At 34.5% G+C, this 72,089-nt stretch overlaps 3 protein-coding genes across 4 annotated transcripts; 2 read left to right on the forward strand and 1 right to left on the reverse strand.

The window, feature by feature from the left end:
- The first annotated feature begins 13,627 nt into the window (after positions 1-13,627).
- Positions 13,628-17,480, forward strand: LOC131628807 (protein SMAX1-LIKE 4-like). Its single transcript, XM_058899624.1, has 3 exons — positions 13,628-14,522; positions 15,446-15,656; positions 15,864-17,480. The coding sequence occupies exons 1-3, from the start codon at positions 13,747-13,749 to the stop codon at positions 17,337-17,339; spliced, it is 2,463 nt and encodes an 820-aa protein (XP_058755607.1). The 5' UTR covers positions 13,628-13,746; the 3' UTR covers positions 17,340-17,480.
- A 7,630-nt stretch (positions 17,481-25,110) lies between these two features.
- On the forward strand, positions 25,111-26,257 carry LOC131628828 (caffeoylshikimate esterase-like). Its single transcript, XM_058899643.1, has one exon. It carries the CDS (start codon positions 25,159-25,161, stop codon positions 26,134-26,136), a length of 978 nt encoding a protein of 325 aa, XP_058755626.1. The 5' UTR covers positions 25,111-25,158; the 3' UTR covers positions 26,137-26,257.
- Positions 26,258-27,204: 947 nt separating this feature from the next.
- LOC131628814 (protein TRANSPARENT TESTA 9-like) lies at positions 27,205-39,286 on the reverse strand. Of its 2 annotated transcripts, none has more exons than XM_058899628.1 (21): positions 38,968-39,285; positions 38,791-38,842; positions 38,602-38,678; positions 38,378-38,511; positions 38,150-38,246; positions 37,961-38,018; positions 37,295-37,403; positions 37,046-37,169; positions 36,774-36,960; positions 36,333-36,658; positions 35,813-35,901; positions 35,665-35,735; positions 34,356-34,466; positions 34,165-34,230; positions 31,042-31,179; positions 29,794-29,899; positions 29,617-29,694; positions 29,448-29,506; positions 29,142-29,301; positions 28,197-28,363; positions 27,205-27,849 (listed from the first exon to the last, which is right to left on the reverse strand). In XM_058899628.1, the coding sequence occupies exons 1-21, from the start codon at positions 39,018-39,020 to the stop codon at positions 27,523-27,525; spliced, it is 2,589 nt and encodes an 862-aa protein (XP_058755611.1). In that variant the 5' UTR covers positions 39,021-39,285; the 3' UTR covers positions 27,205-27,522. The 2 variants fall into 2 exon arrangements, with proteins under 2 accessions (XP_058755611.1, XP_058755619.1); XM_058899636.1 differs by having other exon boundaries at positions 27,704-27,844; positions 38,968-39,286.
- Between the last annotated feature and the right edge of the window lie 32,803 nt (positions 39,287-72,089).

Below are 72,089 nucleotides of genomic sequence, written 5' to 3' on the forward strand. Positions count from 1 at the left end.
GTCACATTAATTGAATGTGAAGACTTGATAACTCTTTATCCAAGATCCATGATATGTGATCATTAGCCTATCCACATAATAGTCTCAATGCTTTAATATTATCCCACTTTACAATAAAGTTTGACTATGGATACTTTAAGAATATTGTCCTTATATCTAATGGGATCTCATGATTAAGTCACACTTAATGTTTCATTAAGCGGACTAGTTATTCTAGGGACTTTATTGTTTTGGAAAAACAAACATAACAAAAAAAATTCCTTTTATTGTTAATAAATAATTCGATACAAGTACCAAAACTATTGGCCTCTAGTGCTTACACCAACAACAAGATGTTATGGCAAGATGTGAGACATCCAGTTTCTCTGTAATCAAGACATTTCAGTAAGAAAGCAACATGTTAAGCATAATTTGAATCATTTTGAGAGACAACTTGTCTCGCCCTGAGTTGCTTCGTGCACAAGATAATTTGAGTGATTCTTGCGATGTTTAAGGATTTTGTTTCCTTTTTTCATCTAATGAGGTTTTAAACTTTTGTACGTTTTTTGGAATAAGAAAGTTTTTTTCATATTCACTTTTAGCAAGATTAAAATTGAAGTATTATGATATGTTCAAGATTTAGTCAATCAAAGATCTTCAATCATCATAATTGAAGATTGGTGGCTTGCCCCTTAACAAAGAAAACCCTAATGAGTTTTTGAAATTTGACCTTTGCTGCTATTTAAGGATGAAATCTCCTTCGTCACGGCTCAGGCCTTGCATAATCAAGTTTGGCGTGTTTAATTATTTTTGTATCTTGTGTGTATATGTTTGTGTAATACTCTATTCTTGAGTCTTATTCCTATGTTAAGGAAATAAATTATTTGAGTTGTAATTTTGTTCCTTTATTCATAATCTCTTGTAACTGTCCAAACACTTGAGAGAGTGTTTGAGTGAAACTGAGAAGAGTCTCATATTTGTTAGCACAATAATCGGGGGAGGGTCGAGCGAGGAGCGTGCTTACATTGTGGGACTTTACTTTGAGCAACACATCTTTGTAGGAGAGACACCACTTGTCCACCTAAAATCTTAAGGTGATAGGTGAGGGGGTTTTCTCACTTATAAATGCTCAATTCACCATATATTCTTATCTAATATGGGACTATTTAACACTCTCCCTCAAGTGTGAGTCCACAATGTTCTCTCACATTTGTATCGTCATTGACACCTCGCAACGGGACACCACTTCCTAGGCATTTTGATACAAGTAAGTTTTCCCTTTTCTCGAACCAGAAACTTTGATATCATTTGTTAGCGCAACAATCGGGGAGGGTCGAGCAAAGAGTATTTTTACTTTGTGGGACTTTCCTTTGAGCAACACACCTTTGTGGGAGAGACGCCACTTATCCACCTAGAACCTTAAGGTGATAGGTGAGTGGATTCTCCCACTTATAAATGCTCAACTCACCACACATTACTATCCAATGTGGGACTACTTTTCCACTTACTCACACTTGCATTATTATTCTAACAATATTTAGGGAAGTCCTAAATAGATGTTCACAAATAATATTAGAAAAAGAGACATTGAATCAAGAGAGTTCAAATCAGACCAATTTGTACTTCTGATTATTAAAAGTGAATTTTATTTCATTGAGTTAACGTCCTCTACATGTGAGTGACTTTGCACCAAATTAGATTACTAACTCATGTGTTACTTTATTTAATGCATTTATTCTACTACTAGTTATACATTACACTTGACTCTAACATTTTATCGAAAATAGAATTGATAGATTATGTCTTATACATGTCTCACTAAAACGATGTTAACACCAAAAAAAAAATCACTTTTATAAGATAAGGGAGCCTGATTTATATCTCTTAATAAACCCTATAAATTTAACTTGATGCTTTATTGAAAATATGTCAGAGAACATGCAAACCAAATCATTCCTTAGAGTTACACAACATGATTTATTCTGGGTCAAATTTGAATACACATATAACACATGACACATTCTCTATTAATTCCATAAAAGGGATACTTTTCTTCTAAGTAGAGAAATTCTGATCCTAGTGCCTTCTTCACTTTTCAAACGTTCAAATATAATGTTCCAATGATTTGATTTTTTTTCTTTCTTGTTTTGTTAAAGGGTGTGTATATTGATGACCCTCAAAATGAGTGAACCTCGTTATTATCTACTTAGTGGTGTTTCCTCTTTAATGGGAAGAAAAGATATAAAGAATGCTCAAAAGAATAAAGATCCTCAACTCCACTTCCCCTCCACACTCTTGTGTTACGAGGAAAAAACATTAAACATTAGGTTAAGAGTAATTATAGTTTAAACACTAAACCTTCATTCAAAATATTAAAAAAAAATTATGGTTACCTCCTTCAATTTTGAAGAAAAATAATAGATATGATAATTTAGGGGTGCAGTTACCGTGCATAGATAAAAAATCTATGCACCATGCATAGATTATTATGGACCCTTTGATCAAATTCTAGACATCAATTGTTATTACTCAATACTCAATACTCACCACTCAATACTCAATACTCAATACTGTATTAAAAACATGATCCAATGACTTATGTAGGCTTTTGCATGGTGTATAAGTAAATTCTTATGCATATTAGCCAAAGCCATAATTTAGAGTTTGACAGAAAAATCAGTTAAAGTTTAGAAAAATGTTATTCTCAGTATTTTTATTAAAAAATAATATTTTGTGTTAAATATATTTTTTGGATTAAGGAAAATAGATTTAAAAACGGTATGATTAACCAACTTCATCATTTCATTAACCAATATTCTACACTTCATTTACCAACTTTATTTTACTACTAAAATTTTTTTTGGTTCTCCCTACCAAGTCCAGCGCCAATCACCACTGGACCAACTAACGATTGGTACTAAAAATTATTTCTAATACCAGTGTTTATTAACCAATTTCATGATTACATTAATTAACAATTTACACTTCACTAACTAACTTCATTTTACAACTAAATTATTTTTCATAGTTTGTTTATTAATTACCTTCATCACTTTATTAACCAACCTTTTATACATCATTAATCAACTTTGTTTTATTACTAAAAAAATTATTTTTAATATATGGACCGTTATTAACTAAATAATCAATTATATTAACCAATTTTTTATATTTAATTAACCAATTTTGTATTACCACTATTTATGCACTGTTTATATTACAATTCACGAGCAATGTTCACGATACTATTCATGTTACTATTCATTATTTATGTCACTATTTATGATATTTATGAATAGTGAATTTGACGAAGGTGTAAAATATAGGCTCTGTTTGGTAAAACTAGCTGATAGCTGATAGCTGGTAGCTTTTAGCTGGTAGCTGATAGCTGATAGCTGGTAGCTGATAGTTGATAAGCTAATGTGAGTGTTTGGTAAATTAGCTGTTTCATTAGCTGATAGATACAAAATGACATTAATGACATTTTAATTAATGAGGGTAATAATATATTTTAGTTAAAATAATAAGGGTATTAATGGAAGAAAAACTCACAAGCTAAAAGCTACAAGCTCAAAAGCTACTTCAAATAGCTTTTGAAAAAAAAGCTAAAAGCTAGTAAAAAAGCTACAAGCTAAAAACTAAAATAGAGTTATCAAACAGAGCTTTTTTATTAATACGAGCTGAAAAGCTAAAAGCTAAAAGCTAAAAGCTCTTTTTTTTGTCTTACCAAACAGACTCATAATGTATGAATAGCATACCTCTAAATTTTAATCTTGTATTTACAAAACACTAATACAAACAAAAATATTTTAGTTAGAGAGTAATTAGAAAACTTATATACCAAGTTTTAAGATGGTATCTACTTTTTTTCCCATATTTCTTTTTCTCCCATGTTTTTTTTTCTTTAATCCACCTTTCAACTCTTGACAGATCATAAATATAGTCTTGAAATGAGAGCCATTTTTTGTTTTTAAGTTTTGTAATCTTCTTTTAGAGATGAAGCTTCTCTTCTCCCTATTCAAAAATGAAGCTATACAATGATTAATTTTTTCTCATTATAAACATTTATGTTTCGAATCTTGGAAAGAGTCAAACTAATGTGACTACATGAGGACCCATATGCCTCTTAGTCACTTCACTTGCATGTGAATCTCTAAAAACAACTTATTCCTCAACTTCCACATACACCAAACAGTCATTGCCCTAATTAAATATTTAAATCTTTTTAATAGTTTGTCTTTTAACAATGCTTTAATATGAAACATATGTTGAACAATTTCTATGTAATTTACATAGAAAATATTAAACCATCTATTGATATAACATCATTCAATATTAAAAATGTGCAAGAAAAAAAAGTGCATGCTTATAAATTTCCTATATAACAAAACACACATGATAATGATGCGAGAAAAGATGGGAATAGCCCCATTACAAGAAATCTTTTCAATAATCATATCAACAAGAGTCTTTTAAAATGAGCGTTAAGAAAATATAATTTGAGCCTATTCATAAAAAAAACAAATTTTAATATTAAGAAAATATTATTTAAACCTATTTTATCTCTTTAAAATCGACTTGTAGGATGATGATTGTCTCCACTTATAAACACATGTTCAAACGTTTAATGTGAAACTTTAATAGTAGGTGGTCTATCAGATCTTAAACCACACTCTGATATCTTATTAAGAAAATGTGTTTTGGGTCTAACTCATCCCTACAGAGCGATTTCTGATGTGAGAATTACCTCATTTATAAGCACATGTTCATATCATATATTTTTTTATGTGAGACTCTTAACAGACACATTGATTCAATGTAATATTCACATCCAAGTTGCGTAGAGAACATTGGGATTTCTAAGATATTGAGATTAGTATTTGAATCATTGACCATCTAAGTTGCGTAAAAGTCCTTCACATCCTACAATTTTTACCTTTCTTTGTAAGCTCCATTGTAGTTAACCTTTACTCACCATTTTCTAGGGCTCTTCTATCCAAAGAACATTGGTGTCGCAAGAGGGACATAGAAAGAGATAGTTGACCCTCTCTCTCTTATCTCTTCTACTTTATTTCTTCTTGTTGGTTTTCCTTCTATTTCCTTTTTCTACTACCTATTTACTAATTTGTTTTAAAGTGAGTTTGAAAGTGGTTTAGGCTGGAACTGTGAAAGTCTCAAGTTTGATTTTAGTGGAAATATCAAAGAGAAATTCTTGAGGAGTCTGGAGTAGACAAAGTGGTTAGCACTACTTAGGATAGTTCTCTAATGCGACCATTCTAATCGCTTCTCTCCTCTATTTCTCTATTTCTGTCATTTATTATTCTGCTTCTTATTTTTCTTTCTCTTATGTCTTTAATTATTTTGCTTCTTATTTCTCTCCCTCTCTCTCTCTTTTCTCTTCTTCTTATTTCCGACGCTTCCTCTCTATTTTCTTATGATGGAGACTTTGAGTGTGTATGTGAGAGTGTGAAAGAGAGAGGGGGGATAGAGAGAGATATGTGCATTACAAAATCACACAATCGAATAAGCTTAACTTATTTATTTTTTCCCACTAATCTGTCCTTATGTGTATGAGCTTGTAGGTTGTCATGATTTTGGCATATAATATCAAATTACACATTTAATGTAATAAATAGTGAGCAATATCTAACAACACATTACAACTACACAAATCTCAAAAATGTCATGTGATATGAAAATACATTTATGCGTATAATTACCATTTTGTCCTCGTGTATATATTAAACACAAGTATAGACTGTGTCACTCTTGCCCATTTTAATATTTGGCCCTTAGACATTTATCTTATTACCCAGGATGAACAAATTCATCTAGGTCGCTCATGTCTCTCATCATGATTTGTGGAGTATCTACCAAACATCTTTATGGTTATCATATTATTGACAATGTTTGATCGACAATAAAGTACTCAACTCCACATATACATAGTTATCACATTGAGAATAACTTATAACACTTACATAACATTCTAAGTACGGAATTCTTCTAAAACTATTGACCTCTATGGCTCACACCAAAAAGTTGTTATCTTTTTTCATGTTTCTTATATCCTAGTCCAGAAGATTATTTGCACATATTTTTATAATAATCAATTCATCACTCGTTGAGCAAATCATTCCATAATTCCTTTCCACCTTTACTTGTTAGCTCACAAGCTTATCTTTAGTGGCCGATCTAAATTTTTAATTATTGGTCGACTGATTAAAATGTTCATAAATATATAGCATTTAAAATGTTGAAATTTAATTGTGAATATCAATTAGACAGAAAGGAAGTGTGTAATATATAAGAGAGATTAATTATATATTTAATATTCAGGTCTGACCCTGTACAACAAATTTTAGTGGAAAAGATTTCAAATTTTAGGAGGTCCCAATTTTTTTTATTTCATTAATAAACATAAAAAAATGTTATAAAAAAATCCAATACATAAAAAATTGTTATAATAAACATTCAATACATAAAAAAAATGAATATTTTATAAATATAATTATTTTTTATTAATATATAATTATATTTTTAAAACATTATTTTTAATTATTATAATTATAATTTTTTAAATTGAAGTCTATTTTTTAAATTATAAGGAGCCTCTAAGTTGATTGAGTTGATCCTCTTAATATCTTAAGATGTGAAAGTGAAATCTTAATACTAAATTTGATTATTTTGTGAGAGAACAACATAGGTTCTCTCTTATTTTATAATTCAAATTTTTGTATACAATTATTTTTTAAATCCATGCAATTATACAATGAAGTTAAATAATTAATGGCACAATTTTAAATTAAGTGTAAAGTAGATTCCTAAAAGCTCACAATTAAACTTTAGTGAAACACCTTATTTTTGTGGTGTCGAAAAACACCAAAAAAGTAGGACTAAACAGAAGAACTGTGAAGATTGTCGATTATACAGTTTTGGTTCCTTTCTATGGCAATACAAAAGTTATGGTTTGAACAGCTAAAGATGATTAGATTAAGACAAAAGGTTATGCTGAAAAAGAACCAATAATGCTTTAGATCATAGCAGACACAGCTTTGCTTTTTGGAGAATATATTATAATACTGTTTCTCTACGAGGATTGCCGTGAACTTGTACACTAAGTGGTGCTTTCAGTATTCTGCATATTCTTACAAATGACAAAAAGTATTCACTCATAAAATTTGTGTTCTCTCTTAGGTCGAGCTGGACATCAGAACTCATCTATCGGTATATTATCTACGATTAGATTTGATCGGATGACTTTTAGTATTGTATGTTGGGTTAGACGGAAGCAGATTTATTTGTCGCTCATATGTAAATCCTACCACGTGCTATTTACAAGTATTATCTAACTTTCACTTTCAAATTATATTTATTTGACTTTGTTGACTTGGACGTTAAAGTGATAGTCTTGCATGTCCCCCCTGCTCCGTTGTACCTGAAGCTCCCGACGTTGTACCGGGAGAGCTCGTTCTCCCACCACCTCCTTTTTCTCATTCAACCACGGAACACTGACGTCGTATTTGAGAAGTGACTACTCATTCCCTCGAATTCACGTGAAAACTAGTGTCTCTTCACCGCTCATCTACTTCAACTGATCTTCTTTCTAATCTAGCGTTCATCGATTTTACGCAAACCCTGGCAATATCTAAGTCCACTAGCCACCCAACGTAACATCTTTGCTGCAACGGTTAAGGTTCCTAATCACACAAGAGAAGCTCCACATCCTCCAACAGTAAAACTTAGTCAAATTCTAATAACTTCTCATTTTGTTCCAACTCCTTAGAATTTTCATCTAGAGAATATTCCACGTGCTTCAGACTTTTCAATCTTCTCAATAATTACAACAAGTTCAACCCTTCAAACAACCTCAACTACAACCAAAGCTCACCTGATAAGAGATGCTCCAAAGCATCCAACAACTCCAAGCCACCATAGGTGCAAAGGGTGAACAAACGACTTAACAACGTCAACAATTTGGCACAACAATGAAACTATTATTTATTGGTCGAAAGACTCATCAGGATTGAAGAGAAACCTACAATACACTCCTCATAGAGACTAATTTCATACATGATGTGGCATCCCATTATAATCGTGGAGCCATGACACAATAGATGCTCATCGATACCATGTCTCCATGCTGATATTGTCCACATGATTTCGGAGGGAGAGGTAGTATCCATACTCCCCAGGGATAATGCCATCCTCCTTAACCGCCACTGCGCAATTCACAGAGGGATGACAAAAACGATGACGAGATACAAGTTCTTCATCGAAGAAGGAATCTCCTCTCTAAGCCATTCATTTTGACCCTCTTAGAAGCCTTCACGATGTGGTCTATGACCCTGTTAGACGGTTATATAAACTCTTGGAAAGAGCATTGAGGTTCTTTTACCGTCCAATTCACGCTTGAAAATGAAAACCTATGACAATTTTCGTCCACAACATAATTAAATAAAATGAAACAAAAATCATATGGGAACACATAGAACAATTCTTCAATTCTCCAAGGTATCCATAGAGGTAGGAGAGACGAATAATGATCTAAAGTGTTGCATTATCAAGAAAGGACTAACATAATATTGTGGGTTTCACAACACATGGGACTACAAAGGGTTGGGAGCTTGAACGACCTCTTGGCTAGGGCCCAACCCTACATTAACTATGAAGAGGAACTCAACATCGAGATAAAGGATATTGGGGGTCACGGGCCAGATTCTCATCTTACACTTCCTTGAACACATCAAGGGAAAAGATTTTGCAGAAGTGTGCTAACACCAAATTCATGGAAACATGGATAAGAAACTCTTGCAGTGTAAGGGAATTAGTTAGCATCGATAAGACAAGGTTCTTCTATTTCCACAAGAATCATGGGCATAATATGTCTGAATGCGTACATTTTAAAGACACAATTGAGAAGTTAATTAAGAAGGGAGTGTTAACTCGATATACCTAGGAAGACGGTCAAAAAGATGATTGTGGAATAAAGAAAGAATACAAAAGATGATATGGATCTCCAAGAAAGAAGTGATCCCCTCGCCCAGAGAATGCGTCCCCCAAGAAGACAATTGAAGTTGCGATTGAGACAAAGGAATGAAGGGCATCTGTGATAAAGGGGAACACTATCAGAGAGGAAAGCGTTAATATATAGGCATACATCATGGAAGGCCTCCCAAAATAAAATAAAAAAATCGTTCAAAGAGATAGTTAAAAGAAGGATTATCAAGTTGATGGCAATTAGTAAAGAGGAAAGAATGGTCCCCAAGGGAAAACTAGAAAAACCCATTCTTGGATTCACGGATAGCAAGAAAACAAGTGGTTTTTCGAACAAAATTTTTCCTCTTTTTATATCGACGTCTATGACCAACTTTGATGTGTCAAGAATTTTCATTGACGATGGAAGATCATCTGATATCATGTACACAAAAATCTTTGAGAAGCTTGGGATGAAAAAAGAGGTTATCTCCTTATGCAACCTCTAACCTGCAAGTCTCCAACAACACGATGACACACCCCTAGGAATGTATAGAGCCGATGGTTACTCTTGAAGAAGGGAGTGATACCAGGACGATAAACCTCCAGTTCTTGGTAGTCTCGCGCAATAACGTTTACAACTGCGTTCTAGGCAGACAATTTGCTGCGACACTCAACATCGTGGCCTCCCCAATCCATCTAAAGATAAAATACCACAATGTTCACGACAAACTTGTGACAATATGTGTTAATATATATAGAGCCTGAAAAATACACAAGGCCTTGCAATACAACTAGGACACAAAACCAGTTAGAAAGGAGAAAGAAAGTGCACTAGAAGTTAATGTTTCCTACCTCCGTAAGGACTTAGAGACTATGATGGTCAGCCACCACAATGGCGGATCAGTGTCCCCAATAAGTACACTATGAATTGTTTTAACTTTGTGAGTGCAAGTGACAACGATAAAAAAATAATCCAAGCTCTTTTTTTCCAAGAAACAATAAAAGAGCAACACTGATGTAGCATAAAGCTCGTTTTAACAAGCTGACCAAGACCACATGGACCAATAAATAAAGATTATGTACTTTTGGTTAAGTACTTTTACTCATGCATGCAAAACCCCACATTATCATGTAGTTTTTTTGTCCAACAATGAATAAATTTTTTCACCAAATTATCTTCTTTATTATCATGTAAAGATAGATACGAATGAGGGGTGTTGTCATAAACACCATTAGTGTACGACTAAAGCAATTCAAATCCCAGAACAGAAGTCACACAAATAAGGATGGGAAACCACGGAACTAAAGTGGTGATCGAGGCCCACCCCCTCTTGGTAGCTAGTCATTATAAAGGCAGGACGTGAGTCCTTATTACATTAGTCTCAAAACAAGTCTAAACTAGCGGAAGAGAAGAATAGTGGGTCCTTGGTCGAGCGTATTCCTCATAAACGTTCAATAAAGTTTTGAGCATGGCCTCATATAATGGCCAGATCCTGAAAAAGTTAGCTTAGAAGCCAAGGAAATACAATGAGAAGGTAAATAACATGGTAAGAAAATAAAGAAACAATACCTCGCAATAAATATAACAACAATACACAATCATTTACTCAACAATCTACAACACCTGAGAAAAGGTATCCCGTAAAAAAACACTACGAGTCTGGCTCGTCACTTAGATTCTCCGGCCTCACATATTCCATTTACTTTCTCATGATGGATATGTTCTCTTGATATTCACACCCCGGGATGGAAAAATTCCACCCACTTCAAAGAGTTTTCAAAAGAGGTCTACTATACAGGGTAACCAGATCTACTAACTTGAGATACTCTTAAGATAGATCGTTAATTTTTGAACACATTTCCAAAAAGGTCATTTTAAGTCTTCTTCCATCTTCCCGGACTTCACTTAAGGATACCTCCACCTCCCTTGTCGTCTTGTGAGAAGAATCTAAAGCTCGTTCACATTAGCAATGGCAGTCTCAGAATCTAATAAAACCTTCTAAATTAACGGCAATGTGACATCCCTCACCCTGATTCCCTAAGACAACAACTGCACATTCTAAGCCAATAGTGAGGATACCCCAAATCTTGCACCTTATCACCGATTTCCCTTAAGAGGTTTCCAAACTTAAAGAGATCATCTAGAAATCGGTTGTGCTTTATCACTAGGGCACCTATATGTTCTTTGATTGCTTCTTTCTCCTTCCACTGACAGTGAGACATAAAGATTCCCCTTTTACCTGCAAAACAAACGAAGTCTTCTACATATGCTATAACATTTCCATCACTTATTCTTGAATGGAAACTTTATCCTTTCTTAAGACATAGGCATAATAATTTTCATAAATAAAGGACTAAAGCTCTATGGCTATTCGAGGACCAGAGCGAGCCAGGATCAACATTAACAAGCTAGTCGGGGTCACTAACAAACTTCAGCCCAAATCCACCCTTCCTAGGTCCAGGTCCACTCTTCGAGGTCTTTTTGAGGCTGACACCTCAGATGGACATGCTTCATAAAATTCTTCCCTTAGGGGCGTATTGGTTGTGCATGGTAATAGGTTTATATCACCCTTCGCTACAAGTAGATCAATAGTTTTTTTCACCTCGGGTCGTAGTGAAAAAAGAGGGACATAAGAGGTCGGTCAGCATGACTCCCTAAAGTATGGACCTTGTTCGGAACCAGTTAAACAACAACTTCAGAAGGTGAAAGAGTGATTTTTGGCGTCCTCTTAATTTGAAGCATCATTTGTGGAAACCCATCTTCTCTACAAGCAAATTTCAAACAAACAATAAAAATACTAACTTCGAAATGGAAGGACAAATAAAAATAAATAGCCCACTTCCTCACCAATATATCATGCCTCTCCTTTTTGGTTGCAGCCTTCTTTAACAGGCATGTCTCTATATGTCGTTTATTCTACTTCTTTGATGTCGTTGCAGAAGAATCGATGCCATCAGCAAATCCCAAACCATACGAGAAAGCCATTAGCTTGTTCTTTAAATAAATCTCCTACTTAGATACGATGTCAATGAGGTAGTGGTTTTGACGCCAGAGTTTTGGAAATATGTTAGAAATTTTCGAAGGCGTTCCGGGTTGAGCATCACATATACTTATGAGGGCAACCTCCTTAAGGGTGTAACTAGGTCCTTGAAATTCCTCATAGTGTAAGTATACACCTCGAACATCTTCTTATCCTGCCTAAGAGATAACAAACCTTGGCCCTGCTCCAACTCAGGTGAAATATTGGATATTGAAAAGATGAAAAAGGAGTGTTAAGGTTGACACTCTCTTCTTTTACTCTCACGCCAATAGTGGAAGACCTTGACGTGATTCATCTCATTGGATGCAGTTGTGAAGAAGCAACCCTCAAATGGTTAAGGATTCCTATTTCACAATTATTAAACGGAAGTTGGAAACCTATCCAAGAAAATAAGCATTCATGAGAGGGACGGACGCGTCTTTCGTACTTGTTACACAAACTTTAGTCCTCTCCCGGACAATAAGCATTCATGGAAATACATGGAAAGCTATCCAAGAAAATAAGCATTCATGGAAAGCCCAAAACACTAATTAGGAGTGACCCGAACAATACAATCATTGCTTCATCAAGTAGCAACAAGGAATTTGGAGGCAACTGTTATGGTCGGCCAAAGGCCCAAGGAAGAAAATCCTATTGTAAGGCCCAATCCAGAATACCGACTCACCAAATAGAGGAACATGTAGGACACTTGATCCCAACTACTAGTATATTTTTCATCATTAGATATGTTTAGACGACTCCCTGCATTGCACATCGGATTAAACGACAACGGTTTTAACCACGGATCATATATAAGACCTACCACACGACATTTACATGTATTATCTTACTCTCACTCTCAAACTACATATTTCTGACTTCCCTGACTTGGACGTTGGAGTGTTAATCTTACAAGTCCTCCCCACTCCGTCGTGCCTAAAGCTCCCCTCGTCGTACCACAAGAGGTCATTCTCCCATCACATTCTTTTTTTTCTCGTTCCACCTTGAAACAACAATTATCGGTGCTAAATTGTTGTTGCAGTCGCAGTTGCGGAACACAACTTTCTTTTTATTTCTTTTAAAAATATAAGATGCCACGTTTGCTTATTTCTTCTTTTTGTTTTTTTTCCTTTAGTAACTTTTTTTGAATTCATACTGGCTTTGTCTGTCAATTCAAAAGATGATGATGTGGAAAATGGTGGGAAACTATCCGATCTAAGTAAAAAAGCTTTGATTTCAGGGTCCACATTAATTCCTATATTCTCTAATTTCTTATACACCTTCACTTGCTTACAACAAAACAAATTACACTGATGAACATGGAAAATCATATATTGTTACAGAAGCATGCAGCTGACAGTTAATGCTGTATCTCACTGCAATCTTCACCTTTCCATACTTACATGAACATGAACCTCTTCATATCAAACATTCATAATCTTACATCACTTCTATAATATAGTTTAAGTATAAATAATTCACTGCTTAATTATATTCAATAGTGGTTAACTAAAGTAATGTGAAGTCAAAAAAGTTACCTCTTTAAACTAAAACAAAAAGAGAATTAAAGAAAAAAGATAAAGTAATGAGTGACAACAAGTATAAAGAAAGCAGTGTAGAAAACCTACTTGCTACATTCTCTCTCTCTCTCTCTTTGAAACTCTTTCTGTTAGTTCCATATTTCTGTGATAGAAAACAAGAGAGAAGCCATTAAACCAGCTTCTTAAGACAAAGAGGGAGGTGTAAGGGGGTGTGTATATATCAAGTGATGCGCTCAGGAGGTTGTGCATTGCAGCAGACCCTCACATCAGAGGCTGCTTCAGTTTTGAAGCATTCTCTTGTGTTGGCTAGAAGGAGAGGCCATCCACAGGTCACTCCTCTACATGTAGCAATCACTTTACTAACCTTAAGACTAAGTTCTTTCAAAAGGGCTTGTCTTAAATCTCATCAACCTCATCACCAAACTTCACATAATCATCATCCTCTTCAATCTCGAGCTCTCGAGCTTTGTTTCAATGTAGCTCTTAATAGGCTCCCGACAACGCCGTCACCTTTGATTCATTCTCAACCTTCGCTTTCCAATGCTCTCATTGCGGCTTTGAAAAGAGCGCAGGCTCATCAAAGACGAGGCTCGATAGAGCAACAGCAGCAGCAGCAAACGGTTCTTACCGTGAAAGTTGAGCTTGAACAGCTTATTATATCGATTCTCGATGACCCTAGTGTTAGTAGGGTTATGAGAGAAGCTGGATTCTCTAGTACTCTTGTTAAGAACAATTTAGAGGATTCTTTTTCGCCTTCTAATTCGGTTTTTAAATGTTACAATAGTTCTGGTGGTGGCGTGTTTTCGTCTCCTTGTTCACCTTCTACTAGTGAGAATCATAGAGAAAACATTAACCTTGGAAGTTTCAGACAGAACCATTTCACGGCTTCAACGAATGCTAAGTACAGTTCTTCTGAGTTTAACTCGGCTCTCTTTTCTCCACCAAAGAGAAATGAGTTGATGACTACTTCAAATGGACTCGGCTTGACCCTTCATTCTTCAAGGTAATCTTTCGCTTAAACAATAACAATAATATCAAGTTTGGTTAAATGCAAAAAAAAATTTAAAAATGCATGCTTGAATTTAAGGTGAGTTTGTCAAAAGCAAAGTATCACCGCAATTTTGCTTAAGTTCTAAAGTGCTTATCGTTTTCTGATATCATAGTAACATACCGTGGCTCTGTCATAGTCACCGCTAATCTAAAAATAACCTAAGTGCATGTTTGGACTCGCGGTGAGTTCAGCAAAACCTCGGTGTGTCACTGTGATTATGTCAGTATTAACAACATAATGTTGTTCTTAATTTGTTTGATTTAGTGCACAAAATTTCTTATAATCACTTATAAAATGCAACCATGAAAGAAAGGTAAACATAAGTACATAAAAGTGTTGTCTATCTCTGATGGTATATTTGAAAGGTTATTATGTTGGCAAGATGTGGAGGAATATGTACGGTTACTGAGCTATGGCAAAACACATGCTAAAAGCTTTGTTGGTTGGTAGGAAGGCAAAATATGAAGCAGAGTCTTTCCTTCTGCCTCACTTTAGTTTGTCAGTATATATAACAAACCTCTTACACATTAAGCACTCAAATTATTTTGGGTTGGAGAAACAAAAAGACTACACTTGTACGAAGCACAGACACAAATAATGACAGCAGACACGACACCGACACATCAACAACACTTGTATGTGTCAATGTTGTGTCGGTGTCCAACAGTGACATAGACGCATATGCCTTTTTTCAGAGGTGTCAGTGCTACATAGCTACACTTTATCTAAAGAAAAATATAGAAGAAAATTTGTGTTTTCTTGAATAACAGAAAAGCATTTTGTGATGTGGTAGTACTATATGTTTGAAACTTCACAGTGCTTATTTATTTGATTCTGGATGTTAATTTTGTTGAGTTTCTGAACTTAATCTGCAGTGTTCTTGATTCAAGGATAAGCATCTCTCAGAATCCATCTCATATGATGGAAACAAAGCCATTTAGTAGTGATAAGGAGCATGAGGATAAGCTTAATTGCTGTGAAGAATGTGCATCCAACTATGAAAAAGAAGCTCAGTTTCTCAAACCTCAACAGAAGAAAATATTGCCTTTCTGGCTTCAGTCTCATGGCACAGAAGAACCAAAAAAGGTAACAAATCATTGAATAACTATGTAGCACCAATACCTCTGAAAAAAGGTCGACACCGACACCAACACGACATTGTTGATTTGTCAGTGTCATTTCTGGTGTCTAGTGTCTGTATCTGTGTCCGTGCTTTGTAGTTGACTAGTAAACTAGTATTCACATCTATGTTAGTACTATTTGCTTATGAATGAGTAATTTAACAATTTTCAGGATGGATTAACCGAGTTGAAACGAAAATGGAATAGACTATGCCTTTGTCTCCACCAAAGCAAACAGCATCAAAATCAAAACCACTGGAATTGGAGCAACAACAATCACATTTCAAACCACAATAACTCATCAAGTTCCGTATCTAATAACTCCAATCATACACCTCGATTCCGTCGCCAACAATCGTGCATTATCGAGTTCAACTTCAACGATAAAAGGCAAGCAGCCGAGCCAGTCTTCGATTCTTTCGAAAGCATGGAAGCTAATGAAGTAAAGATCACTCTTGCACTTGGAAATGCTAGTGATTCAAGTGAAAAGGTGACACAACAAGCTCATGTTTGCAAACTATTGGAAGAGAATGTGCCATGGCAATCCGAAACGGTTCCTTCAATAGCAAAAGCCTTGATCGATTATACCAAATTATCAAAACAAAGTGAAATTGCATTCACATGGCTATTTCTACAAGGCAATGATTTCATAGGGAAAAGAAGATTAGCACTTGCTATAGCAGAATCAGTTTTTGGTTCAGCTGATTTGGTTCTTCATATGGACATGCTAAAAAAGGAAACTTTAACAACCCCATTTTCTGAAATGCTATTAGGAGCATTGAGAACACATCAACAGCTTGTGGTTTTAATAGAAAACATTGATTCTGCTGATACCCAATTCACCAAATTTCTCTCAGATGCATGTGAAAAAGGAAAGTTTGAAACTTTAAGCAGCAAAGAGAGGAATTTAGGTCAAATTATATTCATACTAACAAATGGTGGATCCACAAGCATTGAAGAGAAGAAGAACAAAGGTGTTATCAATTTGTTGTGGCAGATAACTGAATCTAAACCTAATTTTTCTAGCCCCAAGAGAAAATCTGAATTGGATCTGTTTTCCAAAATCAAGAACCCTAGAATTGAAGAAAATGAAAAGGGGTTGTTGATTTGTGAACAAGGAAGCAAAAAGACTGAATTTTTAAGACAGACAAGCTTTAACAGTAACACCCTTGATCTGAACATGAAAGCTGATGAAGAACAAGAAGAAGTTGAAGAAAGCCCTAATTCAAGTGATTTAACTAGAGAAACTGCAATTGATCAATTGAACTCAAAAGGGTTTCTTGATTCAATTGAGAACAGGTTTGAGTTCAACACAAATTCAGACAAAGACAGAGAAAAGACAGATTTTTTTCTGTCTAGGATCAAAGGGTCATTTGAAGAGGTTTATGGTAAAAACAATGTGGTGAATTTTAGTGTAGATGAGAAAGTGGTTGAAAACATGTGTGTTGGGTGTTGTTTTTTTACTAACAAAATGTTTGAGAAATGGCTGAAAGACATTTTTCAAAGGAGTTTAGAAACAGTTAACTTTGGAGGGAAGGAGGGTATACTTTTTAGACTTTGTTTGGGGGGTGGTGATAGAAATTTGGATAGTGGGTTTAATGGTTCTTGTTTGCCTAAGAGTATCAAAGTTGATTGCTTTATGGAGTAAGCAATTTTGGGTTCTTAGGGTTTCTTGTAAAATGGGATAGTTTGTGTAACTTCTAAGTTTCATAGTAGTGTGTGTTTTTTTTTTAAGTTCTCTTTGTAAGCATTGTGTTATGTCAATCAAATTTTGCAGTTTAATTCTAAGAGTTTTGTTAATTTGAAGATAGGTTAAAAGATAAGCAAAATTTTCCTTCTCTTGTAACAATTGGTGGAGTAAGCAACAGGGGTGTAAGTCCTTTCGAGCAAATCTTCAAGATAGCTATAGCATTTAACAAAAAATAGTGATATATAAAAAATAACTGAGTAAATAAAAAGTCCATGTTGAGCACTCCATATATGTAAGAGAGTCCATATACATTATATTTTAAGATTGTATGTTAATATGTCATGTTTAATTTGTTGGAATTACACCTAAAATTTGAAGAATTCCAAACTATTTGTCTCTTGTTCTTTAATTTTTACACGAGTGAATCAACCACACTTTAATTGTTAGATGACTCCGCTTCACAATGATTATGAGAGAAGGTAGGAAAAGATGAATTGGAAAAGAAAAGAGAATTAGAGTTTACGAAAGAGGAAGAAGAAGAAGAGAATTCTAAAGAAAAACCATCTTTATTTTGCTCGTTGCAGTATTATGGTTTACACAACTCAACTTTTTTATAATAATAGGGTACCTCCTTATTTATATGATTGGGGAATGGAGCAAGTCTAAATGAAACGAGTGTATTTGCCATCCCTACCATTGACAAGAAGAAAAATAACATATTACTACTGATAATTAATCATGGATAAAATTATCTTCATTCATTACAAGACAAATTTGGCGCTTCTAAATATATTTCTTCAAAGCTCTATATGATTATTTTTTACCTTAAAGTTAGTATATGATTGGACAGCAAAGTGCACTTTTCTTTCCATCTTAGTAAAACACTAGTATGAATTTCTTCAATAGTTTAACTTTAAGGTATGATTCTAACACTCACATAGCTTTAACATAAGTACTCGAGTGTCCTTCATTTTTAATTACGCAATAAAGTTTCCTATGATAGTTAGGAGTAGGAGTGACAAACAGGTATGTATTCCGTTTAGGTGTGTTTTGCAAAAGTCTGTGAAAAAATTGGACGGAATGGGACAGATATATTTGAGAGTGCGGATCTAAAATCTTGTTCCGTCCTATAGAAAAATGAGGACGGGACAGGTAAAGTCTGCGGACATTGAACCTTTTAAATCTTAAAATAGTAATATTATATGAAAAAACTCAAGTCCGTAAAAATTTGTAAAAAACATAACAGAATACGAAAAAATACGGACAAAACGGACATTCCCTACGTGTCAAACTCGTTTTGTCACTCCAGTTAGGTGTGAGGTGTGAGGTGTGGATGATTGATCATATGGACACGGACATTCTACCACTACTACTAATTGAATTCAAGCATCGTCAATATTAGTAAAAGAAAAAGTCATGTTTTACTTTGAACATGAGAGTTAATACCAAAAAAAGTACAAGTTATTTTACTAGGGATAACAATAATAAAATTATATGAGAAAGTGGAGTAGTCTTCATAAGACACATCTTCCAGTTAAGAATTCTTTATGAACAACTTTAGTTTAGTTCTTTTATGCTTTTGGGACTACCTTCATTATTTTGAAAGAGCTAACTATTGTCTTCATTAGAATTAACTAAAATCCATAATGATGATATTACTTACCATTTGTTAAGAGAATAAAAGTATTGATTACCAAATAAGCTTGAAATGATTATATGTATGATTGCAAAGTTAGACACTCTTTTGATTTTTTTTATTTCTATTTGTCTTTAGAGGAAGTGGCAAACATAAAACTCACATAATTGAATGGCTTTAAGGTGAATATATTCGGTATAATAATATTAACATTGTATATTGAGTTAAAATGTACAAACTAGTTAAGAGTTATATAAAGTGAATGAATGTGTTGATTTACACAAGAGATATAAAATATTAGTTTTTAATAGACATATGATAAAAAAACTTTTTGAAATGTACACAAAAACGTCGAATATAATAAAGTCAAAATTCTAGAATCAAATTTGAAAAAAAAAATAATATAATAAAAGATGGGGAGTTTTTCAACTTTAAATATCGAAATAACCTTATTATTCAAAATGAATCTCATAAAGATATGAATATATTTGTAGATTCCATATATCTATGAAGTACAAGCGAAAACCCTATTTATAATATAGGAGTCCAGTCAAAGAAACAAATAGAATAATTATACATAAAAACTAATTAATGAGATAATCACAACATATCTCAAACTCAAGTGAGTGGAGCTGTAAACAACTTGAGTTTTGAAGTTAAAGTTTGCAAGCGACATGGAGAATGAGGTTTTGTAAACATGTCAGTTGGTTGGTTAAGAGTGCCTATGGAGATAAGATGAAGTTTACCACAGAGAATATGCTGATGAATGAAGTGACAATTAATTTCAATATGTTTTGTTCGCTCATGAAAAAACATCATTGTGGGCAATTTGAAGGCACGACCATTGTCAAAATAAAGATCTGTCAGAGAAGGTTGAGATGTCTATAAATCAGCAGGAAGCCAACGAAGCAATAATATCTCAGATGTTGTATCAGTAAGAGCATGTTATTCAACTTTAGTGCTAGAGTGGGTTGTCAAAGTTTGTTTCTTGCTCCATCAAAAAATAAGAGAATCTCCAAGAAAACTACAAAAATATGTGGTAGATCGACTATCATTAGGATCATCGGCCCAATCGACATCACAGTAGGCTCTAAGAATCAATAAGGATGTGGCTGAGTAGTGTAGACCAAAAAACATGGTGCCCTTAATATATCGAATAATTCAGAGGACAACAGCATAATGAGTTGTACGTGGAAAGAACACGAATTGACTAACCAAATGAACAGCATATGATATATCTGTTTTAGTAATTGTATGGTAAATCAAGCTACCTATGAGTTATCGATAAAGAGAGGCATCGTCAAGCAAACTACCATCTTGAGGAGTAAACAGAACATTAGGTTCTAAAGGAGTATTTTCAATTTTATAATCAGTGAGACCTGCTCGAGAAATAAAATCAGAAACATACTTAGCTTTTGAGATAAATAAGCCATCACTAGAAGATAAGACCTCAAATCCCAAAAAGTAACCTAATGATCCAATATCATGTATCTCAAAGTGCTCACACAAGAATATCTTGAGCTCTTCAATTCTAACAGAGTCATCGCCAATGATAATCATGTCATCAACATAAAGAAGCAAGATAACAATACCATTGTTTGTTTTTCGAGTAAAAATAGCAGAGTCGTGAGAACATGAAGAGAAATCCAATTAAGTGATAATATTGCGAAATTTAGCAAGCCAAGCTCGATGTGCTTGATTAAGACCATAAAGAGCCTTACGAAGACGACACACTTTATTTTCTTGGCAGGAGGATGCATACAAACCACTTCTTCTAACTCACCATTTAGAATGGCATTTTTGACATTCATTTGCGTAAGTATCTATTTTTGAGTGGCTAAAATGGAAAAAAGAGTTTGAACAGAGGTGATGTGTGCAACAAGAGTAAATGTTTCTTCATAATTAATACCATACTCTTGAGTGAACCCTTTTTCCAATAGAAGATCATTGTATCACTCAATAGATCCATTAGAAAGAGTCTTTGTTTTATATACCTATTTGCATCCTACAATAGACTTATCAGAAGGAGGTTCAATAAGGTCCCATGTGAGGCTTCTCTCTAATGCATGTAATTTCTCTTGCATAACTTGTTGTCAATATGGATTTGTGTAGGCTTCCTTATATGACTGTGGTTCATGAAGGTTAAGCATAGTAGAAAACAATGGTAATCACGAAGTTAGGTAGGAGGACTTCTTACCCTTGAAGAAAGCTCATTGGTTTTAAATGTAGGAACAACAACTGAATCATCATCACCATAAGTGGATGGAACTATAGAAATGGTTAAAGGCTCACTAAAATAACCTTCATATGTCTCAGAACCTGTATCTGTTCCACTAGGAAAGTAATTGACATCAAGGTTACTAAAGAGAGGAGTGGAAGTGGACGGGATAAAGGTAAATTTTGACAAGGAGGAGAACATTATATGTTCCTAAAATATAACATGTGTTCAGTTCCATAACTAATAAAACAACTTAGTATATTCATGGGGTTGAAGGAGGAAAAAATGATCACAACCAAGCACCTTTAGTGACTTATAATCTGGTGCAGTGAGATAAAGACACTCAAAAGGGAAACATTATCAAGGATAGAAGAAAGAAGACGATTGATAATATGGACAGCAGTAAGATTTGTTTCACCCAAACTGCGTGCTGGACAAGAGGTTAAGATAAGCATGGCACAGACTGAGTCAATAATGTGACAATGCTTTCTCTTAGCAAAACCATTTTGTTGAGATGTGTATGGACAAGAAAATTCAGACAAGGTGCATTGATCTCCAAGAAAAGATAAGACTTTAGAGTCACAATATTCCATGGAATTATCTCGTCGAAAAAATTTAATGGCTTTAGAAAATTTTGTTTGAATCATTTTGACTAAGTTAATGTAAATTTGAGGAATCTCATACTGATTTTTCATCATTTATATCCAAATAAACTGAGAATAATCATCAATAAATAACACATAATATCGACAACCTTCTGTAGTAGGTGTGAGGGTAGGTCCCCAAATATCATAATATACAAGATCAAATGGTACAATTCAAATAGAAGTAATTTTATTAAAAGATAAAGATGGTTATTTAGCCGCTTGACAAGTAGTACAAACGAGGGACTCGTTAGTGATAGGTCCTAAATAACCTTGAGACACTAGATGATTTAATTTACTAATAGAACGATGGGAAAGACATTAATGCAAATTTGAATGGATGAATATGTAAAGTGATACAAATGTTAGACTTATGAGAAACATGCAGTTGAGTGAGCTCAAATTGCCTTATGATCTTACATACAATCCCAATGAGTTGTATCGTGCGTGTATCTTATACACGACATCCAGAGGAAGAAAAGGTAAGTTCATAAACAAGATCACATGATTGGCCAACACAGATAAGGTTAAAATTAATTTTAGGAATTAGATATGTGTCAGGTAGACTTAAAGTAGACAGGGAGATAGAACCTTTGTGGCTTACATTCATAAGAAATCTTATCAGTAGTTTGAATGGAACGGGTAATGTCATTTTTAGATATGGAAGGAAATAAATTAGATTCGGATGTCATATGGTTACCACAGGCAGAGTTAAAATACCATTTAGAATTATTTGGTGTGGTCGAAAGAGTAGTAGGAGTATTACCCAAAGGAAGAAGAAGAGGCTAAAGATTTGCGATTGAGAAAGCTAGCTGAGAGGAATATAAGATTTATTGGTAGCAGCAGTAGTTGCAAGTAAGGCCTTGGAGATTTGGTTGGAGGTTCATTTCTATTCTGGTAAGAATGTGAAGGACGAGTGGGACAAATATGAATTAAGTGTCTGAGTGTCTTGAAGTATCGACAATAGTTTGAAATATGACCTTTTCATGCAGTTATGACATTCAACTGTGGAACAATCAGAAAAATAATTATCAGACTTACGACAACAGCGACAGAATTTGGTAGACTTATTTGTAATTGCAAAGGCATGATCAACTTGTTGGCGAACAAGTGCCAATCTAGTTACTTCAGAATTGAGACAATGATGAGCATTCTTTAGTGTAGGCAAAGGGTTTTGGTGCAACATCGAACTGGTTCATAATCAATAGTGAGAGTCATCAGAAACTGAATCAGGATAATACGATTGCGATGAGTCTCATATGTTTTTATATCAGTAGCATCTTTCAAAGAAAGCTCGCATGAAGCTGACTGATTCTAAATAACTTTCCATCTGTGCCAAACAATCATAAACAAGTTGACCATATTGCTATTTCAAATTACTAAGATCCTTCAATAGGTGACATTTATAGGATAAATTAAAGATAGTATAATGTTGTTTTAAATGATCTCATATCTCTTTGGCATTCTTGAATCGCCCAAATTGCATATGAATGCTTGTAATGGAGGTATTCCGAAACCAAGTTATGATTTGATGATTTTTACTCATTCTTCTAACTTATTAGCATGAGCCTCTGAAGTTTCACCGGAACTTCTCGTCGGACACTTTTTATCGCCTGTCACATATCGTCAAAGTCGACGACCTTTCAAGAATCTGTTTATTGCCTCAATCCACTGATTATAATTGTTGTCATCGAGAGTTATGATAATTGGCCGAGTAACCTTGGATTTCTCCATTGTAGCACAATAAAGTTTAACTGAAATAAAGCGGCAGAAAGTTTGCTACCAAAAAGAAAGAAAAAACTCAGAAGGAGCGATGGGTTAAAGAACCTAAACTCTTTGATACCGTGTGGAAACTCAGGAAGATATGAATATATTTATGTATTCGATATATCTCTGGAGTACAAAAAAAACTCATATTTATAAGGGTTAAATATACAAAACCTCCATATAATGTTAGCAAGTTTTGATTTTAGCCCCTGTAAAAAAAATCGAATTTCTCCCTTGTAATGTTAAGATTCGATGTTTTTAACCCCTCAAATGACAAAGTGGCATGAAATCTTTAATTTTGCTTATGTGGCATGTCCACGTGGATCTTCTTTTATTTTTTAAAATCCACGTGAAATTATTTTTTTTTTAAAAAGTTATAAAAAATTATTTAAAACAAAAATTTACCCTTGTTTTTATAATTTTATTGTTGTTTTTATTATGAGGAGGTAAATCAAAATTCGCTAATATTACAAGGGTAAAATATATTTTTTTTGATATAAAAACAATTATTTATTCGAATTTTTTTATTAAATTTTATTTTTGGATTTAAAATACTATCGTTGTTTTGAATTTATGCGTTTGCACTGTCTCCTGCCACTCTATATTTTTTACTGTCTTATTTAACCCCTTAATATTTTATGAAATTATCATTTATTCAGTAAGAGATCCTTTGAAGGGTCATCCCAAATCCTCAAAGAGCCAAATCTATTAGAACATCTTAACAAGTTACTTGGTTCTCCTTCCATAATTTGTTTGCCTGTGTCTCTCAGCCCCTTGTTAACTGCATAATTCGTTTGCCTGTGTCTCTCAGCCCCTTGTTAACTGCATAATTCGTTTGCCTGTGTCTCTCAGCCCCTTGTTAACTGCATAATTCGTTTGCCTGTGTCTCTTAGCCCCTTGTTAACCGTAGTACATTTGCTTGCATCATTTGGGGTTTCATTGTCTATGTTTATTTGCTTGTTCTCAGCTGCTTATGTATGTCGTGTGTTCACCTGTTTCGGCTTCCATTTTTTGATAGACTGCTTCTTCTCTTAATGGCACTTATCACCTAGTTTTTGACATTTATAACATTATCCAATAAACTTCAAAAATAAAAAAACCTCTTACAAAAATTATCGTATTGGATTTTTAAAAATACCTACCAAATTTTTAGTTTTTTCTAGTTTTTTTATAGAGATTTTTTTAATAAATTATAAATTTTTAAAAGATAAATAATAAGAAGGATAAACATGTCATTATAAAATATTATGGGGTGTCAGTGTCAGTATAAAATCTTTTCAAAACACTACCCAACAAAACCAGCCCAATTATTTTAACCCAAGGCCAAAACCAAAACCAAACCACACGCGTTTTACTTCCAATAATGAACCATGGTAGGTTCGTTCACCAACTCCCGTGGGTCCCATCTACCAACCACACCACTAACTCCTTACTTTTCCATTTTTTTTTATATAAATCTTTTTCCAACATTATTCTCATTATCCTCTTCCGTTTCCATCTCCATCGCTGAAAATGGCACAACAACCGGAATCAGAGATTCTCCCCAATTTCTGGGGTGACACCCCCGAAGATGAGTACTACACCTCCCAAGGAGTCACCAACACCAAATCCCACTTCCAAACTCCCAACGGCAAAATCTTCACTCAGTCCTTCCTCCCCCTCGACGGCAACATCAAAGCCACCGTTTACATGACTCACGGCTACGGCTCCGACACCGGCTGGCTCTTCCAAAAAATCTGCATCACTTTCGCCACCTGGGGTTACGCCGTCTTCACCGCCGATCTCCTTGGTCACGGCCGCTCCGACGGTCTCCGTTGCTACCTCGGCGACATGGAAAAAATCGCATCCACGTCACTCTCCTTCTTCCTCCATACCCGTCGTAGTCCTCCCTACAACAACCTCCCAGCGTTTCTCTTCGGTGAGTCCATGGGTGGTTTAGCGACATTGCTGATGTACTTTCAATCAGAACCGGACACGTGGACGGGTTTGATATTCTCCGCGCCGCTTTTCGTGATTCCCGAGGATATGAAACCTAGTAAAGTTCATTTGTTTGTGTACGGTCTGTTATTTGGTTTGGCTGATACGTGGGCGGCTATGCCTGATAATAAAATGGTTGGAAAAGCGATTCGGGATCCGAATAAGCTGAAGATAATCGCTTCTAATCCGAGGAGGTATACGGGCCCACCTAGAGTGGGGACCATGAGGGAGCTTCTTAGGGTTACTCAGTATGTGCAGGATAATTTCTCTAAAGTAACGGCGCCGTTTCTGACTGCACATGGGACTGCTGATGGTGTCACGTGCCCTTCTTCTTCTAAGTTGTTGTATGAGAAGGCTTCGTCTAAGGATAAGACTTTGAAGCTTTATGATGGGATGTATCATTCTTTGATTCAAGGGGAGCCTGATGAGTCTGCTAATCTTGTGTTGGGGGATATGAGGGAGTGGATTGATGAGAGGGTGAGAAAGTATGGGCCGAGTAACAATACTCGGTAAACAAAAGAAAAAGAAAAGTCTTTGTTGTATTTTTTTCATACAAATTTTAGTTCCTGGTTTTTTAACAATCACAAGATTTGATTAAGGACTAATGAAATGGTTATGAACTGTGTTGAAATTATATTATGTTATTGTAGTTCGATATAATAATGTTTTTAACTAAATGTTTGCAAGTTAAGAAATTCAGAAACATTCTTTGATCATGCTTTGTTTGGTTTCAAGTCAACCAAGGTCAAACTCGCGTCACATCTTATTTTTCAAAACAAAAACAAAAAAACATGCACTTGATGTGTTTCTTTTACTGTCATGGACACGAGGATAACAAAAGCTATTGAGTCGTAAGAGGGATATCTTAGATAAAAAAAATATTTTTTATACACTGTTTATCACCCAGAAGAAACATAAAGAATTAAAGAGATGGATGAGTGTTGAAGAATTAGGAGTCTTCAAATATCACTCTTGTTAGAAATGACTCAAAAGAGTAGAGCTCAAGTATTTAGTGTTACAATGGAATAATCCATTCATTTGCTTTAAAAATATTTTAGAGTTAGTGTCAGACCCATGTAATTACACCTAATTTACTGAATTTTATCGATGTCTAAAATCAATACCGACACTTGTAATTACGTCTAATTTAATTTATTAATTTTTTCAAATTATTATCAGTGTTGATGTCCTTGCCTGTGCTAAGCACAAAAAATTTAATTTGTTAATTTTTTCAAATTATTATCGGTATTGATGTCTTGCCCGTGCTAAGCACAAAAGTACATTTCAACAAATTATTACAGTACTAGTTTCTTTGCTGTTTAAAAAATAAAAATAAAAACATTTCAACAATCTATTCTTGAACTCACCCGTGCTTCTCTTCAACAACTTTTCAAAATGTTTGGTAGTTCTGATAGAAATATTAAAAGTTATTCTCTGTTAAGGCTAAAAGTTAAAGGACATGGCAGCAAGCAACGAAGAATGTAAACTTAATCAAATGGGTAATTGTAATAACATTCAAATAATCAGCATTCACTCAGCCCAACACAAGGTAGCAGCTCAAGAGCAGTGGAGGTAAAAAGATTATACTTGCACTCTTCTATATAGAGTTAACACATATTTATACAATATATTTATACAATATAGAGACCATTCAAAACAAGAAGACACTAAAAATGGGAGAAAGAACTTTCCTTAGGAGGTTGCCTCATATTTACATTTGTTCCAAAACTTACTTGATAGAGGAAGGGGTGAAATTACAGATCAAGGAAAGGCTGGTATACAAAAACAATGGGCGCACACGATACACAACATAGTTTCTAATCTAAAATCTGGTTATGCATTTTGTGATATATACAAAAGGGTGGCGACACTAACCAGTAACTAACCAAGCCGAATATCTTACAATGATTTGGGAAGTATTCTGTTAGAGGAATCCTCAGGAACACATAAATGTGAGTTTGATAAATCTATTGCAGTTTCAAGGTTGAGCAAAGGTTTAAGCCTTCTATGAACCTCATCACTCACAAAATTGATCTCTTCAACGATCATCCCTAAAGCAGATTTGCAAGACTCCTCATCCCTGAACGCCAATGTCCATCTTCCATCAACCAAATTTTTTGTTTTCATTCTCTCATAATCATTCGATTTGGCAGGATCTTGAAAGGGTAAAGAGGATGACCGGATCCGCAAGTGTAACCATGATGAATGTGTATCATCAACCCTGGGCTAAACAATGAGGCGATATATTAAAATTATTATTCATAAGAATATTATACAATGCTAAAACAATGATGCAAGAAAATGTTAAAAAATTCATTACATTTTTTTTCTTTATGCGAACCAACAAAGTTGATTGAAAATTATCGGATGGAAAAGTTAAAAGAAAAATAGTTTAAGGAAACCGCCCAAGTATGTAATTACTAATTATTATGTCAATGAAATCATCAACCAATTGAGGGATTTTATTCCTAAGCCGGGGCCATGTTTGCAAATAATTTTGCACCATGATTGTCAACTAACCAAATGAATTGACTCAAGATAAAGAAGAAAAGTTATGGGATAACAATACATACATTGCACCCAGCCAAAGGTGCAACAACCCGAACGATTCCACGGGACTTCTGTGATGGCAATTCTTCTGCAAGAACAAGCCAGCCAGATATTCCTAAAGAGGTTGCTTGAAAGCAAAGATGGTGTTCTTTGCCACTCTTGAAAGCAATTCTACAAGGCACGGCATTAACTGCAAAAGCAAAATAAGAGAAATTAAAAATAATAAGTGGATTTATGACTCAAGATGATATAGAATATTAGCATATAGCTTTCTTATACTGCCTGGAGAGGAATTACAAATAATCAAACTGAAAAATATTACTGTATAGACGCACTGTAAAAGAACAACCAAGAAAAAACGATTACTTGGAGTTGGAAGACTACTACAACACTTCCTTCAAATTTCAAAAGGAGCAATTCTCTCTTTTGTTGCCTGCTGTCAGGTGTATTGCCAGAAATTAATATACAGTTCACGTAACACTTTTGCCATCTTGTCCTTAGAAGCACCCTTCAAAATACTATTCCCACTTTCTTATATTATGTATCTCATTTGGAGTGTTTTTTGGTCTCAAATTGTTTGTCATTTTATATAATCAAAACGATATTTATTACTCTTAATCAATGATACCCTTATTTATTATTATAGTTGCATGTATATGGTAGACAAATAATAAATGAAATATAAAGTTATTCTAGTCTTAACATATTTTTTAATGAAAATTGGTATAAGTGATCATTTTTATTAAAATTGTGCATATCCCAAATGAGACATGTAATTTGAGATGGAGGGAGTATTTCTTAATCTCACAGTCTTGCACACTAGAAATTATAACTAGCTCCTGTATTCACTACTGAATAAGAACTGGCCCAATCTTTGCTAGTACATATTATCCTACACCTAAGCAAATACCTCAAGTTAAGCAATACCGGTATAAATGATACAAGAAACTTTAGTTAAGATGACTAACCAAGGCTGATGTCAGTGCCTGCCTTTGGGCCTGATACATCAAGCCCAGAAGTCTTGGCACGACAATTTGCGGGAAGATCACCGGGAGGGTGAATTGGTGGTTGCTCAGGTAAAGCTCTCCCAAGAGTGAATAACTGAAGTTGGTGCAGTACTACAAATACCTAAATAAGAAAGGAAGCAACCAAAAAATCTTCACCGTCTAATGGTACATAATCTATGAAGAACCAAAATTGAGAATGGCACAGTATTCAAAAAATCTATGCCAACACTTGAAAAAGAGTGTGTTGGGGGTTAAATAAGCACAGACCTTCACCAGTTCCTGCATTCTTTCTCCAGCAGAAAATGATGATCCCTTTGGAGTGTTATCTGTAGGAATAATAAAGATATCATTTTAAGGCCTCCTTACCATTTTTTCCTAGTCCATAACAACGGCAATCAACCAAAGGAAATATGAATGTTGATGGGTAGAGGAATACCCTGTAAAGAAAATTTATGTGGATGTGGCTGCAAAAGCATAGAGTTTGGTCCTTTCGGAGGAGACGATGATTCCATTGCTGCAGTTACAAAATTTTCTAGGTTTTAGTTCAAACACACAAGTAAACCTCTCAAACACAGCAACAACCAATCAGAACAGTATATCATATAAAAATCACCTCTTTTGCACTTCCGCCATTCCTCACATAGAACAGAAATAAGTAAGTCGGTCCAGATGCCTTTAGCCTCCTCTACAAGAGCAGAAGCACAGGTCTTGTATGAAACCTGTATTAGAGAAGAAACTTGTTATAATTGCATTAGGAGAGGCAAAATAATGTTTTTTCCAGAACAAATCTCCTCTTACACATTCTTAGTGTATATGATCACAGTTACAAGTATGGCTGTTATATTACAGGCATGTAGCGAAGAGGAAAGACAGGTTATCAAAAAGTACAATCTTTCAAACCACTGATTTATTACTTTTATAAACACAGTCAACAAAGGGGTTAAGGTGTTTTTTTACATTTCTTATTTTTGTGTGCTTTAGTCTTGTATTCACTGTCATCAACTCTTCATTTCTTTATTTTGACCTAGACATAAGTGTTGTTTTAAGTTGCATATAACGGAAGTCCTCAAAAGGGAATGGTAAATTCACATCAAGACCCATATGTTTCTTAGACTAGTATGTTCTAACTATTGGTTGATTGTTAAGGATTTAAATTATTAATATATTTGCACAATTAAGGGTAAATAAAACACTGATTCAATTATGTAATTGTATCGGTATCTTTACTCAAATTGCTCAGCTTTCTCAAATGTTCTACTGAACTGATAATTTGTCAAAGTTAAGAGTAATTTTTATATCTTCACAGTAGCAACCCCCAATATTATGTTAGCTGCAGAGAAAACATGTGAATGTTCGTATGTTTGTAAGCATTATATAAGTATAAAAGAATATATTATGCTCTTGAGGGTTGTTCAAAAAAATCTAACTGAACCGAACCAAACTGAAGTTAAAATAACAGAACCATTATGTTTGGTTTGTGAATCAAACCATAATGCACAAACAGTTCTAGAACCGAACCGAAACTCAAACCGAACCGAAACTGAACGCGAACCGAACCCGAACTGAAAAATACTTAAAAAACAAGTTAAATTTTTTTTAAAAAAATTGAAAAATAGCTTAACGGTTCGGTTCTTTAATAAACGGTTTGGTTTGGGGAAAATTGTCTTCTAACGGTTCGGAATTTCGAAATGGCATACCAAACCAATGATTTTGGTTTGGTTCGGTTTTTAGAAATTTGAAACGGTTTGGTTCACCTCGAGTGAATTTTTACTATGGTTTGGTTCAGTTCAGTTTTCTCACAAACTGTACCATGAACAGCCCTATTCTTAAGGATATACTTAGAAAAATGGCATGTTCTTACTTTCAAAACTTCATGGTGATGGCTGTTGAATTCTGATTCACTGTAAGGAAGCAACTGACGCAAAAGCCAACCACCGTCCCATAGTGTCTCTGCAGATATATTAGAGCGGCAAAAAAGGCTCACCAATGCATCAATCACCTGAAATTCAGGTACATTGTATATAAGTAATAAACTTAAACATCATAAACTAAGATCACGCTGACTTCCAATTAAAGAAGAAAACCATCCATGGGCAATGTTACTTATTTATAAGTGTATCATATCTTTGTCTGTAAAAAGAGAGATCTATAATGAGTGGGTAACCCTGGAGAAAAAACTGTATTCCCTATTTACTGTTTTTGTTTTGTAATAATGCAGTTCCACTCTTTTGATTCTTTCTATCTAATTTCCATTTTGTTTTGATCTCCTAGCACATATGTGTTTTGCACTACACCAGCATGGCGCCATGGCCTATCCACCATTTTTGCACTAATCTTCCTCTATTTGACGCTCACATGTCAGCTTCTTACTCTGCTATGTACAGCTCCTTGTATTAGTTCTTTTTCACAAATCTGCATCCTCTTTTTCTACTCGGCTCCTAAACTGATACTATCAAGACCCTGATGCATCACCCTAGTCACGGCATGTTATCCTATACTTTCTATTTACAAATTTTCATTGCAACCCTGATGGTTGAAGTAGTGTCAACTTAGTGATACATTATGCCACTAATATCATTTTTAGGGGGGGCTGCTTCCGTTTCATTGTACTATTAGCTAAATACTACATAGTAATAGACTGCAAATAGAATATGTCACTTTATCTCTTCTTTCTTACTTACCTGTTGATATTCAAACTAAATAGTAATATAAATACAGGAATAGCTTATTCTCTTATATTCTAGCATATTCTATAGTAATTAATGCCGTAGGTTATATATTGAGCCTATATAATAACAGCTATGTGGTGTAGTTAAAACAGTTTCACCAAATGTTTCTCTGATTTTTTCTCTCATTTGACAGTACCAAATAGGCTTGTTTTTTTACGTTATGGAATAACACTTGAACTTATGAGTTGATCCTTCTATAATTACAAATAGGCCAATCAAATTCATGTTTGAAAGCCAAATCAAAGTCTAGTTCCAATCAAATTCATGTTTGAAAGCCAAATCAAAGTCTAGTTTGAGGAAAAACCTCTGGTTTGAGTTTTCCAGTACAGTGCAGAGTTACTTATTTATAAGGAAAAACCTCTATTCGACGCTCACATGTCAGCTTCTTACTCTGCTATGTACGGCTACTTGTATTAGTTCTTTTTCACAAATCTGCATCCTCGTTTTCTACTCAGCTCCTAAACTGATACTATCAAGACCCTGATGCATCACCCTAGTCACGGCATGTTATACTATACTTTCTATTTACAAATTTTCATTGCAACCCCGATGGTTGAAGTAGTGTCAACTTAGTGATACATTATGCCACTAATATCAATTTTAGGGGGGGCTGCTTCCGTTTCATTGTACTATTAGCTACATACTACATAGTAATAGACTGCAAATAGAATATGTCACTTTATCTCTTCTTTCTTACTTACCTGTTGATATTCAAACTAAATAGTAATATAAATACAGGAATAGCTTATTCTCTTATATTCTAGCATATTCTATAGTAATTAATGCCGTAGGCTATATATTGAGCCTATATAATAACAGCTATGTGGTGTAGTTAAAACAGTTTCACCAAATGTTTCTCTGATTTTTTCTCTCATTTGACAGTACCAAATAGGCTTGTTTTTTTACGTTATGGAATAACACTTGAACTTATGAGTTGATCCTTCTATAATTACAAATAGCCCAATCAAATTCATGTTTGAAAGCCAAATCAAAGTCTAGTTCCAATCAAATTCATGTTTGAAAGCCAAATCAAAGTCTAGTTTGAGGAAAAACCTCTGGTTTGAGTTTTCCAGTACAGCGCAGAGTTACTTATTTATAAGGAAAAACCTCTATTTGACGCTCACATGTCAGCTTCTTACTCTGCTATGTACAGCTCCTTGTATTAGTTCTTTTTCACAAATCTGCATCCTCTTTTTCTAATCAGCTCCTAAACTGATACTATCAAGACCCTGATTTTTCTACTCAGCTCCTAAACTGATACTATCAAGACCCTGATGCATCACCCTAGTCACGGCATGTTATCCTATACTTTCTATTTACAAATTTTCATTGCAACCCCGATGGTTGAAGTAGTGTCAACTTAGTGATACATTATGCCACTAATATCATTTTTAGGGGGGGCTGCTTCCGTTTCATTGTATTATTAGCTACATACTACATAGTAATAGACCGCAAATAGAATGTCACTTTATCTCTTCTTTCTTACCTGTTGATATTCAAATTAAATAGTAATATAAATACAGGAATAGCTTATTCTCTTATATTCTAGCATATTCTATAGTAATTAATGCCGTAGGTTATATATTGAGCCTATATAATAACAGCTATGTGGTGTAGTTAAAACAGTTTCACCAAATGTTTCTCTGATTTTTTCTCTCATTTGACAGTACCAAATAGGCTTGTTTTTTACGTTATGGAATAACACTTGAACTTATGAGTTGATCCTTCTATAATTACAAATAGCCCAATCAAATTCATGTTTGAAAGCCAAATCAAAGTCTAGTTCCAATCAAATTCATGTTTGAAAGCCAAATCAAAGTCTAGTTTGAGGAAAAACCTCTGGTTTGAGTTTTCCAGTACAGTGCAGAGTACATCTTCACAAAATCTGCAATCTTCCAAGTCCATTCCCATTTGTGATTTCCGTCAGATATTTTTCCTATAGTTTGTCTAATAAAAAGTGAAGCTATACTTTTGTTGAAAATCCTAAACAGGTCATTTGCAACAGGAACATCAGTTGTTCCATTCCAACAAAGTGAACTAGAACACTGCAAATTTGAATGAGCAATACAAATGCAGTTCAAATAGGGTTGAGCAAATTCGGAAACTATATGCACGGAACTCCTATAGACACTGCCATAAAAGCAGAATCATTGAGTATTCTAAGGTTACAGTTCCATGATCTTAATTGAGCAGACGATGCCTACCATTTGTCAAAGAATTTAACATGCTATAGAGAAACTAGTACAAAAAAATACCTGAAATCTATTTGTATGAGGACTAATTCCAACATCAGAAGACTGAAAAGATATTCCATACTGATCCTGTAGAACATAGAAAATGTAGAGAAGCCAGCATTAAAAAAAAAAGAGATACTAAAAAATCTATACATTGGTAGTGAAAATTAAAATAGATAAATGATTTCTGAAGAATAGAAGGAACTGAAAACCTTGATCTTTTTGTGATACACAGCAATATCACTACCAGTGCTATCCTTTGTCAAACTACTTCTAGAAGAAAAAAGTTCCTCTTCACCTGAACTCTCGCCAACTAAAGCTTGCTGCACCAATATGCAATGTCAGTCAAATGATATGTCAACAATAAATCAAATTAATCAGAACTGAAGTCCCAACTCAGTGAGTTTATATCAAGTCCTACATTGAATAGAGAAAAGGCTTTAAATGAGTTTATAAAGAGTGACATCACCTTACAAACCGGTTTTGTAAGGATGAGTAAGACCCAATATAAATACTTAAAATGGTATCGCATCAGAGCCTGTAGATACAGGTCACTCATCATTTATATTCATGCACCAAGCCTTTTAGTGGTTGTGACGGAGTCTATTGAGAAAAAGTAAAACCGAAGTCCTATATTGAATGAGTTTATAAAGAGTGACACCCTCACCTTACAAGCCAGTTTTGTAATGATGAATTACACTCAATATATTCTCATTCACAATTAAAAGGTTGGAATAAACTATTTATATACTTGAGAAATATAATTTAAATAAGATGTGACCCTAACATGATCCTAAAGATAATAACAATTCAGTTATAATCAACAATTAGAACCTACCACCTTAAACTATTATTGGGGGAAAAAACCAAGTCCTACACTGAACAAAGATAAGGCTTTAAATAATTTAAATAAGATGTGATCCTAACATACTATTATTGGGGGAAAAAACCAAGTCCTACACTGAACAAAGATAAGGCTTTAAATAATCTAAATAAGATGTGATCCTAACATGATCCTAAGGATATAACAATTCAGTTATAAATTATAATCAACATCTCAACACCGATGAAGTACACCTTTTATTTTAAAGAAGTCAAATCCTCTTTCTGAATATGGTGCTTGGAGCAAGAGAGAGCTAACCCTAGGATGGTACATACTTGGTGGAATAATTGTCATTCATTGAAATTGTTTGTGGTTGACCATGTTTCAACTCCAGTCCACTTCAAAACCTGCTATGAACCCTTTTCTAGTGGTAATGATGATATCATAGGCTTCATCATTACCACACACCACCAGATGTCATTGTTTGCTTCAACCAGCATGCCATGGAATGGAAGTGTTAAAGAAGTGTACTATTAGGTTTAGATTTAGTGTAAATGTCTAGGTTCAATATATCATCATGAAATTAAAGTGATTAGTAACATTGTGTCTTTGTCTCTACTCTTCACTACATTAATTATATAAACTGATGGCAAGCAAATATCAACTGCCAAAGGCTCATACAGAAGAATGTGGCATACCAATAAAAGCTTCTTGTGTTGTTTGCGTTGTGGAAGAATTCCAAGCTCGTCTAGCATTGATTCATCAAGTTCTGAAGAACAAATTTTACTAAGTAAACAGAAACGGGTGCAATGGTAAAGAAATTATGTGAGCGAGTAGATAAACGACCTTTAGTTTGCAGTAGGGTTGCTAGCACAGTCAAAGAACCCAATACTTGTATATCATCTCCTTTTACTACATATGCAAGCAAAACATCCCTACATCAATGGTACGAGTCATCGGAGTAATAGTATTAGTAGCAGTAGTAATAATAAGACATCTTATAAATAATGTTTAAAACACTAGAACAACTCTTTTTTTTAACGGACAAGTAAAACAATTCACCATTATAAGATGTTAAAAAATTATCCAAAGCATGTGGAAAAACAATTCAGCATGAAGAAAATATAATTATTTGAAACATGTTTCATTTCTAAAACATCAAGTTAAAGATTCACACCAACCAAGATCGCATTGTGTTTAACAATGTGCATATATGCATAAATGTATGTAGAACAAAATATTACATATTTTCATCTCAATAACTGAGTACATTTTGAGCTCACATCATGTATTCATTGTCTTTTCCAATTTTGGAGACAAGCCAACTTAAAAATAGTGATAAAAATAGAATGTATAAAACTTTTACCTTAAAGACAAATTTGGACTGCTACAACCATTTTGCATGCGAACACCGTCGGGATGAAAACCTGAAGAGCTAGAAAAGTGTGGAACATTAAACATTGAGTATCTTATATCAGACTTGCTAAGATTAACATTATTTGAGACTTGGCATTCAGATGGGAAACCATTACCAGATATATGGCTATTGAGTTTACCCCCAGAACTTTTTGTAAAGGCTTCTGAGGGATAAAAAAGAGCAGCAGCTATGGTATTAGCCAAATCTTTAATTTTGATTATCCTCAAGATGCGACAAAGTAAGTAGATAGAAGTGACAAAACTACTTTGCATGTCCTGCATTAATGTGCTACCAAACATAAATAAGAACAAGTTGCATATTTAAAGATCCTGCAACAAAGATGGAAGTGGAAAAAAAGAACTGACAAGGATGTTAAGAGAAGTTTCTTACATTATCAATTGACATCTTCCGAGAAGGAAGAAGTAATGGAAATATCAAAACCATCAGAATACTGTCAGTAATTAGCCTACCAACATCGGGAATTCCAGCAGAGACAATATCACTGAAGTAGTATAGGTTGTCCTCAATTTCATCTATAGCAACAGTAATTGTAGAGGTTGAATCCGGGCCTGGATTTCTGTCTCAGTATTAAATAACCACAATTAATCTTTCGGGCAAGAGAATCTTAAGCAAATATACAAAAGAGAAAAGGAGATGCTTACATCAGTGTATGAGAAACCAATTTATTTAAATCCATGCTCTGCTTCCTAAAAAATGATATCAGGTTTGAGAAATAATCTGTGTGAGGTGGGCTGGATATGTATCTATTTACAGAGTCATCTCCAACTGAAAATTGTAAAGCATTTATGCATTAGAAATTTTAGCTTTTCCAACATAAAATTTTCATGGAGGAAATGAGAAAGATGGAAAAAATCACAAAAGAGGATCAATGTGAAACAAAAAATTCTCACCGTGATAAACATTAAGTGTCACAGCTCGTACTGCAGTGCGGACCATGTTCTCCTCATTAAAGGCAAAGCGTATGGCCTCAACATACAGGGGAAATGAAACTACTTTGTCCTACATGCATAGAAAGATGCATTGAAGACAGTTGGACATCTCAAAAACAAAGCAGAATTATCTCCTCCTCAGCCAAAAGTCAATAGGTCAACTATATTTAAAAGACTTGCTGGACACAAAAAGTTAACTACATGTTTAAAGAAAATCAATGATCTCACAAGATTTGACTGAAACAATCTAACAATGTTCCAACTTCCAGCAGGTTTCAGTTTCAACTTCATCCACTTAGAAAATATTTAAAGAAAAAAAAGAAGTTTTCATTGCATTTTAATTTTTCACTTACTGCTCCTTTCCTTTCTTATCTTTTCCTAACCATCAAATATCATTAAAGGTATGTTCAAAGAATAAAAAGCAGCACCATTTATGCAATTTATAAAGTTAAGAGCCTACAGCTAGAGAACCCTCCTAGAACAGTCTCTTTGACAATACAATTTCAATGCCACAAACATGATACTCACGGATCAATACAGTAGTTATGAAGACGGCCTCACAAGATTCCCTCAAGAGCTGCAACTCAAATTATCAGAAGAAAAGGACTCGGGGAGCATTAAACTTACACCGTTCATCTTCACAAGCAGCGAAACCGTATTCCTGTTCAACTTTCCACTTATTGCCCTACAAAAATAATAAGACAAGCCATCAGCAACATTAAACAAGGAGGTGAACCCGGCAAAAACATACTGACCCCGGAAAACAGGTACTATGGAGTGAAATCATCAACCACCACTCACCAGTTAAGTAATTACCTTAAAAAGGATATGTAGTAAGATAACAGCTCTTCATTTTGAAAGTCGAACGAGTAGGTTATCAAGTAGTTTATATGTTCATTACTAAACAAGTAGTCTGCAACAAAGATTCAGCAAATAACATTACAAAACCATCAACTTTGTGATAATATCTCATATCAATTGAGAAACTAAAGAGTATAAGAAAATTCCAAACACGAAACCTCACAAAGTAATCAATCAACCTACATATAGCATGTTCATTCCTTAAGTTCTGGACCAAAATGCTAACTGTTTGCAACAACTGAAGAGGAACACTAACAATCTTGCTAATTTTAAGAATCCGAACAAACTCGCTCATGACTTGTTTTTCCATGAAGAATCTGCCATAACACAAGGAAACACTACAATAAACTTCCACTTCCACCATTACAAAAATCATAACAATGAACACAAACAACAACAAATCTCACTCAAAATAGCTCGAGTCATGCTGATCGCCATACGTCATCAACTCGGCAATCGATCTCAGAGCCTCAATAACAAAATCCTTCAACATAATCGAGAAAAATTAGGGAAAATCGTGAAAAACAATTCAAACTCAAATCAAATAAAAACCGCTAGCAACTTGATGTAATTTAGTTATAAATTATAATTATTACCTTATTATCATCTGTAACAACTTGAATTTTCGTCAATTGATCAGTTAAGTAACTGAAAAGTGAAAAACACAACGAAGCAAGATAATGAGAAATGAAATTCGTTCAACTAGGAGTAAAATAACCTAAGATTCTTGATGATTTTGATGAATTTGAATGAAATTGAGCGTAGAAACTGACCTGAGTTGATCAAGTGAGAAACGATCTCTGGATCGCCAGAAAGAACTCCACATGATTGAAGAATCAGAGTTCGACGGTTGAGTTCATCGGTTTCGGAGATGAAACTACTCGATGATTCCGAGCAGTCTCGGAGGGAGATTGGAGAGTGTGTGCGGTTTTGTGTGATCAGTGAGAGAGATGAAGGTTTTAGAAGAGGGAGATTGAGTGGCCGAAAACAATGCTTTGTTGGATTTTTTATTTTTTGAATTGAAAGGTTGAAGAGACCTGTATCGAATTTGGACTTGAAGTGTGAAGGAAAACTATTCAAATAATTGTTGATGTGGCTTATCAAAAAAAAATTTATGTCGACCGATCTAACTTTATTTAATTAATGATAGAATCCAACTTTAATTAATGATATAATGTCATTTTCTTTTAAAGGGAAATATCTATATATAAACAAAAAGTTTCCGAAAAGAGTTACCAAGGAGCACAAGTTTGGCATAAGGAGGAACCAAAAAGCCAAAACAAAAGGAAATATTATGAACAACACCTACAAGCAACTAGAAAGAATAAAAAGAAAACTTAAACAAAATGTCATTCCTCCATTAAGCTAGAATATGAAAACAAGAATCACCCTCAATACAACATCATCCTCCTAAATTATTAGGAAAAAGCACAATCTCGAGTATACATGCCATAAACACACGAATCGGTATTGACTCAAATATAGAATAGGGTTCTAAAATCATTATTCTCTCGCTTGAAAATGACATATTTATAAAAACTAAGGGAAAATAGGGAGTTCATTCGACATTAAATTAAGAAGAATCAATTTATCTCCAAACTAACAAATTTGTGACTCCAAGAGAGGAAGCGTTTAGTGAGTAAAGACACAACAGGATCCCAAATGGCCTTTACTCATTTGATAATGTGCTTGATTCTAGAGTTTATTATAAGACTTGGTTTAGGTTTGTTAAGTCCATTCTGTTGAAAGAAACAATTGATTGGCGAATTTGTGTAGACAACTTGTTTAATAATATATCTTGACATGTTGTGAGACATTTTGGCGTGCGTGCTACTCGTATTGGCATCTAATTCGCTTCAGTTTTTTTTAAGATTTTTCGATTTTAATTATTGTTGAAGTTGCATTTAGAAAGAATTATTTTAATGCAAATTAGTGTGAAAAAGATTTGATGAAATCATATATCTAATAGTAGAATATTTTAATTGGATATCGTTTAAACAAGATATTTGCATTTGTATTAATTACAAGACTGAGATTTACATTTAATGAGAAGATTTTCATCCTTTTATTAAAGATGATTTATATGAGTATGGAAAATATTTGATTAAATCATACATCTATTTGCAAAAGATTTAATTTGGATATGATTTAAACAACAGATTTGCATTTGCATTAATTACAAGATTGAGATTTGCAATTAATGAGAAGATCTCCAACTTCTTATTAAAGATTATTTATAACATGATTATGGTTTAGAAGGTATTTTATTCTAAATCATTTACTTGAGTGTTTGGAATGCATAATCACATCAAGTAAAAATATTATTAAATTTGTTTTAATGAAGTTTCAGAATTGGCTTTATTAAGATTCGCGGAAAGTAACATTTTTAGCAAACTGTCTGATGATATTCTGTGTGACATCCTGAATCAAACTTGTTGCTTGGCGCGCAAGGTTGATAGAAGATGATATTACACTTTTGAGTTTTGATTTCTTTTCTGTCCAATTATAGATATGAGTATGTTAAGATATGTTTGGATTCAGAAAAGATTTATCCTAAATATGTTTTAGCAAGATTGAATTTTATGTTCTAATTTGTTCAAGATTTGTATCAATCAAGGATCTCAATCATCATAATGAAGATTTGATTAATTATGTGCACGATTAGAAATATTTAATGTGAATCAAATTAAGCAAGACTTAATTTGGTATAATCAACAGATTCAGATTAGTTTTAGATGTAATAAATCAAGTGTGGCAATCAACATTATTGAAGATTGATCACATGTGCTTTTTAGAGGACCAACTGTGTTCAAGATCAAAACCCTACTAGGTTTTGTGTGAGATATTGGATCGAACTCTAGTACGGTCAGAGGGTAGTTTCTTGGTTCGACATGATTAAGCACGAAGTCGAAGGTTGTTCACATGCTAGTGTCAAAGATGCTAGGGTTGTTAGCATGTTAAATTTGGTTTTAATGTTTAAACCTTAATTTGTTAAACTAGCTTGTTTATTTATTAAGTTAACTTGTGTAATGGGCCTTGTAGAAAAATCTCATTAGTTAGTATGTTAGGTTTTATTATAAATAGCATACTAGTCTCTCATCATTACATACTGCAAATCCTAATTTAGGGTGAGAGAGGTTATTTGTTATTCTTGTAAACTTGTAATCTTGTTTTCTAAGAGAAAGTAAAAGAATAGCAGTTATAACCAATTCTTGTGTTCTTCTTCTTCCTTGTTCTTTATTCTTTTCTTGTTTTATACTTTGTTATTGGCATTGAATTCACGACACTTTGGAGTTGCACTTTTTCTTGCTATATAAGGAGGCAATCTCCTTTGTGAAGACTCAAAACTGGAGAGAAAATATTTACTCGATAGAAGAGTTTCAATTGAGTCTTTTGTTTTGATTTATAATATTATATACTTGAATCTAATTCTTATGCTAAAGAAATAGATTATTTTGAGTTGTAATATTGTTTCATCATTTTAAACACTTGTAACTAGCCAAACACCAAGAAGAGCATTTAAGTGAAAGTGAGAGGGGTCTCATATTTAGGAGGACTCCTGAATAGAAATTCACATGTAGTATTAGGAAAAGAGGCTGTAATACGGTGGGAGAACTGACTTTTAAAAATGTCGCGGTTAAGCAAGAGTCGCCATCGACTTTTATTTTATCCAATTGAGAAAGGCAAAAAGAACAGGAAAAACCTTTGAAAAGACTTTGAGTTCGGGGGGTAAGTTATACAAAGGGAAGGTGTAAGCACCATTTGTATCCATGGTTATCCATGGGCTCTTAATTGCTTAGCTCACTTTGTTTGAATTGTTTGAAAAGTAGTGTGTGAATAAAAAAGTTTTGAATAAGGACTATAGCTTGTAAATAAGCGTAGCCTTTTGGAAATCGTTTTTAAAAAGAGGTGTGAAAAGCATTTTGAATTTTGAATTGAATGTGAGCAAGCATTTAAGAACACCTACCCTAAGATTGTCTTTCTTGTTCTTTAAGTCTTTCGGGCGAAAGGGTCAATCCATGCCATGAGAGGGCAGGAAGTCTTTCAATTGGATGTGCGGGTCATCGAAGGGTCATCGGGAATAATCGTTCGCCACAAGACTGTCCCTACCATAAAGGGGGCAGGTAGTCTAAGGGAAGGACATAATAGTCATTTAGGCAACATGTAAAGATTCCTTAGCATTCGAAGGGACGATCATCATTTATCAAGGCAACGTCGAGGGACGCGATCATATTTATCGTAGGCAACTCGAAGGGACTATGATCTTTATATCGAGGGACTATGATGATTTTATCGAAGGCAACAGGCTAAGGAGTCCCTACGCTCTAAGGGACTTGACTATTTTATCGAGAAGGCAGCATAAGAGGGTGTTACCTTAGAGGTGGGTGTGTGTAGCAATCACGTGATTGTATTCAGACATTTATCTTGAAATAGTGAGCTACGTTCAATTACTTATCTTGCACTCCCTATTTACTAACCACGCAGTCAATATTGTGCAGGAATTAAAGTGCGGAAAGTAAAATCCTAAGCTATTACAGTTTTAGGGATGTGGATTTACAATAAACACCTGTAGGGGGTATGCGGAAAATAAAGACTGAAATTAAAAACTATGAAATTAAAAAATGTTTAATAGCTTGAATCGTCGTCGAACCTTTGATAATCCTGAAAATCAAGAACGAAAATAATAGGAGGGTTAGTGTACGAAGGAACTATCTATCATAATCTTGATTAATCGATAAAATCCTAATTGAATTAAAATTATGTGCGAAAAAAGATTAACTATGATGCTTCAAATTAATTATTCAATAGATAAAGAAACACATGCAAAACAATTAAGTTTTAAATATTGAAAAAACCATTTTCGATTACAAACGAGTTTTCGGTTAAAAATAAATGATTAAAATAAAATATTATTTTTAGTTAATATGTTTGTAGAAAAAAAAACAATAATTAATAGTTAATAAAAACAAAAGAAAATAGTTATTTAGCAAAAGAAAATATGTAATTAAATGTAAAATTTTTGGAAAACTTAGCTTTGGATCAGGTGTGGCACGCTCCAGAAGGTCCATGGTGTGGATGCAGTTTCCTGGGCGTTGGATATGCCTAGACTGCGATCTGGTGGTTGACGTGATGAGGGCGCATGGTGATGGCGCGTGTGTGCAGGCACTGAATCACAGAACTCATATATAAAAAAAATAACGCGTTGAGGGTAGGGTTCGAACCCAGTCCCTCACGCTTTCACCAAAACATGCTCACGAACCAGGCTGCATTATTTAACTGATAATATAATCATCAAGTACAAATAAATAAACAAATTAGTAAATTGATTGGGAATTCAAACCGAGTCAGAGGTGGGCCCCCTTTGCACGCTGACGGACCAATCACAGGGAGAGACATGGTCTTTGAAAGTTTGACTGGCCACTCATGGTAGAGAGAGGATTCAAACGTGGCTGACCAACCAATCAAAGCCTTCTACGCACGGTCCACGAGTCCAAGAGTATTGTTCATTGTCTCTAAGCTTTGTACCTGCGGAAATTGCTGCGATTCCACCTATGGAATTACCTGTGAAAATTCCTTCAATTCTACAAAAATTTGAAACTCAGCAAAACGACGTTAGAAAAACAATACAAGTGCCCAGATCGACTTAAGTTTATCCCCTGAGTTCAAATATGGAATTAGTTTCTCGTGAATCCCTCTGAAAGTATCGAAACGAATCACGTGGACTCTAATGCCCTAGCCATGGTAGCTTGCGATTTAGCCTTCCAAACTCATGAACACTGGTCCTATTCTTCTCTAAAACATCCCATAAACTCAAAAAACAAGTTAGATTTAATTGAAATAAAGTGAAACGTGATATATGAGAATTTGAAAACATGTATGAATATGTCATCAACAGAACATGATTTATGGGAGCATTCAGGAATGGTTAGTGATTCAAACCTGTCTTATATTACTTCTAGAGATGAATGGGACGATTGAAATCTATTGAAGATGGCTGGACGAGTTGATACGAATTTGCCTTGTTTCTTGAAATTTCTCTTTGCAAGAACCCTAGCTTTTCCTCCCCTCTTTTTCGTGTCCCCTATGGTTTGAGCCTCTCTCTATATATATTAGGGTGCATGGAATATGATCATGTGATTGGAAAGAATTAACTTTGATTGAAATTTTGTATTGAAACTTGCTAAATTGGTATCCAATATTTCCAATCTTCCCTTGAACGAAATTCACTTGATTTGGCCTTGATTTTTGATGATATATTGAATTAAATTTGGAACCAAATATAATCTTTGATTATTTCTAGTACTTTATTCAATTTAAATTGAATTTAAATAATTAAACTCAAAATAAAATAAATAATAAATACTAAAAATGAGTTGAATGGCCTATGGGTCGTGGATGGTTCATGGATAAAGTTTGGAGTCAAATATTTGGGCCCGTTTAGTTAAAAACACAAAATTCTCCACTTTGCCTTTTGTGCATTTTCTCAAAATTGCCCAATTTCAACCATGTGTATCTCTCTCAATTTTAACCCTATAAAGGTGTTCTTGACCATTTTAGAAAGCTCAAGGTGTCCTCTAAAACCTCCTTTTGGTTTCATCTCAATTGAGTTTACCATGTTCATGTACCATTCTATGAGAAAAAAGGACTTTTGTTGACTTTCAAAAGGACCTATAATGTTCTGACTCATATCTCTTAAATGAAGCATTTTTAGCCTTGGCACGTGAGAGACAAAATTGTAGAGAAATCAATTTCCTTCAAAATAAGCTTTGGATGGGAAATTTTTGATGAACCATGTGGAAGTTATGATCAGTCAAAGTTTAGTTGACTTTTAGATTAAAAACCCTAATTTAGAAACTTTGAGTTTTGTTGATTATTGAGCTTTCCTTGATGAATCATGATCAATCCTTGATTAAATGATGAATGATACTTCAAAATGAGGATGTTGACCAAAAATCATGAATTTTGACTGTACTTCGACCATAGTTGACTTTTAGGTCAAACTAATCTACTGTTGACCATTTGAACTGTTGACTGAGCAATCTTAGGAATCAGGTCTTGAAACTTGAAGTGAGGATCCTTTGGATCATATGAGATACCATAGAGTCTACTTGAGGTATCATAAACTGTTTTTACTTTGAGAAAATCAAAACCCTAATTTGAGGGTTGTTGTTTAGGAAAGTGTACATATGCTCAATCCTTGCATAGACTTGAGTGACTGAAGATCATGTGAGTCAGAATATATTGAAATATGACGGGAAAATTTTGGGGTATGACAGAGGCATTGAATTGGTAGAGTACAAATTAGACCAATTTGTACTTTTGAATATTAAGAGTGGATCCCTTTCATTAGGTTAATTTCCTCTATACGTGGGTGATTTTAACTAGGTTACCAATTCTTGTGTTATTTATTTCTTGCCTTTATTATGTCTGTTACACATTTTACTGCTCATGCACATTGTTACAACGCTAAGTCTGACATCTTATCATTTGAAAAGCATATTGTCAATTGGCATTAGAGCATACACTCTATTCTATTTGGTTGTGCACCATGGTTCTTATTTTGTCCAAGATGGATAGTACCAAATAAGGAGGATTTGTTAGTCGTCCACCATCTCTTGATGGTACAAATTATGACTATTGGAAAGTTCTTATGGATTTTTTCTTAAGTCAATGGACAACAAAACTTGGAAGGCAGTCATAAAAGGATGAACTCCACCAAAGATCCCAACTCAAGACAATATTGAAATTGTGAAGGCTGAAAAGGATTGGTCAGCTGTTGAAGGCGAAGATGCACTTGAAAATTCTCGTGTTCTTAATGTCATTTATAATGAAGTTGATAAGAATATATTCATGATTATTAATACTTGCATTAGTGCTAAAGAGGTATGAGAGACTCTTGAAATTGCTCATGAAGGTATATCAAAATGGCGCTATCTTCGAGGACTAATGCTAAGTTTTAAAGATATAACGTAGTTTATCATTTTAAGAATGTGTATATATGTGTATAATTGTATAGTCTGTATATTTTGTTTACAATCACTAACATATTAACTTTTAGAATTAGTTATGTTTTACTAGTTTATGGGTACGCTACTATTTGATCCTTAAACCGAAAGAATCGCACGCAGAAAATAGGAAAAGAAAACAAAGAGCGGAAAATCTAGATAAAAAAGAGTCTTCTTTTGAAAAACGAGGAATAATGGTTGATGTAAAAAATAATAATGTAAACAACAATGTTGGCACCCCGTGCCAACATAGTCCTAGATGTCTAACTCAATTAGCAAAACACAAAGAAATGTTCGACAAAGTGAAAGAAAAAAGGATTGTTACAAATTTTGTATGCTAACCCTTTTGAAGGTTTAGATCATGAAGACCTATATACACACCTCATAAAATTCTAAGAGTTTGTGGGTACGCTAAGAACACCAGAAAATGAGGAAAAAATGGTATTCCAACTATTGTTTCCACACTCATTGATTGGAAAAGTAGATGAGTGGTATATAGACCAACCAACATCAATAATGACAAATTAGAACTTGTTGGAGGAAAAGTTCCTACACAATTTCTTTCCTTACAACAAATTCAAGAAAGCAAAGACAACCATCACAATATTTTTCTGAGTGACGTAAACTCTCTATGAAGCATGGGAAAGGTACAAGTTTATGTTGAGAAGATGTCCAAACCATAGTTTTGACTAATTCATGCGGATACACATTTTCAAAAATAGACTTCAGCAAAAACCTAAGTTATTAATAGATGCTACTACTAGAGGTTTTCTAATGTCCAAAAGCACTGAAGATGCAATAGTGATCATTGAGCAAATGGAGCTCAGTGATAATCAAGTATAACACAATAAAAACCTCTCTCAAAGGAAGAATGTTATCATAGAACTGAATACCAATGATGCCATTCTTGCTCAAAATAAATTATTAACTCGGATTATGGATGAACTAACCAGACAACTAACAAAGCTTCCACAACAACTGAAGGAAATGCATGAAGTACCTCAATAGAGGCATGTCGCATTTGTGAACTCTGCACTGAACACCATCCAACTGGATTCCCACCCTAACTTATAGGGAATTAAACTATTTACGCAAAAAAAAGCCTGAGCAATACTAGAATAACAATTTCCCATAAAACAATAATTTCAATCAAGGATGGAGATTCGAAGTTGGTCCATCCAATAATCAACCTTTTCAATATTATTTACAAGCACCTTCATTGTCTGATAAAGTGACAAAACAATCAGCCCATGCATGTGTCCATGGCCAGCCACAAAAATGATTAAACTTTCTATAAAACCTCTGGTTCTAGGGATACAATAATTATAAAAATTACTTTTGCTGCTAACACAACATGACCATGGTGCGTAAGATAAGTATCTTTCAAAGTTTTTTAAAGCTAAATAAATAAATCTTTTCCTATAAGGAATGTTATATGTATGACTACTATTACAATCTTTAGAAATATGGCATAGACTATGTTTATGAAATAGGATCCCACTAGGTGGAACGTGTTTGAAGTGCACCTAACAAACTCATGACCGCTGGATCACTTAATACAAATGGGTTCCCAATATCTCAGAGTCTAAACAACTATATTTGTTTGCATCGGCTGGCTCCACTAGCGTGACTCCTTGTAGAGGTATCTCATTAGCCCAGACAATGCACTCTCGCAAAAAAAAGTATTTTCAAACCTCTTTTCTTTTGATAAAACTTCTTAAAATCAATATGGGCAAACACTTAAATGACTGGACGCTTGTTTAATCAATTATGAAGGTAAAATTCATTATTTAAACAATTAAAAGGTCTTTTTAATCGATTAAATCAAAGTGTAATTCCTTCTAATAAATTAACAAAGCTTAGTGTGTTAGGTTTTATTATGAATAACATATTAGTCTCTCATCATAGCATACTGCAAATCCTAATTTAGGGTGAGAGGGTTATTTGTTATTCTTGTAACTTGTAATCTTGGTTTTTAAGAGAAAGGAAAGAATATAAGTTATAACCAATCCTTGTTATTCTTCTCGTCTTCCCTAATTTCCTATTATACTTAATTCTTGACATCGTTTTTCACAACAAATTGGTGCGATGAGCATCGAGAAGATGCCTTCAACAAAGTATGAGATTGAAAAGTTCACCGGAGTGAATGATTTCGGTCTGTGGCGCTTGAAGATGAAAGCCCTGCTGGTTCAGTAGGGTTTATTGGAAGCGTTGAAGGGAGCGGTGGCTATGGACGCTACGTTAACGGAATAAGAGAAGACGACCATGATCGAGAAAACACACAACGCAATTTTATTGAGCCTTGGTGATAAGGTTCTCCGGCAGGTATCAAAGGAGACGACGACATCAGGGTTATGGGTGAAACTTGAAAGTTTGTGCATGACATAATTACTGGTAAATCGACTCTACCTGAAACAAGTTTTGTATTCATTCAAGATGATTGAAGACAAAGTGTTCGCCGAGCAGTTGGATATGTTCAACAAGCTAATTCTTGATCTTGAGAATATTGATGTAAAGATCGATGATGAAGATCGAGCGTTGTTACTGTTATTTGCTTTGCCTTGATCACATGCTCACTTCAAAGAAACTCTCATGTATGGAAGGCAGTCCCTGACCTTTGAAGAAAAGTTTAATCAGCCTTGTATTCTAAGGACTTGAATGAATGAAATGAGCATAAACCTTTGACGGTTGGTGAAAGTTTGGTTGTTAAGGGAAAATTCTTGCGAAAGTATGCTAAGTTCGACAAGAAGAAGGTAAAAGTCAGCAGAAGTCTTACAGTGACGAAGCATCTGGTATTCAATGCTATCATTGTAAGAAGGAGTGTCATACAAGAAAGGTGGGCCCTGAACGTCTGAAAGACCATGGAGGTAAGGATAATGACAATGCTGCCATTGTTCATTATGATTTCGAATTATCTGATGTTCTTGTGGTTTCAAGTCGTGACTCGAGTAAGGAGTGGATTATGGATTCAGGTTGCACTTGACACATGACTCCAAACAAAGACTTGTTCGAGGAATTATGTGATCAAGATGGTGGATCTGTATAGCTGGGAAACAACAATGCTTGCAAGATTGTAGGTGTTGAATCTGTGAGATTCAAGCTCCATGATGAGTAAATAAGGCTGTTGACTGAAGTCAGGTATGTTCCTGATTTGAAGAGAAATTTAATTTCTCTTGGTGAATTTGACAAGAAAGGATATGTTTTCTAAGGAGAGAAAAGTGTCCTAAGAGTCATGAAGGGGTCGAAGGAAATCTTGAGAGGAGTGAAGAAACAAGGCTTGTATACCCTTGAGGCTGAAGGTGTAAGTGGTTCGACAAATGTTGCATCCACGAAACCTTTGTCGAAAATGGAAATTTGGCATATGATATTGGTTCATGTCAGTAAAAGGGGTCTGGTCGAATTAGGGAAACAAAATATGCTTGGTGGAGACAAAGTCGAAAAGCTGAAGTTTTATGAACCCTGTTGTATTACGGTGGGAGAACTGACTTTTTATTTTTTTATTTCCCAAAACATGTTGAGGTTAGCAAGAGTCGCCACCAACTTTTATTTTATCCAATTAGGAGAGGCAAAAAGAACAGGAAAAACCTTTTTAAAGATTTTGAGTTCGGGGGGTAGGTTATACAAAGGGAAGGTGTTAGCAACCTTTGTATCCATGGGCTCTTAATTGGTTAGCTCACTTGTTTTTGTTTGAAATGTGGTGTCTATTCAGAAAAACAATTTGTAAAAGAGTTTAACTTTGTAATGGTCCTTGTATGAATGTATACAAAGTGTTATCTTGAAAGATGTTTTGAAAAATGAGGTGTGAAAAGCATTCTTTGATTTGAATTGTTGTGAGCAAGCATTTAAGAGTTACTTACCCCTGGTTTGTAAGGTTTTTCCTATACCTAAGGCTTTCCTTGAGTGATAGTACTATCCATACCATTAATGGGTAGGTAGTCCTATGTATTGGATGTGAAGGGACATCGAAGGGTCATCGAATGGTCATAGAAGGCAACTTGTAAGGATGTCTTAGCATTCGAAGGGACTATCATCATTTTATCGTTGGCAGTTTGAGGGACTAGATCATATTTCATAGGTAACATCGAGGGACATCGAGGGACTATGATCTTTTAAAAAATCGTATGAAAAAAAGCTTTGTAAAATTGTGAGTGTTTGTGTTGGGATTGTGTTGAATTGTGGGTGATGGTTGATGAAAAATGAGGGTGGGAAGTGCCCTTTTTATAGCTAAATAAGGAAATAATCCAACCCAAAAGCCCATGGACCTTCTTGGTCCCCAAGATTAAAGATTACTTGTGCCCAGGTGCGTCCAAGTACAAAAAAGATCAATAAGGAAATAATCCAACCTAAAAGCCCATGGACCTTCTTGGTCCCCAAGATTAAGGACCTGGTCCCCAAGATTAAAGACTACTTGTACCCAGGTGCGTCCAAGTACAAAAAAGATCAATAAGGAAATAATCCAACCCAAAATCCCATGGACCTTCTTGGTCCCCAAGATTAAGGACCTGGTCCCCAAGATTAAAGACTACTTGCGTCCAAGTACAAAAAAGATCAAAAATAGTTAAAAAATGACAAAGTTCACCAAGCGGGATTTGTACCCGTGACCTTCTGTCTGTAAGTCTTACTTCCTTACCAACTGAGCTATGTTATTTATTTGAAATAAAAAGCCAATTGAAATTGTATGAAGCATAGGCAGACATTTTTCTATTTATTAAAATATAAATAGTTTAAGAGTAAACTATTATATTTTAAAATAGAATTTAAATTGAATATTTATAAAATTCGGGATGTCAATGTAAATGAACCCAAGATTTTTATAAAATCCAATTTTTTGAAATAGTTTTTTTTAAAATTTTTTAAAAAGCGTGGGCAAATTTTGGGGTACAACACCTGTGTACTTGGAAAATCTTACAGAGTGAAGTTCAACAAATACAAACAAAGAACACATTGATCCCTTGATTACGTCCATGATGATCTTTGGGGGCCTGCAAGGTGTCCATCACATTCAGAAGCAAGGTATTTTCTATCCATAGCAGATGATTATTCCAGAAAATTATGGATATTTATCCAGAAGACTAAGGATGAAACTTTTGAGAATTTCAAAAGTTGGAAGACTCTGGTTGAAAATCAGACTGGCAGAACGTCAAGAGGTTGAGAAATCATAATGGCCTTGAGTTTTGCAATGAGGTGTTCGTCAGTTTTTTGTGCTGCCTCTAGTATTGCAAGGCATATAACTACTGTAGGTACTCCACAGCAAAATGGTTTGGTTGAAAGGTTTAATCGAACTATTTTAGAGAGAGTTAGATGCATGTTGTCATACCCTAAAATTTGCCCATCATATTTCAAAATATTTTGGTTCAAGCACTGAGGAATAAGCCTGACTATCTCTCTCTTAAGCAACTAACCCGCAACTAGGGTTTTGATCCTCTTAAAGTAAAATCAGGTTCTTACACCTCAAGTGGACTTCATGGCCTCTCATATGCCTCAAAGTATCCTCATAACAATTCTCAGGATCTGATTCATAAGATTGCTCATTCAACTGCTCAAATGGTCAACTGTCGGCTAGTTTGACCTAAAAGTCAACCATGGTCAAACCACAGTCAAAACTCCCTATTTTTGGTCAACATCAACATTTTGAAGTCACATTCATCATTTTATTAAGGGTTTATCATGATTCATCAAGGAAAGCTCAGAAATCATCAAAACTTGAAGTTGTTAAATTAGGGTTTTTAGGAGAAAGTCAACCCAACTTTGACTGATCATATCTCTCTCATACTCTATCAGAAATTCCCCAACCAAAGCCTATTATCAAGGAAATTTCATTCTATACAACTTTGATGCTGGGCCCAAAGCCAAGAAATGCACCATTTGAGAGATATGAGCCAAAACATTATGGGTCCTTCTAGAAGCTCGTAAAAAGCTATTTTTTGTCAAGAACCATATCTTTAAGATAAAATCCCCAAATCCAAAAAAAGGTTCCAAAGTGGATTGTAGAGGACATCTTGGCCTTTCCAAAAAGTCCTAGAACACCTTCATATGTCAAATATTGAAGGAGTTATGACTTGCTAAAGTTATGCAATTTCGAGGAAATGCGTGAAAGCCAAAGTGGTGAATTTTAAAGTTCTTGACTAAATGGGCCCAAATCTTTTATCCCAAACTTGATCCATAGACCATCCACGACCCATAGGCCCTTATGTCAATTTTTATTTATTTTTATTTCTTGATTTAATCACTTAAATTCTAATTAAATGGAATAAAATAATGAAATTAATCAAAGATTTGATTGAGATTAAATTTCTATCAAAAATTGAGGAATATATTGACATAAAAACAAGAGAGTTTCGTGGAGAGAGAAGGAGATATGATTTGAACCAAAATAGTATGATTTATATGATTTTTTTCAATAAAATATTTTCTCATCCAATCATGGATTTCTTGGCTCTTTTGTTGACCTAAAGGAATCAGCCACAAGGGACGGGAAAAAAAAGAAAGGAGAAGGGTTAAGGTTTCAACCTTCCAAACATTCAAGAATAAGTGAATTTTTGTATTCACCATTGCAAGCATTCTCAAGGCCAAACGACCTTTCCATTCCACTCACAAGGTATTATAGAGTAAGTCCAGGCGTCTTATGGCATGTGTTAACGTTTAAAATTTGAGATTCATAATCTCCATATTCATGCACATTTTGTATAATTCGTATCTCATAAACCATCGTGATTTCGTGTGATTTAATGGTTTGTTTAAGTTTGTGGAAGGTTTTAGAGAAGATTAGAACCATTCATCATGGGTTTCGAAGCCTAAGCCAAGTTTCACCATGGCTAGGGCATGAAGAAGGTGTTCTTCGTGGTCATGGTTACAAGGATTTTTAACCAAACGAACAACACCATTGTGTTCAGGAGGGAATTTCCAGTTAATCTATGTCTTTCATGTTAATTTATTCTGCATTTTTTGTTAGTTTTCGAATTCATAGGTTAGCGGCAAAAAAAAACGGCAATAAAATCCGCAGGAAAATGGAAGGTGCTAATGGAAGAAGACAGTGAACAGTGCTATGGTTTTATCGTTACACGCGTGCATGGTTTCCATTGGCCGGTCAACTTCCAGGTCTTTCTCTCCAACGCGCATACGCTTGTCATTGGCCTGACAAGCCTTTCAGCGAATCTCTCTCCTTCCAATTGGTTTGCACTGGGGCCCAGTCTCAATTGTGTTGACTTTTCCATCTAAACTTTGTGTATTATATTTATTTTGTTTTGTTCATTCTAATAACAACAAAAATAAATGGTACAATTGGCCAGACGGAGTGGTAAGTGGCATAGAGGATGCGAGATCGATCCCTGGCGCTGGCGTTAATTTTCATTATTTTCTTTGAAAACCTCTGCTTGCAGATCCAGCGTAACGAGGCTACGTATGCTCACGATGCACCCCCAATAATTAGGATTAGAGTTTTTTTAATTAATTAGGTTTCCAACCAATAATTAATTAATTAAGGGATTTGATCAACATAAGTAGGTTCATTAAAATCGATTAATTTTAGACTCATAATTTAGGGTTAGCACCAACCCTAGTCTAGGTTTTTAATGTGATTTCTGCTAACAGTGGTTAACTTTGCCCCGTTTGGGTTTGCCTTTTGCCTTGCCTTGCTAATTTATTAATTTGATTCTATTAACTGTGGTTAACTTTTTCCCCCATTTGGGGTTTACCCTTTTACCGTGCTAATTTTTCATCGTTTGCCTAATTAATTATATTCTCGTATCTGCCCCAAAGTCTTGTAATATTTTTAGGTTTTTATTTTCGTGCTCGTTTCTTTCACTATAATGTATATGCCCCAAAGCCTTGTAATAGTTTAGGTTTATATTTCCGCCTTTTATTTTTTCTTTCGGGTTTTGGATATGTAATCCCCCCCCGAAGCCTTGTAATAGCGTAGGAACTGTATTTCTGCCTTTATTATAATGCGTGGTTAGTAACCTAGGGAGTGACAACTCATGAATTGAACTAGATCACTAATTATAAGATAAATATAACTGAATTAAATCACATGATTGTTGCACCCACACACCTTTAATGGTAACTTCTTTTATGCTGCCTTCGATTAAAAATAGTCAAGTCCATCGAATATGAGGATACCTTAGCAATGCTGCCCTCGGCTCATTATCATCATCAAAAATCATAAGTCCCTTCGATGTTGCCTACAAATGTATATGATCTTGTCCCTCGAGGTTGCCTACAATAAGATGATGATTGTTCCTTTCGAATGCTAAGGTATCCTCATCGGCTACCTAAAATGACTATTATATCCTTCCCTGAGACTTCCTACCCTCTTTATGGTATGGATAGCCCAATGGCGAACGATAATTCTCGATAACCCTTCGATGTCCCTTACATCCAATGAAAGGACTTCCTACCCCGAATGGTATGGATAGTCTCTTTCCCTTAAGACTTAAAGAGCAAGAAATACTTAACTCTAGGGTAGGTACCTCTTAACTGCTTACTCACTATTCAAACCCAAATTACTTTTCACACCCCTTTTCCAAAATCAATTCAAAAAGGCTACGCTTATTTACAAGCTAAAGTCCTTATTCAAATCTTTTCAATTCACACACGACACTCTTTCAAACAAACAAGTGAGCGAAGCAATTAAGAGCCCATGGATACAAAGGGTACTTACACCTTCCCTTTGTATAACCTACCCCCCGAACTCAAAATCTTTCAAAGGTCTTTCATTTTCTTTTTGCCTTTCCAATTGGATAAAATAAAAGTCGGTGGCAACTCTTGCTACCGCACATTTTAAAAAAGTCAGTTCTCCCACTGTATTACAGAACTAGTGACTCTGCTGGGGATACTTAAAAGAGGGGTTACCTTAAAGTTTAGGATCACTTTAAATGTTTTCAATTGTTTGTCTTGTTTGCTTTATTCTTAAAGGGTACTGTTTGGGAATATTCTTGTGTGAAATATTCTAACCCGAATCTCGAGATACCTTAGGTATGTGGCAATAGACCAAGGAGACTGTACGGTTGTCCTGATATGGTTGATCTGGTAGCCACTGTTAGTGTGAAACTTTGTTTAGTCCTGATGGCCCTTGAACATGACCGAGGAGACATTTGGCTGCCGCGTGGTGTCATTTAGCACTAATTTGCCCTTAGAACCCTAGTTGAACTTGACTTTGGCCTATTAGGAAGTAGCTAGATGGCTGGCTTTAGATTTCTAACCGAAGCTGGTTGATACTCGAAGCTACCCTCATTGAGATCAATCTTTCAAGATGTTTTCGGTCAGCCACCCAAGCACTGACTGAGATAATGCTTTCGAAAACGATCAGTGATATGAGAATCCATAGAACCCGGTTACTATTGTAGGACAGGTTGAACCAACTAAACTTCAGTGGGGAGGGTACTTACCTATGGACTCCATGCAAGCCTTTGAACCTAAGGACACTTGTGTGACTTGCTTGTGTGTCACTAATCCTTTGATTTCCTTGCAGGTTTTGTTGTAGGACTTGTTTGTCCTTACTATCTTACGCTTAGCCTAATGCACTGCATTCGCATAACATCGTGACATCATAACATCATAACATAGCATGTTAACTAACCCTTTCAATGATCTTAGGGATTTAGGGCGCATAATTTCAGGTGCTCTTATCAAGGACTGAATTCCTATAAAAGGGGCAAGAGGATTTATTTTCCTCTAGCCATATGTCTTCCAGTTCAGAAGCACAGTAACCTATCAAGGGGCAAGAGGATTTATTTTCCTCTAGCCACGTACCTTCAAATTCAGAAGTACATGTATCCTGAATCAAAGGCGACGACCCACTTGATATGGCGAGCTTGATTCCCAAAGAAGGACGTTCAAAGACAAAAGACAAAGTTCTTCAGCAAAACTAAATTTCCTAAAGATCCTTGAAAGTATTGCATTTGCATATTATAACATCGCATAACAGGTTCCTGCCATAGGACTCTCATCCTCTCGCGCTGTTTATTTCAGCATCATGAATCTCGAGCAATCTGTCAGAAATCTTCAAGCCCAAAATGCCCAGTTCCAAGAGATGATCCTTAACTTGGCCAAGGGGCAAGGAGAATTAAAGGCACTGCTGATCAAGAAGGAGAAGGATCAGCATAAGCAGCAAGGTAGTCAAGATAATCGGAAATTCAAACCTAAGAGATCATTTACTCTGTTGCACATGCCGCTGTCTCAAGTTCTGCAGCAACTGCTCAATCAGAACTTGATAACCCTATTGCCTCCATATTCAATTCCTACCAATCCTGCTTCTAGATACAAGTATAATGCAAGATGTGCTTATCATTCGAACGATCCTGATCATGATACCGAAGATTGTGGACCATTGAAGCATAGGATTCAATATTTAATTGACGACAAGATCATTTATTTCAACTCGCCTGAGAAGCCTCATATGGCTGATGCTATGTACAACCAGAAAAGTCGTAATGAGCGCAACCTATCTGTTGGGGCAGTTCCACAACAACAACGCAAGCCAGACACGCCTAAGCGTCAATTCACCCAGATTAATATGTCACTCACTCAGGCATTACAATACTTGTTGAAGTCAGAGTTGATTACTTTAAAGGACCCCCCTAAGAATCCCAACACTTCCTCTCCTCGCTATAATCCCAACGCGAGGTGTGCGTATCACTCCAATAGTCCTGAACATGACATCGACAATTGCTGGACATTGAAGAATAAGATTCAAGACATGATCGATGCTGGGGAAATCGAGTTCAACCCTCCTAAGACTCTTGTGGTGATCACTGCTCCCATGCCTAATCACGACAAGGCTGATTAATGTCTAGAAGGATGGACTTTTAGATCATTAGATTTACTTTCATTGGCGATTTCTTTTCTGTTTGTTTAAACATTTGACTTATGATAGACATTATCTATTTTAATAATCATCATTAGTGCATTGCATATGTTTGTCTTGAATAATTTATTTTGCTATCACTCATTTAAACTGTGTCTTTACTTTGTTTATGTTTTGTGATATTTAACTCCTGCTAAGCTGTTAGTCTTTTAAAGGAGTCTCTCTCTCTCTCTCTCTCTCTCTCTCTCTCTCTCTCTCTCTCCCTCTCTCTCTCTCTCCCTCCCTCCCTCATGGGAGGTAAGTAATATCTTATCCTATCTTCACATTTTTATATTTTTCATTCACTTTTTAATTAATTATTTTGTCCTCTTTTTCAAATATCATACGAATGTAGTTATTTCAAGTTATTTAGCCATGCAATAAACGGAGATCAGACCCTCTTATGGAAAAATGCAACTCTTCATTAATTGTTATGATTTTTTTTCTTTCAATAAATCAGGATCCTACCTCCGACATCTTGATAGGACTTGCCATGGTTATTGTATTTTTTTATAACTTTATTTATTATTACCCATTTTTGGAGGCTTCGTCGACATCAACAAGCCGCTTCTCGGATACCCCGAGAGAGAGTTAGTAAGTCAATATTTGACTTGCCATGGTTATTGTATTTTTTTTCCATATGTGGATCATGATAGTTTATACAACATCTTGGTAGGAGTTGGCATACTTTTTTTTTTTTTTGTTTTAATTGCTATTATCCACCTTGTGAGGCTTTATTGCCGACAAGTCGTTACTCAGATACTCAGAGAGAGAGAGAGAGAGGCACTAGATACTTAGAGAGAGAGAGAGAGGCACTGAGTAGCATTTAACTCATATGTCTCGCTTCAACACGCTGAAACTCAATGCATGATATGTGTCTACGAGTTTGAAAATGTAGAAACAATTCATAGCTTATCATACAGACATGTATTTCATAAGCAATACATGCTATAATGACTATTACTTGGATAATTATTTGGGTCAAGGTAGTGTTGTCACAAAATTATTGATGAATTACCTAAATTCTAATTACATATGTCTGAGAGAAAGAGAGAGATAGTATGCGAAATTTAAATGAAGAGAGATAAGGGGAGATAATGATATAAATGATATGAATAGGAGAAAGAGTGATCACTAGATTATTAGTTAGAGCATTTATGCGCATGCACGCACATATTTATCTTTAATACTTAAAACTTTCATCCACTAAATTTCATTCAATTTTTTCAATATATTGAAAAAAAATTATAATGACTCACACCATAATAATTCCTTATTAATAATATATTTTTGTTATAAGAAATGATAAAGAAATGAATTTCATTAATTAAAATGATAGTAATGGTAAGTTTATAATAGTTTATATTTTTAAATTATAAACTCTTAAATTTAAGTTTTTTTTCCTGATGTGGATAATGATGGTTTCTACACTATGTTGGTGGGAGTTGTCATGCTTATCGTATTTTTTTTATTATTTTAATAGTTATTACCCATCTTGTGAGGCTTTATCGCCGACGAGTCGTTGCTCGGATACTCAAAAAGAGAGAGACATTGAGTCAACATTTGACTCATATGTCTCGCTTCAACACGCTGAAACTCAATGCATGATATGTGACTAAGAGTTTGAAAATGTAGAAACAATTCATACCTTACCATGCGAGCAGACATTTATTTCATAAACAATACATGCTACAATGACTATTACTTTGATAATTATCTTGGTCAAGGTAGTGCTTTCACAAAATTAGTGATGAATTACTTGAATTCTAATTACCCATGTCCGAGAGAAAGAGATAGAGAGAGAGATAGTATGTGAAAATTAAAATGAAGAGAAATATGAGAAGATAATGATATAAATGGTATGAATTGGAGAAGGCATGAAATTGGAACAAATGTAAAATATTTGATAATATGTACTTTATCTTGCTCATATGCTAACCATAATGTATTGTGTTAATTTGCAGAGTCTTCGAACAAACTTGTTGATTTGGAGTTAGTCTCTAAGTTGGTGTGATAATGCAAATGTAGGAGGTGAATTAAGGTATTTGACATATTATGTTAAACATATTTGTTTGATCTAGCAAATAATTTATTCATACAATTTCATTTTCTAATTTGGCCATCTCCGGAAATGATTCTTTTTTATTTATTTTTGCAAAACACTTCTTAATTTGGCCATTAGGACTTTAAGCATAAGCTTGTACAAGAAACCAATTAGAAACTATCACAATATGAAAAGAAAAAAAAACTACGGAATAAAAATTTTAAGATAGAAAAAATATAAAACTAGAAAAATTTAAACGTGTAAAACACTATCACGTCTCTGTGAACTAGTTTGATGTTCAAATATGTTTTTAGTTAATTGGTTAACTACTCATATATTGAAATTTCTTATCTATTATTTTTATATAATTAAAAAATAAGAAAAATGCTAATTATAGCGAAAATAAACATGAGGAAAAGGTTGCGAATGATCTGGCACCCATTTGCATTAACTATTCTGTCTCCTGTCTCATTGTTCGTTGACTCCAACAACAACACAACATTCTTTTCTTCTCTATCAATTTTCTTTGCTTCTTTTTTCAATTTTTTGTTTCTCAAATTCTTGATAATCCTGTATCTCTATGTCTTCCATAATTTTTCTCTAAAACTTACTTATTCATTTGAAGTCTCTTCCTATTACTTTTTCAAGGTCTATTTTTTTAATTATATTTTCTTTTCAAGGTCTATTTTTTTAATTATATTTTCTTTTCAAGATCTATTTTTTTAATTATATTTTCTTTTCAAGGTCTATTTGAAGTTTCTTCCAACTACTTATCCACTTGTTTACAAGAGTTGTCAATTGATAATGGTTGTTTGGAGATGATTTTTGAAATAGAGTTTTAGAAGATGAAGATTTTGATAGAGAATAGGTTTAGAAAGTCTTTTGTTTTAGACCATGTGCAATGGGTCTGTTGAGTTTGAACTCAACTTGCAAAATCCCCTCCAATGGATGTTGAGAGAGGTGTTGAGTGTGTGCTGGAAGAGAGAGGTGTTGAGAAAACTCAACACAGTTGAGGCTGACGCAGGGGACACGTGGCAGCAGATGAATGGCTGAATCATAAAATTAAATAAGAATATGAAAATAAAAAGTGGTGGGGTAGGGTGTTGAGTGAAAAACCATTGGAGAGGGTAAAAGTTGAATGAGTGTTGAGTTATTAGGTGGAAGAAAGAGAAAATGATGTGGAGTGTTGGGAGTTGAAAAAGTGGGTGTTGAGTGTTGAAACCATTGTACATGGTCTTATGAGGTATCTGAGTAGAGTAGATGATTGGGCAATTGGTGGCTATAAAAGAAATGAATTTAATAAATAAACTTAATAAATTAGGGAAATTCTTTGGTACTCATGAATTTAAATTAGGTACTGGTATTTTTAGTGTAAACTGTTATAAAATTTTAATTAATTTTAGATTAAATAAAAATAAATATATAATGTGACATGAAATTATATAATTTAATTTGTTGAAGGTACCGGTACCCAACTAAACTCAAAGATAGTATTCACCAATAAATTAACTTGTTAAGAGCATCTCCAATGGTGCAACTCATTTTTGGGTTCTTTATGGGTCCCACTAGCCACATCATCTTAAAATAATTTTTATAATTTTTATTTTAATTGTATAATTCTAAAAAGTTATTATTGGGCCCACAACTTTACCTCATAAACTAATTTGATTGGGTACCACAATTTTTTCATAGTTGCATTGCAATGCAATGGTACTATGATGTGGCATGTCTAGGTGGAGAACTTATTAGAAGGAACTACCATTGGAGATGATCTAACGTGCAACTATATGACGTAAATATATTAAACTTTTGTTTTTTATGGAAATCTGGAAATGACCAAATTCTGAAAAATGCTTCTCATCCTTCCAATTTACAAGGGTTAAAGGTTAATAGGCGCGCAACCAACCATTGAAGCAGAATGCTCAGTTGTTATAATTTCCAAAACAAATATATATATATATATATATATATATATATATATATATATATATATATATATATATATATATATATATATATATATATATATATATATATATATATATATATTTCGTTTATATATTACTTTATTTATTTATTTATTAATATACTTTATTACTAATATATTAATATATGTTTATATATTACTTTATTTATTTATTAATATACTTTATTTATTTATTATTAATAGTTATATATTGCTTTATTTATTTACTTATTTATTTATTTATTATTAATATTAATATATTAATATATTACTTTATTTATTTATTTATTATTAATAGTTATATAATACTTTATTTATTTATTTATTTATTAATATACTTTATTATTAATATACGTTTATATATATGTTTATCATTTTATTATTAATATTTATATATTACTTTATTTATTTATTATTAATATTTATTAATATACTTTATTTATTTATTATTAATCGTTATATATTACTTTATTTATTTATGATTAATATATGTTTATATAAGTGTTTATTATTTTATTATTACTATTTATATATTACTTTATTTATTTATTTATTATTAATATACTTTATTACTAATATATTAATATATGTTTATATATGTGTTTATTATTACTATTTATATATTACTTTATTCATTTATTAATATACTTTATTTATTTATTATTAATAGTTATATATTACTTTATTTATTTATTATTATTAATATTTAAATTTAATTTATTTATTAAATGGTTTATTATTAATATTTATATATTACTTTATTTATTCACTTATTTATTATTAATAAACATATATATAAACATATATTAATAATAAAGTATATTAATAATAAATATAAAAAAATGTAATATATAAATATTAATAATAAATAAATAAATACATAAATAAATAAATAAATAAATAATAAATAAAGTAATATATTAATAATATAAACATATATAGTATATACAATTATTGATAAAATAAACTATAATCAATAAACTATACTCAATAAACTATATAATAAATAAATAAAATAATATATTAATAAAAATAGGATAATAAATGTTATGTAATAAAATTAAAATTTGTAATTGAAATAAATTATTAATAAATAAATATTAATAAATAAATAATGTATTAATAATAATAAACATATATGGTTTATATTATATTTGAAAAATGGTAGAAAATATGATAGATAAATATTTCGTTTGTAACTTAGTCCAAGAAGCATGTATGGCGCAGTGGTTCAAAATGTCTACCATAACATAAAGGTTAGGGGTTCGAATCCCAGTTTTGCCAAGTTTAATTTATAATTTTTCCATTTTTTAATAAGGGTCCCAGTTTTGCCAAGTTTAATTTATAATTTTTCCATTTTTTAATAAGGGGAAAAACCGAATCTCGCTACTTTGGCAGGGGGTAAAAGGTATAAGTTTAATTTATAATTTTTCCATTTTTTAATAAGGGGAAAAACCGAATCTCGCTACTTTGGCAGAGGGTAAAAGGTATTTAACCCTTATAATAATTCTGATTGATTATATATAAGGTATCATTTGGCTCTATAATAAATGTGTAAAAAAACTATACACTTGGAATAATTTTTTTTATTTATTTATATAACAAGATGTGTTTTATTTAATTCATGAAATTGAAAATAGAATGCATTTATAAATAATAGTAACCAACAAGTCTCTTTCAATCAACTCTCTCATGCATCACACTCATAGATGGGGTGAATCCATTTGAGAGAGTGAGGAGAATGATTGAGGGAGAGAGTGAGGGAGAAGAGAGTGAGAGAGGGAGAGAGTGAGTGAGGAGAGCGCATAGTTGCTTATGAAGTGCATGCCCGCATGGCAAATTATGAAGTCTGTCTCCGGTTTCAAACTCGTAGACACAGATCGCATATTAAATTTGTGCGTGTGGAGAGGCATATGTTGACTCACTGACTCTCTCTCAGATTATCCGAGTAACGGCTTGTCATTGAGGAAGCCTAAAAAAATAAGCAATAATAAACAAAATAATAACAAATGTAGTAAATCCGCCAGCTGTTGTCCAAATCGCAGAGGCAAGAGGCTTAGAGACATGAAGCTTATCCAATCCTGAAAAGGAAAAAAAAAAGAAGAGAAATTAATTTAAATTGTAACCTATAAAACTTGCTATTATTCATATCCAATTCCAACGAAAAAACAACAACTCATACAATTCACATTCACAATGACACATCAAAATTGCAAACAAGTTTAATTGTTTTAACCACAATTTAACTATGAGGGCTGCTATTTGTACACTAAAATTCAACACCGTATCTTTACACCCTTCAAAATACAGTCTAGGTATGCCAGAAAGAAGAAAAATATTTTTTAAACATGATAAAAAAAATAAAACCGTAGTTTATACGGTGTAGGTGTCACAAATAAATGTAAGATTATCATTTTTCTTTAACTATATATGTAATTAGAAAATAACATAAAATGTAAGTCAAAAGTAGACAACTTGTACAACATAAAGAAACCCAAAAGACCAGGAAATGTAACTGAAAATTTAGAAAAGAGGAACTAAAGCAAAATTCAAAACCACGAGCACACTACAATTACCCTTTTAATAAAAACACATTGCTCTTGGAAAACAACAACATTTCTCCTTTTTCAATCTATCAAAAACAACCAGAAGACTAAGGTACTTGGAATGGCTAGCCACAGTCTTTACACTCATCCTATTATAGGTCATTTCTCTATCTTCATCATTCACGTTTTGACTCAATGACGTCTCTGACTTCTCCCAATTTACCATTTAGCATGAGGGTTCTTGATACTTTTTTAGAGTATCCAACATACATTATGCTTATTTAGACTTTACACGAGCAAAGAGCAAAGAACAAATGAGAAATAACTGAAGCCTTCCTGGCCACTTGTATGCCATGGATATGCTTCTCTGATATTCTTGCTTCAACAAACCTGAAAAAATATCAGCACACAAAATCTTCCTCTGATATTGTGCATGCACGTGCGTGCGCGTGTGTTTGTGTGAATCAAATTAATATATTTGTGAATTTGTTAGAATTTAAACTTATAATTTTAAATAGAAACTCAATATGTGATTCTGATTTAGTATATTAATAATATATTATTGTGTTATTAGAATTTTTATAATTTATTTAGTAATGTTGGTGTAATTAAAGTCATGAGTTGTATTATACCATGAACCGGGCTGCTACTGAGGAGATGAAGAAGAAAACATTCTTGCCTTATAAACATGGTTGGTTAGGTTTCTTGGGGTCTAATCATCGTATGGATCAGATATCTAGAGAATGCAACAATTTAAACAAATCTAAAAGACAAGAAAATGCAACTCAAAACTTAGACTACACCAGACAGAGGAACTAAAACAAACTTGATCGATTCACACTTTGATAATAAAGCATGCAAAACACTTTGATATTCTTGGGTATGAAAAAGGAATCAAGTTTGAACAGTTTTATAATTTGTACAAACAGAAATATGTCCAATGTGTTTGTCAGTAACTAACATTGGTGTTACAAAAAGCTGTAAGTTTAATAGGAACCGATAGATTGTGTAAAGAGACAAGCAGTGCATAGGACCATAAGGAATTTATCAACACAACAACTGCATCGAATGGTTTATGTTCATTGTTGTTGAAATTGAGATTGAGTTGGATTGTGGTGTGGTTGGAGGATTTCGTCACTAAAAATTGAATGAAATTTAGTGATGAAATTTTTTATGTATTAAAGATAAATATGCGTGCATGCATGTACGTGCACATAATATATGGTCTAACTAACAATATAATGGTCAGGGCCGGCCATTCACCGGTACGACTAGCTTTACAACAATGGTTCAAAAACTAAAGTGAGAGTGAGAGTGCACTTCGCTACATATGCCTCAATTTATGCCTCATAGCATGCCACAATTTATGCCTCCATAGTAGAAGTAGAAATGATAGATTTCTTTCCACTCTTCCATGATATTCCTCGGAACATAAGGAATTTATTAACACAATAATTGCATTGAATGGTTTATCTTTGTTATTGTTGAAATTGTGATTGAGTTGGATTGTGGTGTGGTTGGATGATTTAGATGAGAGAGAAGATAAAAAGTTGAGAATGAAAACATTGAATTTGAATTTGGTTAACTAACTGATTAACATATTTGATTTACTCTTTTTATTTTATAAATAAATATAAGGTATCTCAAATTTTTGCCCTGCAATTTGGGCAGGTATGAGCAGATTTAAATAAATATTCGAGCATGCATTGTTTTGGAAATGCATGCCTGCATGGCAAGCTATGAAGTGTGTCTCTGTTTACGGTGATTTCCGGTAAACAACCGCTAGTCTTCCAAACTATAATAAATATGATTTGGTTACTCGCAGGATCGACTAGATTGATCCTAGGACACATAGTAAAAAAGATTGTTATCAATGTTTATTTGAACCATATTCATGATTCGTCTCCTTCAATAAGCGTTGTTCGATAAAGAACAAGTAATCTTGATAATCACTTTGTTATATGTAAGTATGATTTCAATGAAAAGATAAGTAACATAACATATGAAACTAAAAGGACGGTTAAAACGTAAAGAATCTTAGAATGCAGAAACGTTAAAGACTTTGAAAATAAATGACATGAAAGTAATTCGAAAGTAAATGACATTAAAGTAAAGATACAGAAATGTAAATGGCAAGAAGTAAATGGAATGCAGTAATTCTGAAAGATATTCGAAAACGAAAGATAATACACATGTATTAAAGTGGTGGTGTCATACGTACATTTTCTCAGCGAACTCTTTCTCTTAACGCTTGATACTTGAGTAAATATGTGAGTGATTTGTACAAGATGAACACACATAATCCTAACATTAAGACTCCTATTTATACTAATTTCGACCTTAACGGTCCTACACTAATCTGCTGCCACATCTCTCATAAGAACTTCCAGCGACGCCATCTGTTACTTGGACAGTTACGAAACCGTCTTTGAATTTCAAATCTTCCCGCCTGAGTCCGTCTTCGACGCGTGGCAGTGTATTAAAAACACTACGAAAACACGCTAAGTAGTAATACTTGAATATATTTTATAAATTTTGTCTAAGTCCCCGAAGACACATACTTTCGCTAGCTTTCAGTATTCATTATCTTCATAACGAACTCAGAAATCTTTATTCTCGAAGCATGGCCATCAGTAGCCATCTTTTATTTTTAAGGGATGGCCATCAGTAACCATCTTTCCTTCGATTTTCCACTTCTTCGAAGGACAAATATTACAAGACGAAATCTTCAGCTAACAAATTGCCCCCAATAAATGCCTGTTTCGAAAATCAACAGAAATAGGAGTTTCTTGTCATCATAAGATTTCGTTTCTTATTGATCTTTGAGAGTTCCAGGACTGCTGACTAACGTCATAATCATTGATGACCCTGTTCCCGAAACGTCTTGTCATTTTCAAAGATGTCTTCTCATAACTTACATTCCCACGTTTTTGACCTTACTTCTTGATCATTACTCCTACATACTAGGAGTGAAGCCAATTTATTCAACCACCGTCGGATTAAATCACCAGCCGCCACGTGTTCTTTGGGTTTTACCCAAAAGATTTAAAAAGGGTTTCCGTTAAACCTTTAAATACTTGGTCTTGCACTTCTATACAACCTTTCATTCCTATTTCTTCATCTTCTTCAACAGAAAAACCAACATCCTCAATCTTTTCAAAATCTTGCTTTCTTAATCAAAATCTCTCTATGGCTTCATCTTCAAATGTTCTTCAACCTGTTCTGAAGCTCCAATCAACAACACGGTCTGGGGAACAAGAGCACATTCCAAACCCTAACACCGAAGAAGTACGCATTATTTACGCTTCCCAGGTAATCATTCCCTTTGAACTTTCTGGAAAATCTCTTGCTTTAATGGGTCCGTTACCAGGTGAAAATATTTCATCTCTGAATAGATTCTTCCCTGCTTATTACAAGACTAGACCATTAGTTAGCAAAACTAAGATAGATGAAGATGGTTGTTCTCCCTCAGGAGAATCTGCTAACATTGAAGAAACTCCAACTGTAACCCCTTTGGCTTTGACGAAAATTAGGTTAAACTATATGACCAATTTTGTAAAAGTGTTTAGGTCAATTCCTTTAGCCAAAGATCCTGATTTGTACTATGCCTGGTTAGAAAAAGTAGAGAAACAGAAAGAATCCTTCTGGAAATCGTTAGGAATATACGATTTGATTCAACTGTCAAAAACAGACTTAGAATATAACCAACCCATGCTAGTAGCAGCGGTTCACTTTTGGGATGCTTCTCACAACACTTTCCATCTCCCATGCGGAATGGTTACCCCCACTCTTTTCGATGTGGCTGCGATTATAGGACTTCGACCAACTGGCGAAACCTTCGATCCTAATGAGATGGATACTGATACTATTGGTTTTAATGACTCGATAGTCACTTATACTGCATTCATCCAGAAGCACCATATCACCACCGAAACGGCAGTATCCGATGAAGAGCATATTGCTTTCTTAGCGCTATGGCTCTCACGATGTGCCTTCTGCTCAAGATCCATACAAGTTGAAAAGAGATACCTTTGCATGGCTAATCAGTTGCATGCTGGAAAAAAGCTCAACCTCAGCCAACTGCTTTTAGGGTTTCTTTATGAAAACCTCAGCGAAGCTACAAACCTTACCAAGAATTACAAATCCGGTACTTTGCTTTATGCTGGTCCTTTCTGGCTATTGCAACTGTGGCTTAACGCTACATTCGAAACTCATCTTCCCTTTCGAGGAAACGTCAATGAGGAAGATAGCAAAATCAAGAATCGAACTATAGAAGGGACCAGGTTAGCTTACCTGACTCCTAAAGAAGAAACTGGGAAGCTTCGTGAACACTTTTTGGCGTATTCAATGATGTTTGCCCAGCGTAATCAGTTCGATCCTTCTATGACCCCGTTTGTACACAGAACAATAGGTCCCGAATGGTTTACTCGAAAATTCCCATCAACATCTCAGGATCAACAAACTGAGTCTATGGAAATTTGGAAAGCCTTTCTGACTCCAAGGTTATTTTCTCATCGCCTTCGACCATCAAAAGGTCAATGTATTCTCGTGTGCTATCAACCAAATTTGGTCTCGAGACAGTTTGGGTTGGTTCAAATAAAACCCAAGTGCTTATATGAGAAAAGGAGCCATATGTGTTTCCATACCTTGTACTTGACTGAAGGAGAATGTGAAACAAAAATCAACAAATACGTTGGCACCACCGATTTTTCTCCTGTTCCTTTCGAACCTGCTTTTTACTCTACACCAGATTTTCACCAATGGTGGACAGATTATTATAGCTCCCAAATCTTTGATGCCGATAGTCTTGCTCAAGAACTAACTGCAGCTTTTGCTGATGTGCAGGAGAATTTTCACAAAGGTACTTCAACTCATATTAAAGAAATCCAAGCTTTTCAAAAATTCTTTGAAACTATCTATAGGCCTGATGATCTTAGTCGGACCGTTCGTGAGGCTGCAATCATTTTGCGCGAAAAGTTTTCCGCCAAACTGGATAAGTTGAAATTGCCCTCGTATGTTCGACCAGAACTACGTTATGAAGTGGCTTTCAAACTTAATCCTCCAAAATTCCCTCCACTGCCAAGTGCGGATTTTGGTGTGGCTTTGAGCCCTCCTTTTCCAAATTGGTTTGTGTGTGGCAACGTTCTAAAAGACCTTCAAAACAGTACTAAAAAACGCGCCGAACGAGTGGTTTCGACTAAGCATACCTTGGATACTTTCAAAGGACATCTACATATAGATCTTGAACATGTTCGTGTCTTGACTCCAATACCTGAAGGTTTGGATTCAGACAATCTTTTCGACTGACTTTTATTTTCTTTGCTAATATACTGATTTCAGTTTCAACTACAGCTGTTGCACGAAGGAGGAAGATTAAGGAAGCTCCTGCCCAAAAGGATTCTGGGACATCTAAAAGCAACAAACCAAGTGAGAGTGACTCCATCATCACTGACAAGAAGCCCACGGTACATACCCATCTCATATTCTTAATCTTGTACAATCTGTGAGTAGTATTCATCTTACTTATCATCTATTTTCCAGAGCTCGAAACCCCCAACAGGTTCGAAGCGGAAAGTTTCTTCGACAGCTGCCTCAGATGGCGAAGATAAATCCCCTCCTCGTACTAGACAAGGACACAGGAAGAAACAAAAAGCTGTTACCCCTTCAAGAAAAGGGAAAGAGATAAGTCCCTCTAAAGCTGCTTCTCCTGGCGATAAGGCATCCTCTGAAGAATCTCCTTTAAAAGTTGCCAGCAATGCTTTCGTTGTTGAAAGTCATAATTCAAGTCCAGATAATATCCCAACCAAGGTATTTGGGTTTCACCCCACATATTATCCTGTAATTTTAACTAAATGATTGAGCTGACATTTTACCTTGTTATTGCAGGATGATGCTGGCACTGCCACTTCAGGTTTTAAGGATCATGGCCTTACCATTAATGTTGACAAACTTTACGGTAATCTCTAATTTTTAACTTTAGTCAATAAACCCCTCAAAGGCTTATCTTTATGACTAACTCTGCTCCGTTTAATGCAGATACCTCTCAAAACAAAACTCATGTTCTCTCCCCAGTCTTCGAAGATGCTAGGCCAATCGCCACCATATTGCCTAATGAACCAGTCGAAGAAAGCCAATCCACTGACGAATCCCCACCTACTCACCAAGACAAAAATTTGGAAGAAGATCACCCATTCTCAGGCAGCGACAATGTGAACCTACAACCACATGACAGCGAAGATACTGCATCGGAGCAAGATGCTATGGAGGAGACTTCTAAACCAGAAAAACAAGATCCTCAAGGAACTTCGACTCTTGATACAGAAGCCATTCCTGGGACAACTTCGACGCTTGCCCCTGCGAAGCCTACTCCTTCGGAGCTGGAACAACTTAAGCAAACTGACCCTCTTAGTTTCCTAAAGGCTATCATGAATGTGAATACTTCTTCGCCTTCGGAACTTGATGTCTCTCCAGCTGTGACTGTAGAATCTGGTGACAAGGAAGATATTCCTAGCCTCCTTCGACAAATAAAAGAGAGATTCTTTGGGGTCAATCTTGTGGATGTTCTCAGCCGGGAACCTATTAAGAGTCACAACTTAAATCAACTTTTAAAGAAAGTAGATTTGCTTCAAGTCTCCACAGAAGTTTCAGAGGTAATTGCTCTGCTAGGTTCTCTAATTGATCAACTCCAAGCCAACATTCTTCGAAAGCAAAATGTCGAAAAAGAGCTATCTGAGACAATGGCCTCTCATGACTCTTCATGGAATTCTGCTGTGGATGCAACGAAACAAGGTGAGGCCCTCAAGCTTAAGCATTCAGAAAATCAGAAGGCTTTTGATGATTATGAGAAGAACATCAACTCCTGGAAACAAGAGATAAAGGTACTTGAGGACAAGATAAAGGAAGCTGAACGTTGTCAGGCAGCCATACAAAAATCCAACCAACAGGATTTGCTCGAAGTGGTGCAGTCGGGGATTAAACATTTCGAGACTGCACAGAAATTAGTGCCAGAGATCGAAAGATTGAAGAAACAACGGGCACTAATTGAGCTTCGTATGTCTTCGTGGGAAACTCAATACTTGAAGATTAAAAACAATCTCCCTGAGGATTTTAACTAGTTGTCTCCAATCCTGTAACTTGTTGCATTTTCGTTTTGTAATCGAAGCTTTTGTAGAAACATCTATTTGTATGCTTGACTTCTATTTTCTTCGTTTATATCTACAATGTTCGCCAACACTATTTTAGCGAATCTTTCAATTTCTGCCAAAATATATCTTTAGATTTTCTACAGTGCTTTTATTTAATGCAACGTATAGACCCTGAACATCCTTCGCAGCATCCTTGCCTCTAGACTTGACGTTTCCACTTCTCAAGCCATAATCATTATTGAACAGTGATGTCACTTTCTCCAAAACGTCAATTTAAGACGTGCGTGCATCAGTTTCATGATTACTTCTCAACTTCCAAGGGCGGGAAACGGAGGAAGCCATAACTTCTCTCTTTGGAAAACCAAACGCAGTCCAATCAATCGTTAACAATTTAAAACTACCCTTCAGTATCCCCAGTCTATATAAAGGGTCTAATATTGCCTTCATTTCTTCATTCATGCGCTTTCTCTCCAAACTAAACACAGAAAAAGAAAACACACAACTTCTTTCTCAAAAACCTTTCTTTTCCTTGCAATGGCTGGACCTCTTTCCTTTAATAACATCAAAGCCCTCCTCAAGAACGAGTTCAGACTTTCTGAGGATGAACTTGTTCGTAACTTCATCAACATCGAAACCCTCTTTGTCAATCAAGAACTGGACTTCTATTTTGAAGAAGTCTTGGAGGGTGCTATCTACCCCAACATGTTGGCAGAATTATGGATGAATGCGTCCCTACGCATAGATCCTGAAGGTAGGACCACCATTGATTCTGCTATTCGACATGCTCGTCTTAGCATCACTCCCACCACTATTGCCAACCTAATGAGATGCAGTAACTCTGGGGAAACTTTTGATGACAACAGTTTTAACATGACTACTCATCTCATGTTGAGAACTCTTATGGATAACGACCGCTTCAGTGCCAAAGTCATCAGGATCTGGCACCAGATGCTCGTGGGAAACTTTCAGCCTCGGAGGATTGATGAAAACAACATCATGGTTGAAGACTTGGAGTTTATCCTCTGTGGTCTTCGAGGGAAGAAAATTAACATTCCTTTGATGATCTTTAAAGGACTTGTTAAGGCTGTCTCTATTGGTGTCAACCGTCAAGGGAGTGTGACCTGTCTTCCATACGGGAGACTCCTCAGTTACATTTTCCTTAGGAAAGGTGTAGTGAAGAGGATGCGCATTTCTGGAGCCATGGATATGTTCGAAGCTGAACCCTCGCCTGTGCTGTCCTTGGAAGGTTTAGACCAAAGGATTAACTAGCAAGTTTTTATCTTAGGTTTTTTTTTATGCTTTTTTTTTTTCTTTTGTAATCTCAGATCCTGTTCTTTGGATCATT

Source organism: Vicia villosa, linkage group LG1, assembly GCF_029867415.1.
Source record: "Vicia villosa cultivar HV-30 ecotype Madison, WI linkage group LG1, Vvil1.0, whole genome shotgun sequence".
In the NCBI taxonomy this organism is placed as follows: domain Eukaryota; kingdom Viridiplantae; phylum Streptophyta; class Magnoliopsida; order Fabales; family Fabaceae; genus Vicia; species Vicia villosa.

Coding starts and splice junctions, on each gene's coding strand:
- LOC131628807 (XM_058899624.1), top strand. CDS start 13,747: ATGCGCTCAGGAGGTTGTGCATTGCAGCAGACCCTCACATCAGAGGCT. Junction 14,523..15,445: donor TTGACCCTTCATTCTTCAAG/GTAATCTTTCGC, acceptor CTTAATCTGCAG/TGTTCTTGATTCAAGGATAA. Junction 15,657..15,863: donor GCACAGAAGAACCAAAAAAG/GTAACAAATCAT, acceptor AACAATTTTCAG/GATGGATTAACCGAGTTGAA.
- LOC131628828 (XM_058899643.1), top strand. CDS start 25,159: ATGGCACAACAACCGGAATCAGAGATTCTCCCCAATTTCTGGGGTGAC.
- LOC131628814 (XM_058899628.1), bottom strand. CDS start 39,020: ATGTGGAGTTCTTTCTGGCGATCCAGAGATCGTTTCTCACTTGATCAA. Junction 38,843..38,967: donor TTCTCACTTGATCAACTCAG/GTCAGTTTCTAC, acceptor TTCACTTTTCAG/TTACTTAACTGATCAATTGA. Junction 29,302..29,447: donor GAATGCAGGAACTGGTGAAG/GTCTGTGCTTAT, acceptor TTTCTTATTTAG/GTATTTGTAGTACTGCACCA.